This window comes from Lithobates pipiens, unplaced genomic scaffold, assembly GCF_037356315.1.
Source record: "Lithobates pipiens isolate NorthernLeopardFrog02 unplaced genomic scaffold, aLitPip1_a1.2 Scaffold_13, whole genome shotgun sequence".
Taxonomy (NCBI): Eukaryota; Metazoa; Chordata; class Amphibia; order Anura; family Ranidae; genus Lithobates; species Lithobates pipiens.
Window position 1 is genome coordinate 83,519,902 of NW_027507718.1, and position 72,089 is coordinate 83,591,990.

The following is a 72,089-nucleotide window of genomic DNA, read 5'->3' on the forward strand; positions in this document are numbered from 1 at the left end:
GGGCGAACAGTCCGCCCGTGTGTACGCGGCCTAAGATGGTAAGGGGATAACAGGAGCAGTGAATAGTCAGATGCAGAATAGGGGAGGAAAAAGGATGGAAAACGGGAAAGGCCAAAAACAATAACCATAATCAAGCCAACTGGAGGCACATTCAGACAGTCGGATTGGGGTCTATCAATGCATACATCAGGTTTGAAAATAGAAATTAAATATCAAATGGACTGAATCACGATTATAAAAAGGATTTAAAACTAATGTATTCATTTATACCGGGATATTTGATAGCATCCAGGGGAACTATGGCCCTCCAGTTGTTCAGGAACTACAATTCCTATCATGCCTAGTCATGTCTGTGAATGTCAAAGTTTTACAATGCTTCATGGGATCTGTAGTTCCGCAACAGCTGGAGGGCCGTAGTTTGAGGATCCTTGATCTAGACTGTGTATCCATTTGGTTTCTAACTGTAGCAGAGTAACATCGATTCCACTGCCTGGAACGTGTAAAGGTACATGCTCCAGTGCGGCAAAACGAACAACATTAGAGTTAAAGACATGTTGACATCCAATGTGTCTCTTGAGGGCAGTGGTCGTTATCTGTTTATATAATGGCATAATGTGATCCTTAATACGCTTGAAGAACGGGCGTTTCGTCTTGCCAACGTAAAAACATCTCCACTGGCAGTTAGCCAGATAGACCACGCAACACTTTTACACATAACTCTATGTTTAACTGTGTGAGTTTGCCAATTAGGGAGAATAGTATCTCTAGAGCTAGAAATAAAAGAGCAGATGCCACATCTTCCACAATAGAATGTGCCAGTGAATATGGGATTATCTATACTTCTGCGCATATAATGGCTAGTTACCAAATGGTCCTTCATGGAGGGAGCCCGTCGGTATGCGATGTCGGGATAAGATTTTATATATTTTTTGATTGTATTATCTGAGGTCAATAGAGGCCAAAATTTTGTAAAGATGCCTCTCATCTGAGTATGTTGTTTCAAAAACTGGGTGATGATGCGAACCGAATGGGTAATCTTGGGAGGTTTTTTAGAGTGGATAAGATCCCGTCTATTCAGTTTGACTACTCTGTTAAATGCACTTTTTAAAAGGGATCAACTATACCCTCTTTGGCATAGTCTATGGTACAGATCTTTGGCTGCAAGATACAAGTCTGCATCTAGAGTACAATTTCTAATAACTAGCATACAGCGGGGTTTTAAAAGTTAGATGGAGTCTATTTGAGTCATATTCATGTCAGTATTTTTATTTTATTTTCATTGTTATTTAGTTATTCCATTCTTAATACTCCAGTTTAATCATCCTTCTTGGATCGATTTTATATCCGCAGCGCCCATTTCATCACAATATTCTTCACGTCTTTTTAGTATGTATTGAGGCTTTTTAGCCCTATTTATGAAACAGACAGAAGCTCTATTTGAGCTATTTGTCCTTATTTTTCTTTTTCTAGTTTTTATTGGTCTCCTTTTTGCCCTCTGCAGCCACACTGCGGCAGTGTGTGCTTGCTGTCCTTGGGATTTGGACCGCAGTGACCCTGCCCTGTTGGGCTATTAGGGTAGGTTGGATGAATGTTTTTGGGGTGTTTGGTGGATGGAGAGGAGGATGAGACACTAAGTACCACATCACCCAATTATTTAGTAATGCGCACCATGTCTGGCACTATATTCTTGTTTATTGATGTTGTTTTCTAAAAAAAAAAATTCTCTTTATAGAGCAACAAGTATATTTGTCACGTCCTATTCCCCTGATGAAGCCAATGTCTTGGTAAAACTAGTAGGGAAGACTTGACCTGCTACTATAAATAGCCAATATCCTCTTGGCCAATAGTATACTGTAGATGCTCCTTTTTATACTTATGTGAATTAGCATTTTGACTCATTGATTTTTAATTCAACGTAATAAAATCAGTTTTTTAACTTTACTTTGTACTGAGTTGTGTTGGCAGCGTAGTAATAATCCCCTTCCCTCTGTTCCTCTCTAGACTGAAGTACAGTTTATTTCCCAGAGCTGTACTATCTATTCCTTAATCTTCTACAAACTCCCAAGAATGTTAATGCATTTTGGTATTTTATCTTTTCAATGCATGTAACTCTCAAACACAAACATTTCCCATGGGACTTTGGAAGAGTTGCACCACACAACAACAAATCAATACATTCTTAATAAATTCAAATTTTATTCACATACATGATTAAAATCATATTACAATTACACTAAGTAAGTATATCCAAAAATGGTAAGTGATTGTCTAATAGCATATGTGCATATAAGAATAGCCAATTGATATCCTGCAACTTGATGGATTTCGTGAAGCCATGTTTTCCTCTTCAGGAGATAATATTTAATAGGATATCTACAGAGAAACCATGTCATTAGTATACCAAAACAAAAACACGCATTAAAGAAAATATCTGTAATAGGAAAAAAGCTTTGAAAAGTTGACGAGCGGTGCAAATCATAACTTGCATAACAACCATACATATCCATGTAGCGCTACCCCCGTAGGAGCCGCTAAGTAATCACCAAGATCCTTTTTCCCTGTAGTTTCCTTGCAGCCAAACACACACAGTTCTGATCACTCTTCAAACTCATTAATCAGTGTAGGGGTATGCGTTTTGATACTTTAATAATAATTTGGATGGGTCAATAGCAGAATATTCCAGTAACCCTCAGTAACTATATAAATACACTAAACTGTCTATTTCAGAACTATGAGCCAAGTCCTTGCACAAGTAAGTGATGTTCTGAGCAATGCAGTAGCAACTTGAGGAGAATAATCGTCCTCTTTGGACAATCCAAGCAAAGCGCTTTCACTAAGTATTAATAGACTGAGCTCTTCAGGACACCAGACACAATGGGGTTGATTTACTAAAGGCAAATCCACTTTGCACTACAAGTGCACTGAAAGTGCACTTGTAAGGGCAGGCACTGTAGATCACTGTAGATCTGAGGAGAAGCTCTGACATGAGGTTAAGTTCTGCTGATTTTATCATCCAATCATATGCAAGCTATGATGCTGTTTTTTTTTCATTGCCCATATCCCCCTAGGATCTACAGCGACTTTACTTTCAATGCAATTGCAGTGCACTTTCAAGTGCACTTGCAGTGCACTCGTAGTGCAAAGTGGATTTGCCTTTAATAAATAACCCTCAATGTCCCCTTTAAATACGCTGACTCTAGCATTAAAGGGATGGCAACAGCACACAGTCTCTAGGATCTCCCTCACCAGACTGTACTCACTAATGTACTTAGAAACTTGGTTGCATCCATCCAATATCCTCCAGACACGTTCACCCCGTGGCACCAGACTAGATCCTTAGATGACAGTCCCTCCATCAGCTTCAGCAACTCTCAGCAAGTAGGCCTCCAGTTAGCTCCACTGAGGCCTCGATAACCCACAGGCACATTTCAGAATGGCCTAGGGGGCTAACAGCTCCCTTAGGCTGTGACCTCCTCCTCAGAAAAAACAGGCTGCTCCAAACCTCAGAGTATTTATATTTATACTGACTCTCAATCACCATCTGGGCAGCCAGGGCTGCATAAATATTCAGCTGCTGATTGGACTCTTCCTGCCAACTAAAGTCCAGAACATTTCAGGACAATCGGGGCAAGCAGTCAATTCTGCAGCCACTGAAACACAGAACTGACCAGAACAATCAAGCACAGCTACACTGATTACAGTGAGCCACAACTAAATTTGTCTAACAACAAAATGGAGCTTCACTGGATACAGTGAGAAAGAACTAAATTTACCTAATCCTATCACCTATTTAGGAGCGAGCTACATGCGCATATTGTATAAGTATCTTTTTCCTTACTTTTATCATATTTGCATTATGTTGAATACAGTTGTATTATTTGCATGGGCTATTGTTTAAATTGTATTGGTATCTAATGTATAGTCACTATGTACTGTATATTGATGCATGTACCATATATGTACATTTGGACAAATATTTGAATGTATTTATTGCTGTCGTCAGAGAGCTACCATATAAAATGTTGTTGTATTGAATATAATGATTATAAAGGATCTAGTAAAAAAAAGATGGGATAGGTCCCCCGTCAGGTGAAATTGTGGTCTGTTTTCTTACTGGGGAGATTTCATTCCAGTGTCCTTAAATTTGTGCCTCTGAGCGTTTCAGGGCAGCTTCTTGCAGTTATGGCAGGTCCCTGATGCTTTTTCTTCTTGAGGAGGGCAAGCAGTTTTGTTTATGCCTCCCCCTGTAGTCCAGGCTTAGGTAGAGCCCATGTCCTTATGTAGCGCTGACTCTCCTGTCTATTAATGTATCTTAACATGTTATAACAGAAGTCTATGGACATTTCTATGGCTTAGTGTTTGGCGCCATCTAGCCACCAAACACTGAAAGTGAGCTTAAATAATATTTGGCTTTCAAGCATTTAGCTATTTACAGGAAGTGACTGTTATTTACATTGGAGAGTTGACCCATTTACCCAGGATGCCGAGTGACCTACCCATGGACACCATGGATCCAGAGACACTCGTTTGAGCATCAGAAGACCAGGTCCACCTGTCGGGACAGGACGGAGTGATGGAGCCACCTGACGCAGAGGCAAGCTGCAACTACTGGACCAAAGTTACCATACCAAAATTCCGATCCATTTGGTGAGCGGGTTGCTACCCACTGTTTTCTAAACCATTGCACCTAGTCAGACTTATATGCAGGCCTCACTGGGATATTAAGTCCCAAAGAGGAGGAGTATAGCAACTGACGCTAGGCAGGCATTATGCATACTTACTATCACACTTCAAGCACTGTATTATATTTGTGGAAGCAACACTAGGATCATTCTTAGTTCAAATTTATATATATATATATTGTTTGTAACTGTTTGTAACTGTTTTACCAGAGTTCATTGTCCTGTCAATCGATGTTCAATGACAGTACAATTGTTGTAATCACCTATTTACAAATACATATAGTAAAATATACTTTAGTTAAGTACCTCGTTGTGTGGAGTATTGTTTTCTCCCAGCATGTGGAGCCAGTGAATCCTGAGAGGACAATACAGGTATATTGTGATATATTATATTGTACTGTATTGTATTGCACTACAGCTGTGTCAAGGGGACTGAGGCAAGTTAGTGGGGTTTTGTTACTAGAGTGCAGGCCTGAAATCAAATCAGCCGCTCCTTCGGGAGTCAGTGCTACACTTATTTTACTGCAGTTGTCTTTATTGGGTGCCTCGCCGGGCTGATGTGCCTGGCTGGACATTGGTAGGAATTTAAAGATTATGTAGTTACAAAAAAATTGTTTTCTGGCAACAGAAGTTATATAGTTTACCATGTTTGCACATTTTGAGCACATACGAATCAAGGGAGGTTTCAACATGGGCTCTTCAAGGACTTCTGCTTTTAAAAAAATGTAATTTCGCTGAAATATAGCAGTTTTCTAAATGGTAAAAGCTAAGTTACTGTGTATTAGTTCTCAAAATATGTATAGGCTCTTATTTAGGTAGATTTGTGGACAAATAAAATTGTAGCATTCCTTGTACAGTTGTAGTGGTGTCTACTGCCCCCCCTGAAAAAAAAGCAATCCACAGATCACTTTTCAGAGGTTCGTGAGAGGATATTTGCACAAGTTCAATTGGTGATGCTGATACAATTTTTTTATTTATTTTTTCCTTTATCCGCCAATGGTTATTTTGCATTTAGGGAGCGCATCTAGTCGAGTGTTTAGCATGCGGTTGCGATGCGACTCTATTCATTTACATGGAAAAGTTTGACAACTAGTGCCATTCAGCAATAAAAGAAAGCAATAAAAAGAATTAGGACTCGAGTCAGTGGCAGCATTACCTCCTGAACAAATGCAAACCTCCAGTCACCATCCAACTCAGATCACTTTTTAGGGGAACATTAGAAATCACCACAATAAGTCGTAGGCGAAGGGCAGTAAGTTGTAGGCGAGGGGCAGTAAAAATGGGGATCAACTGCCTGTTTTTACCTCCCTGGTCGCAAGTGTGAAACAACTTATTTGTGTGTGTCTGTTTGGGGCACTAATTGACTTTGGACACCAATAACAGAATTAGATTCCTGAATTATTTTGGTAGTGGTTATAAGCAGACTACACTAAAGAGGAGATCCACCCTGAAAAAAACATTTCTTTTAAAAGTCAGTAGGGATGAGCTTCGTATTCGAGTCGAACATACGTTCGACTCGAACATCGGCTGTTCGCCCGTTTGGCGAATTCCGAACGTTATGGGCCGTTCGCGCCAAATTCGTGTGGCGCTCACGGCCCACAATGCACTCGTCATCGCAGTGCATTGCTGGCTCATGATTGGCCAAGCATGCACTGTGACCCCGCATGCTTGGCCAATCACAGTGCCAGCAGCGAGGAGAGCCATATTGGCCACAGGCAGGATGCCTGTGGCCAATCATAGCTCGGGCTGTGTAGTACACGCCCCACACTATATGAGGCCGCCAGCGCGGCGGCCTTGTGTAGTGTGTTGGCGTCTGAAGCAGTTAGTGGGTGTTCTGTGTACCTTCAACACAGTATACACCGATCGTTATCGGCCGATTTTCGATCTTGCTCTTCTGTAGTGGTTGTTGTCTGCGTGCCCTGACCGCAGTATACACCCCTATATTCACCTCACCTATATAGCTAGTGATCTATCTTTTATAATAGAGCTTGCAGTCAGTAGTGTTAGGAGCTTGTGCGTGCTGTCTGCGTGCTCTGTACCCAGTACACACCGCTATATACACCTACATAGCTCTTCTCTATTTGAGCCATCTGCCATCTGCAGGAGTTATTGGAAGTTGTGTGTGCCTCCAGCACAGCACAGTATACAGCTGTATATACCCCTTTATCTCTGGTGTTCTATAAAAAAGGCATCTGCAGGAGTTAGTGGGTGTTTTGTGCCTCCAGCACAATATACACCTGTATCTACCCTTTATTGCTGTTCTCTAATAGAGCCATATGCAGGGCTTAGTGGGTGTTGTGTGACTCCATTACAGTATACCCCTTTATCTCTGGTGTTCTATAATAAAGGCATCTGCAGGAGTTAGTGGGTGTTGTGTGCCTCCAGCACAATATACACCTGTATCTACCCTTTATTGCTGTTCTCTAATAGAGCCATCTGCAGGGCTTAGTGGGTGTTGTGTGACTCCATTACAGTATACCCCTTTATCTCTGGTGTTCTATAATAAAGGCATCTGCAGGAGTTAGTGGGTGTTGTGTGCCTCCAGCACAATATACACTACCCAACTGTTGTTTTACCCAACTCCCTTCAGGCCATTACCATGTCTGGAAGGCCAGCAAGGAGAGGCAGACAGGCGCGAGCCGATAAAAGGGGCAAGCAGGCTCTGTGTCTAGAGACAACAGTGCTGGTCGTGGACGCGGTGCATTGTCACGTGGCCATGGGACACGCTTGTCCTTCTTTTCGGCAGCTGGACATGTTGAACCGCAACATGCCAACAACTTGGTAGAGTGGATGACCAAGCCCTCTTCATCCTCCTCATCCTCTCTCACCCAGTCTCAGGGTACTAGCAAAGCAGCTGCCAACGCATCGTCTTCCCTCGTCTCAATGTCATCATCAGTGACTCCTTCCCTAGACCCACCACGTCCTCCTGAGGAGTCTCCTGAACTCTTTGAGCACAGTGTTGGGTACATGCTCCAGGAGGATGCCCAGTGTTTTGTAGCCTCTGATGATGACACTCAGCTAGAGGAAGGCAGTAGTGTGAATGCAGAGAGAGGGGATGCTCAAGAAGGACAGCAATCTGGCAGTCATGTTCCACAAGCTGCAGCATATTGCCAGGTTTGCTACAGCGATGAAGAGGGAGGGGATGATGAGGGCACTGACTCCACATGGGTGCCTGGTAGGAGAGAGGAGGAGGAGGAGGAGGAGGCACATGTCCAACAAGGCAGGATGCCCTCCGGGGGCCAGCTTAGGGGCAGCACGCCGACTGAATCACACCGCAGAGCTCCGCCTGTGCAGGGCAATGCCTCTGAGCGTTATTCTAAAAGTTCTTTGGTGTGGGCCTTTTTTGAGACGAGTGCATCAGATCACACTGCTGCTATTTGCAACATATGTCTCAAGCATATTTCGCGTGGCCAAAACATCAGCCGCTTGGGCACCACATGCTTGACCAGACATATGTTGACCTGCCATGCAGCTCGTTGGCAAGCGTACCTCAAAGACCCACACCAAAGAACAAAGCAGACCTCTCCTTGCTCCTCATCAGCTGGCATCTCCAACCCCACTAGACCTTCAGTCCTCTCTGAAACCTGCTCTGAGAGGAATGAAGGTGTAGAATTAGGTGTGTCACAGCCAAGTGCTTCCGGGCACTCTGCTAGCAGTACACCCACGTCCGATTATAGCAGGCAAATGTCCCTGCCCCAGCTGCTGGACCGGCGAAAGAAGTTCACTCCCAGCCATCCACATGCCCAGCGGTTGAATGCTAGCTTGGCTAAATTGCTAGCACTTCAACTGCTGCCTTTTCAGTTGGTAGACTCGGCCCCTTTGAGTTTGTGCAATGAGTGGTTCCCAAACGCCACTTTTTCTCACGGAAGGCAATTCTGGCTCTCTACCGGCATGTGGAAGGCAATGTCCTTGCCTCGCTGGACAGGGCGGTCAGCGGTAAGGTGCATATTACCACTGACTCATGGTCCAGCAGGCATGGACAGGGACGTTACCTGTCTTTCACGGCCCATTGGGTCACTCTTCTGGCAGCTGGGAAGGATGCAGGACAAGGTGCAGTAGTGTTGGAGGTTGTTCCGCCACCACGCCTCCAAAATGCTACTATTGGTTGTGACACACCTCTCTCCTCCACCCCCTCCTCTTCTTCTTCCTCCATGGCCTCTTCCAGTACTCTGTCCTCAGAACCAGCGGTGCTCCGTAGGCGTTCCAGGGGCTATGCAAGTACGCAGGCAAAACGATGCCATGCCGTGCTTGCGCTGGTTTGTTTGGGGGACAGGAGCCACACTGGGGCGGATGTTTTGTCAGCTCTGCAGGGGCAGGCCGAGAGGTGGTTGACGCCACGCCAGCTTAAGCCAGGAATGGTGGTTTGCGACAATGGCACCAACCTCCTCTCCGCCCTCCGACAGAGACAACTGACCCATGTGCCCTGTGTAGCTCACGTCCTTAACCTGGTGGTGCAGCGGTTCTTGGGCAGGTACCCCGGCTTACAGGATGTCCTGAAGCAGGCCAGGAAAGTCTGTGTGCATTTCCGCCGATCATTTAATGCCTGTGCTCGGCTGGCTGAGCTCCAAAAGGAGTTGAACCTGCCCAAGAACCGCCTTATATGTGACATGCCCACCAGGTGGAACTCAACGTTGGCCATGCTGCAGCGGCTGCACATGCAGCAGAAGGCCATCAATAAGTACCTGTGCGACTACGGCACCAGGACAGGGTCAGGGGAGCTCGGTTTTTTCTCACCACGCCAGTGGGGCATGATCAGGGATGCATGCACTGTCCTGTCACCGTTTGAGGAGGCCACAAGGATGGTGAGCAGTGACAGTGCATGCATCAGTGACACTGTACCTCTTGTCCACCTCTTGGAGCATACGCTGCGTGGAATAATGGACAGGGCACTTGAGGCAGAACAGAGGCAGGAAGAGGAGGACTTCCTTGCCTCTCAAGGCCCCCTTTATCAAGACAGTGTTCCTGCTGTGCCACCCATCACACAGGAAGAGGATGAGGAGGAGGAAGAGGAGGAGGAGGATGATTGTGTCAGCATGGATGTGGAGGCTGGCACTCAGCATCAGCAGCAGCAGTCTTGTAGGGATGATTTTCAGTCCCAAGAAACACGTGGACTTGTACATGGCTGGGAGGAGGTAGCTGCGGATCATGTTGTCCTTAGTGACCCAGAGGACTCCGGACCGAATGCCTCAGCTAACCTACGCTGCATGGCCTCCCTGATCCTGCAAAGCCTGCGGAAGGATCCTCGTATTTTTTGGATCAAGGAGAGGGACCATTACTGGCTGGCCACTCTCCTTGATCCACGGTACAAGGGTAAGGTTGCCGACCTTATCTTGCCATCGCAGAGGGAGCAGAGGATGAGACATCTCCGGGAGGCCTTGCAAAAAGGTCTGTGCAACGCGTTCCCAGAGACTGGGAGGTTACAAACTCCTGGTCCTGGACAACGTGTTGCTGAGGCATCGGTCAGAAGGAGCGGTGGAGAAGGTGGCCGTCTGACTGATGCTTTCAGACAATTTTTTAGTCCGCAGCCCCAAGGTATGATCGGTTCCAGCAACCATCGCCAGCGTCTGATTTACATGGTGCAGGAATACCTAGGGGCAAGGTCAGACTTGGACACCTTTCCCACCGAAAATCCTCTGGCTTACTGGGTCTTGAGGATGGATCACTGGCCAGAGCTTGCACAGTATGCAATTGAGCTACTGGCCTGTCCTGCATCCAGCGTTCTTTCGGAACGCACCTTCAGTACTGCTGGTGGCTTTGTTACCGATCACAGGGTGCGCCTGTCCACCGAATCAGTTGATCGACTGACCTTCATCAAGATGAATCAGTCTTGGATCACCCACAGCTACCAAGCACCTGAAGCTGATGTAACCGAATAATTTTTTTTGAAATATCACATCCCTTCAAGACTACCTATGCTGATGCTGAGTGACTGTCCTGTTATGTTGATTGTCTATCCTCTTCCTCCTCCGCTGATATGTTGGAAGAACATTTCTGGTTCTGGGTGATGCCATCAGCCCAATTTTTCTGCCCCTGTTTAATAGGGGCGTTTAATTACAATTTTTGATGCAATGCTTTGCAGCAGGGCTAATTCCTGCAATAAAAATAGAGTATATGGGAGAGGTTGCAGTGTGGTGGCACCAGCACCAGTGCCTAAGGCCCAATTTTTCTGCCCCTGTTTAACAGGGGCGTTTAAGTACAATTTTTGATGCAATGCTTTGCAGCAGGGCTAATTCCTGCAATAAAAATAGAGTATATGGGAGAGGTTGCAGTGTGGTGGCACCAGCACCAGTGCCTAAGGCCCAATTTTTCTGCCCCTGTTTAACAGGGGCGTTCAAGTACAATTTTTGATGCAATGCTTTGCAGCAGGGCTAATTCCTGCAATAAAACTAGAGCATATGGGAGAGTTTGCAGTGTGGTGGCACCAGCACCAGTGCCTAAGGCCCAATTTTTCTGCCCCTGTTTAACAGGGGCGTTCAAGTACAATTTTTGATGCAATGCTTTGCAGCAGGGCTAATTCCTGCAATAAAACTAGAGTATATGGGAGAGTTTGCAGTGTGGTGGCACCAGCACCAGTGCCTAAGGCCCAATTTTTCTGCCCCTGTTTAACAGGGACGTTCAAGTACAATTTTTGATGCAATGCTTTGCAGCAGGGCTAATTCCTGCAATAAAACTAGAGTATATGGGAGAGGTTGCAGTGTGGTGGCACCAGCACCAGTGCCTAAGGTCCAATTTTTCTGCCCCTGTTTAACAGGGGTGTTTAAGTACAATTTTTGATGCAATGCTTTACAGCAGGGCTAATTCCTGCAATAAAACTAGGGTATATGGGAGAGGTTGCAGTGTTGTGGCACCAGCACCGGTGCCTAAGGCCCAATTTTTCTGCCCCTGTTTAACAGGGACATGTAATTACAATTCTTGATATAATATTTCATAGGAGGGCCCGTTCCTGTGCCCACCCAGAGTAACTGTAAGGACTTATAGTGTTGTGGCACCAGCACCAGAACCACCAAAGGTCAATTTTTCTACCACTGTTCAACAATGGCATGTAATTACAATTCTTGATATAATCGTTCACAGCAGGGCGCTCCAGCGCCCACCAAGAGTCACTTTGAGGGCTTACAATCTTGTGGCAAAACCAACACCTTGTTCCGCCATTTCTGCAGAGCATATAGGGCAGGCCCCTACTTTCAAACATCCAACTTACAAACATCTCCTACTTGCAAACGGAAGGAGACAACAGCAAGTGAGATGAAACAAGATGTACGACAAAACAAATTATACAGGGGTGATAACCCTTCCCTATGTTTTCCAAAAAACTTAAAGAGGAAGTAAACCCTGATGGGTTTACTTCCTCTTTCATTCCCTGCAAAGGCAAAGCATAATGGACTACTATGCATCGCATAGTAGCCCATTATGTGTCACTTACCTGACACAGGAGCCAGCGAAGTCGCCGCTGTCCCCTGTAGTCCGCCGCATCCATCTTGCTGGTGGTGTCTCGCAGCTCCGCTGCTGTCATTCGGCGAAGCCGCGATGACGTCACTCCCGCGCATGCGCACGGGAGTCGACACGTGCGGCAGCTCCATTCTTGGAAATGCCGCGCTCAGTGCGCCTGCATGCCGCTGTCTACGGCGCATGCGTGCCGCTGTCTACAGCGCATGCGCCGTAGACAGCGGTGCCCGTTTTCGGGCAAATATCTCCTAAACCATATAGGTTTAGGAGATATTGCTTGGACCTACAGGTAAGCCTTAATCTAGGCTTACCTGTAGGTCAAAGTGGTTTGTAAGGGTTTACAACCACTTTAAAAATAGTTTTTTTGACTGGAGCTACACTTTAAAAATGTACCAGTTGAAAATTACAAACAGATTCAACTTAACACAACAAACCTACACAGTCCCTGTCTTGTTTGCACCGCCTGTATACTGCTGTTCTGAGTATATAGGGCCTGGGGGTCACACGCATTTCCTTTTTTTAATATGGGTACTGGGTTCCCCTTAATATGCGTACAAGACCCAAAGGGGCTGGTAATGGGCAGGGAGGGCTACCCATGCCATTTTTCTCAATGATTTTCAACCATATTGCAGGAACCAGATATAACATTAAAACCGCAAGCAGTTTTAAATGATGTTATTTCCGTTTAATGTCATTTTGTGCAGGGACTGTTCTAAACACGGGAAACACGTGGCACTTCACAGGCATACTACAGACGCCCCCCAGGCACCATATTTAAAGAAGTATTTCACTTTTTTTTCACTTTAATAGTCATTAAAATCAATACTCCCGCCAAAACGGCCATTTTTAAAAACATTTTAGGCATTGACCCATGTCCCCTGGGGCAGGAGCCAGGTCCCCAAACCATTTTTAGGACAGTATCTTGCATATTAGCCGTTAAAATTAGCACTTTTAATTTTGAACGTTCGAGTCCCATAGACTTTAATGGGGTTCTAAAGTTCGTACGAATTTGGGGTCCGTTCGAAAGTTCTGGTGCGAACCGAACCGGGGGGTGTTCGGCTCATCCCTAAAAGTCAGCAGCTACAAACACTGTAGCTGCTGACTTTTAATAAGGACGTTCACCAGTCCAGGCGCCGTCATAGTAGCTAAGGGAAACTGGCAGTGGAGCCTTCAGGCTTCCCAGCCGGTTTCCTACTGTGCATGCGGGAGTTGCACGGCGCTGTCGGAATGACTGCGTCGTCTTCTGGGATACACACAGGTCCCAGAAGGCAGCTGGGGGAAGAATGAGGGGCAGAGCCAGAAGAGGACACGATGTACCTCGCTGTGGTGAGGCTGGGATGGAATTTCCCTATTAACCACTTGCTTACTGGGCACTTAAACCCCCCTCAGTCCCAGACCAATTTTCAGCTTTCAGCGCTGATGCACTTTGAGTGACAATTGCGCGGGCATACAACACTGTACCCAAATGAAATTGTTATCATTTTTTTCCCACAAATAGAGCTTTCTTTTGGTGGTATTTAGTTACAGCTCGGAGTTTTATTTTTTGCTAAACAAACAAAAAAAGATGCAAAAAAAAAAAATCATGTTTTAATAGTTTGTTATAAAATTTTGCAAACGGGTCATTTTTCTCCTTCATTGAAGTGCGCTGATTAGGCGGCACTGATAGGCTGCATTGGTGGGCTCTGATGGGCTGCATTGGTGGGCACTGATGGGCTGCATTGGTGGGCACTGATAGGCTGCACTGGTGGGCACTGATAGGCATAGTTAAGGCGGCACTAATAGGCACAGATAAGGCGGCACCGATGGGCACAGATAAGGCGGCACTGATGGGCAAAGATGGGCACAGATAAGATGGCACGGATGGGTGGCACGGATAAGTGGCACGGATGGGTGGCACGGATGGGCACTGATAGGTACCACAGATAGATGGGACTGATGGGCACTGATAGGTGGCACTGATAGGTGGCTCTGATAGGTGGCACTGCTGGGCACTGATGGGCGGCACTGCTGGGCACTGATGGGCGGCACTGCTGGGCACTGATGGACGGCACTGGGGTGCAGCACCTTTGAGGCAGATTGGGTGGCACTGTGGGTGGCACTGTGGGGTGGCACTGTGGGTGGCACTGTGGGTGGCACTGTGGGTGGCACTGTGGGTGGCACTGTGGGCACTATGGGCACTGACAGGGGGCACTGACGGGGGGCACTTACTTTTTCTTTTATTTTACTTCAGGATGGCACTGCGGGAGGCAGGTGGGCACAGGCAGATGGCAGGTGGTCCCTTGTATTGATGGCCGTGATCGGGACTGATGTCCCGATCACGGCCGCCGGTGATCGGCTTTTTTTTTCTCTCCTCGCGCTGTCAGCGCGAGGAGGAATAATAGCCGATTACCGGCTCCGTTCTATCACATGATCAGCTGTCATTGGCTGACAGCTGATCACGTGATAAGGGGTCGGGATCGACCCCTTACACGGATCGGTGATCAGGCGAGTCTCACGGACTCGCCGATCACAGAGCGCGCCGCGCGCGCCCCTCAGGGGGCGCGCAGGCCGCTCGTAACCAGGACTACGTCAATAGACGTAGTCCCGGAAATGTAGGTCCGCGCTAATGCCGTCATTTGGCAATAGCGCGGATCTGAAGTGGTTAAACTACTAGGGTAAGTGAAAAAAAAAAAAAACAGGGGTGGAGGGGTGGTCTTTCCTTTAAGAGCAAGTTCTAAAGTTGGGTGGAACTCTGCAAGGAAACTATAACAAGTAACTATAACAAGGAAAGCAGCATCCCTTCAACCCTGGTAACTACCACAGCCTCTTGTAAAGAGGCTTGTATGATTTTGTTGGGGTTTTTTATTCGGTTAACAAATACGTTTTCCTGAATGAACAGATGGACGCCAGACCACCATAAAATTTCATATTATGTTATTCATCTTAAATTAACCCCATCCATGGTTGCTTAATCTGTTTGATCATGTGCACAAAACCTAATAAACTATTGCTACAGGCAACGCTCTTTATGAGACTGCTGAATCAAAATCCAGATGAATTTTATACTATGAAGCCTTTGTTCCTTCCTGGAAAGGAAGATGGGAAATTATTTTCACTGTTCCTTTATATGTCAAAACCATATGTTCAATTCTAGGTTGAAAGCATTGGAAAATTATAATAGGCCAAGTAATACCGACCAGAATTGTTTTTATTATAATTTCAAATTGCTGTTCCTGCTTGGGCTTCACTAATGCTATGTCATGTCAGTGGGTTCCCTGAGTTCTACACCACATACCGTCTAGATACTGTACATATGTTGCATGTACTGCTTATTTAAAAACTTGATACTAATATGAAACTTAAAGTGAACCTGACCTAAAAGGCTGCAAATGGCTCCTCGACTTCTGCCCAAGATGAGTTTAAAGTGTATCTAAACCTAAAAAGAAAAATGAAATATATTGTGGCTCAGAAGTTCCTAAATAAAGTTCCTGCATTTATTTTTCTTGCAAAGTCCAGTGAAAAATACTCTCTGTCCTAGGGTGGGTATACTGACTCAACGTGCTGTAAGTATTGAGGGAGCCATGGTTTTCACCCAGGCTGAACTTCAAGTATAACCCCCAGCTTTCTGAGATGGGAATGAGGGACAACTATTAGCAAAAGTATGTAGCTATAGAACACACCCCCTGCCACACCCCCTTAAAGGCGAATGTTTTTTATCACTAGTATTCCTTTTATATTGGATTTTGGAATTTACAAATGCAACAATCTAGAAATTGGATGAAAGGTTTAGCACTGTGAAACACTGTTTGGAAGATAGAGTATTTTATATACAACTGTATAGATCAGACCAAAATGAGGCACAAATGAGGAGGAAAGAGGGACAGAGGTTCTTTGTTCTGAATGAGGGACAGTCCCTCGAAATCAGGGACAGTTGAGAGCTATGCTTCAAGTACATCTTCCTCTCTTTGTTTCAAGAACAAGTATCTTCTGTACATGCTGAAAATGTATAGACCGGTAAGCTGCAATATAATACACGTTTGTTCTGGAATGTAGAGATCTTTTAATCCAGTAGTCCCCAACCTTTTTCGGCTCCAGGGACCAGTTTCATCACAGCCAATATTCCTAGGGTCCGAGGGATTTACCTGCTCATCTGCACCGCCATGACCTGATGAACATTCCAACCCACCTGACACTCTGCATTCAGACATTGTCGCACCGCCTTAAAGTAATAAGTCATTCAACTCTGTGCAATTATGTTCTGATAATGTTTACTAGAACAGTTCAAAGAATATATTGTCACAAAGAGGGGGATAGAGGAATATAGATCTGCTGAGTTTTGGGCAACAGCGCCAAATCAGCAAAGGAGTTTCACTAAGCAGGCTAGACACTGAGCCAAGGGGGTAAAAAAGAACGGCCAAAAGACCCGCGTAACAAGGTAAAGATGGAAAAGGATATAAAAAGATATCCAAAGCCTTGAATATACCAGTCAGTACTGTTTAATCACTTATTAACCACTTCAGCCCCGGACCATTTTGCTGGTCAAAGACCAGACCACTTTTTGCGATTCGGCACTGCGTCGCTTTAACTGACAATTGCGTGGTCGTGCGATGTGGCTCAAAAACTAAATTGACGTCCTTTTTTCCCACAAATAGAGCTTTCTTTTGGTGGTATTTGATCACCCCAGCGGTTTTTATTTTTTTGCGCTATAAACAAAAATAGAGCGACAATTTTGAAAAAAATGCATTATTTTTTACTTTTTGTTATAATAAATATCCCCCAAAAATATATAAAAAAAATTTTTTTTCCCTCGGTTTAGGCCAATACGTATTCTTCTACATATTTTTGGTAAAAAAAATCGCAATAAGCGATTATTTATTGGTTTGCGCAAAAGTTATAGCGTTTACAAAATAGGGGATAGTTTTATGGCATTTTTATTAATATTTTTTTTTTACTAGTAATGGCGGTGATCAGCGATTTTTATTGTGACTGCGACATTAGGGCGGACACATCGGGCATTTATGCAGATTTTTGGGACCATTGTCATTTATACAGCAATCACTGCTATATAAATGCAGTGATTCCTGTGTAAATGACACTGGCAGTGAAGGGGTTAACCAGTGGGTGGCAGTGTAGGGGTTAAGTGTTCCTAGGGGTGTGTTACTAACTGTTGGGGGCTGGGCTTTAATTTAGTGAACACTGATCTCTGCTCCAATCACATGGAGCAGAGATTAGCGTCACTAGTTGCCAGGCAGAACGGGGAAATGCTGTTTACAACGGCATTTCCTCGTTCAGCCGCCCCTTGAGACGATCGCCGGCAGCGCGCTCGCGATGGCAGGGCGGCATTAAAGATTGGACGTACCTGTACGCCAATATGCCTGCCCCTGCCATTCTGCCGACATACATCGGCGTGCGCTGGTCGGGAACCGGTTAAGAAGTGGAAAATCTGGGGCTCTTTTCATACCAATCCAAGGTCAGGTAGACCAAGAAAGATTGCAGCCAGAACTGGTGGAAGAATTGCTCAGGATACAAACGAAAACCCAAAGGTAATTGCAGGAGAAATACAGGCTGCTCTCCAAAAAGACGGTGTGGTTGTTTTTAAGGAGCACAATTCAATGATGCTTGAACAAAAAAGAGCCAGAAGGAAGCCTTTACTGCCAATGCCACAAAATAGCCAATGAGGCATGTCAAGGTGTTGTTGGGCATATTGCAACCAGGCTTTTTTGTGGAACTTGTGCAGTAAAGGCTTCTTTCTGGCAACACAACCATGCAGCTCTTTTTTGTTCAAGTATCATCGTATTGTGCTTCTTAAAAACAACCACAACATCTTTTTCCAGAGCAGCCTATATTTTTCCTGGCGTTACCTGTGGGATTTTTTTTGTATCCCGTACAGTTCCTGTGGCAGTTGTGGCTGAAATCTTTCTTGATCTTTCTTTTCTTTCTCTGAAATCCCCAGATTTTCCACTTCTTAGTGGAACAGTAAGAAGTGATTGAACAGTACTGACTGGTTTATTCAAGGCTTTGGATATCTTTTTATATCCTTTTCCATCTTTGTAAAGTTTCATTACCTTGTTACGCAGGTCATTTGACTGTTCTTTTCTACCTCCTCATGGCTCAGTGTCTAGCCTGCTTAGTGCATACACAGACACTAATTGTGATTTAAAAAGCCACACATGTGGGAATTTACCCTTTAATTGCCATTTTAACCTGTGTGTGCCACCTACTGTGTCTGTACCAATACCAAACATTCCAGGGTATGTCAACTTTTTATGAGGGCCATTTGGGTGATTTCTGTTATCATTATGATTTAAAAAGGATCCAAAAAACTATGTGATAATACATGGCTTCATGTGATTGCTATCCTTAAATAAAATACAGTTTTTTGGTATGATCAGTCATATGTTCAAAATGAATGCCATCATTTCACAATTTCTGCCAGGGTATGCAAACTTTTGAGCATGACTGTAAGTGTCCACAGTCCCCCTTTACATTACAGTTCCCCCTTTAACTGTCATTGTACTGCGGCAGGTCGACTCGTTCCTACGAATTGCTGCCATTGTACGTTGGCTCAGAAACTCTATTTTGTGGGCACGTGAACGGCGATGGGGCACGCATGCATGCCCACTGGCCAGCAGGGAACACATTTAACCACTTGATTGCCCCCAATGTTAACCCCTTCCCTGCCTGTGTCATTAGTACAATAACAGTGCATATTTTTAGCACTGATTACTGTAATAATGTCACTGGTTCCCAAAAAAGTGTCAAAAAAGTCAGTTAGGTGTCCGATCTATCCACCGCAATGTCACAGTTCCGATTAAAAATCTCAGATCACTGCTATTACTAGTAAAAAATAAAAATTCAATCAATATATGCTTATTGCAATTTTTCAACCAAAAATATGTAGAAGAATATATATTGGCCTAAACTGAGAAAGAAATTCATTTATTTTTATTTTTTGGGGGATATTTATTATAGCAAAAAGTAAAAAATATTGTTTTTTTTTTCAAAATTGACGCTCTTTATTTATTTATAGCACAAAAAATAAAAACCGCAGAGGTGATCAAATACCACCAAAAGAAAGCTCTATTTGTGGGGAAAAAAGGACATACATTTTGTTTGGGTATAGTGTTGCATGACTGCGCAATTGTCAGTTAAAACAACGCAGTGCCGTATTGCAAAAAATGGCCTGGTCATTAACCACTTCGGCCCCGGACCATTTTGCTGGCCAAAGACCAGAACACTTCTTGCGATTCGGCACTGCATTGCTTTATCTGACAATTGCGCTGTCATGCGACGTGGCTCCCAAACCAAATTGATCTCCTTTTTTTCCCACAAATAGAGCTTTCTTTTGGTGGTATTTGATCACCCCTGCGGTTTTTATTTTTTGCGCTATAAACAAAAATAGAGCGACAATTTTGAAAAAAAACACATTATTTTTTACTTTTTGTTATAATAAATATCCCCCAAAAATATATATATATAAAAAAAAATGTCCCTCAGTTTAGGCCGATACGTATTCTTCTACATATTTTTGGTAAAAAAAATCGCAATAAGCGATTATTGATTGCTTTGCGCAAAAGTTATGGCATTGGCAGTGAAGGGGTTAACCAGTGGGTGGCAGTGTAGGGGTTAAGTGTTCCTAGGGGTGTGTTACTAACTGTTGGGGCAGGGCTTTCATTTAGTGAACACTGATCTCTGCTCCAATCACATGGAGCAGAGATCAGCATCACTAGTTGCTAGGCAGAACGGGGGAAATGCTGTTTACAACTGTCGGGGTGGCAGGGCGGCATTAAAGATTTGACGTACCTGTACGACAATATGCCTGCCCGTGCCATTCTGCCGACGTACATCGGCGTGCGCTGGTCGGGAACTGGTTAAAGGATATGTAAACATTCATGTTTTAAAAAACAAAAAAAACAAACATGTCATGCTTACCTCCTCTGTGCAGTTGGTTTAGAACAGAGTCACACTGATTTTCCTCTTCTGGGGTCCCTCAGCAGCGCTCCTGGCTCCTCCTCTTCTCGAGTGCTCCTTCAGAGAATTGCTCTCTCTCGGGGTACCCGTGCGGCGCGCTCCTATGTCCTGCTGCTGCATCCATTGACACAGACAGCAAGACTCAGCTCTGCCCCCCTGGCTCCTGCATAATTGGAGTGGGAGCCAATGGCTGTGCTCTTATCAATCTATCCAATCAGGACCTGAGACACCAGTTGGAGCTGGTGTGCTTGTCCCTAGTGCAGGAACGGTCGGGCTCAGGTAAGTAAAAGGGGGGGGGGGGTTCTGGGAGGCTGGTGCACTACAAGAGGGTTTTCACCTCAATGCATAGAATGCAAGGGTTTATAACCCCTTTAAGTGGTAAATCATTCTGGTCCTTAAGTGGTTAAAGTCCCACAGTGTCCTCAGCCCCTCTTTACATTACAGTGCCCATTTACAGTGCAGTCCCCTTTACATTAGTGTTATGGGGACTCCGTGTAATGTAAAGGAGGGCTGTGATGTAAAGGGAATTGCACTGTAAAGGGGGCACTGTAATGTAAAGGGGGGCTGTGATATAAAGAGGACTGCACTGTTAAAGGGCATTGTAATGTAAAAAGGGGTTGTGATGTAAAGGGGGCACTGTGATAGAAAGGGAACTGCACTGTAAAGGGTCACTGTAACCCCCAGGCCGCAAACTGGCACCGGGGAGTTGGGGACCCCTTCTTTAATCCATACTCCTGCTGGCACTAAGTCCGAGACCAATTATTCTATTCTCCTTTGGGGTCTACAGTGTACAAGACTCCAAGAAATAGTCAATATAGTCTAGTTTTCTCTTTGCAAAAATACAGTGCACTGCTGCATACAGTACAATACAGTGAAACTGGGGCTCCCTACTGTCCTATGTGTTACAGCAGTAGCAGCAGTCTCTCTGTCCTACACTTATCCACATAAAAAAAAAAAATCAACATTATTTAATTTAGGTTTATTACTCGAATGCTGCGCACACACAGCTGCTGTTTCCATCAGAATAAACTCTGATGGTCTTTCCAACGGAGTTCCGCTGAAACGGACTTGCCTACAAACAATCACACCAAGGTCCGTTCGTTTAGAACGTGATGACGTACGACAGGACTAGAAAAAGGAAGTTCAATAGCCAGTAGCCAATAGCTGCCCTTGTGGGTCCTTTTTGGAATAGCATACAGACAAATGGTTTTCCAGATAGCAATTGATTCCGTCAGAAAGATTTAAAACATGTTCTATTTCTAGGCCTGTCAGAACGTTTGAGAAAAAAAGTCAGATGAAGCCCACACAGGATCAGAATATACGTTGAAATGATTCTGTCTGACTTTTTCTGCAGGAAAGTCCGACCATGTGTACATGGCATTAGTAGAACTAAAATAGTTCAACACAACTTCATACACTGCTGTCAGTTTTCTCAGTAGAAAGAGGTCACTCAAAGTAAACCTGTCAAATACAGGGTGATATTGCTGATCTACTCCTGATAATGCTAGTTGGCTGGCTGGGCAGTATTGCTGACCCCATGCCTCCAATACTTTCTGAGACTCTAAATCAGCAGAGTTACAATGTTCTTGAAAGTCTGAGTAACTGAAGCCATTATATGCATGCTTGTCTGATGTCAAGAAACCATAGCATTGAAGCAAGAGGACCAGCATGACAGCCAGGCAATATTTTCAGAAACAGATGCCTGCAATGACAATATTGATGTTTCTCCCATGACAGGTTTCCTTTAAGCACAAATATTTGAAGTGGAAAGAGACACATATATTCATAGAGTTCCATTTCAAAAATGTGTATATAAATAAATATTCACAATGCTATCATTCCAGCCAGTGTCCCACCCAAGATATTTAGTGTGCCATTACCATGCAACTCCATAATATCATTCAAAGTATTTATATCTGCCCAAATGTTCAGCTGCTTGTGACACACAGGGTGTCTCATACAATCCTGACTGTAGCGTGACCAAAACAAAAGCATGCCTGTTTTACTATTTTCAGCACTGGTGAGGTCTCTTAGGGTATTTCTATTGGACATAACTACTCACAAGTGTTTGTACTGCACCAAAAGGAGACTCACAATTCACCATTGCCCTGTGTTATTGGGCTGTTGGCAAATCCTAGTGTCAATAATGGTATACCCATTTGAAGACTTAAGCCTCGTACGCACGATTGGATTTTTCTTTTCTTTTTTTTTGTCTTGCATACAAACAGCACACAATTGTCGGCCAACAAACACAAACTACTTGGTTTTTCAGCTCTTTAACGCCACCCTTTGGGCTCCTTCTGCTAATTTTGTGTTAGTAGACGTTTGGTGAGTGTTTATTTGCGCTTTTCATTTTGTGCTTTTCCTTTCGCGCATTTTCATTTAGTTTCTGAACGGCTTTTTGTCAACCAGCCATGTTGCGGAATTGAAGGCGATAACGTGGTATTTATTATTGGCCTTGGAGTTATTACTTTTACCCAAGTCCAGACCGGGAACAGGAGTCGGAGGATTTCTTGGAATTGGTTGCTTTATTAATCGTGACCAATCATGTCATATAAAAAGTAAGACGATAAACTGTGCTCTAAAGCAAATTTCTAAATAAAAAGCTGCAATAAAAACCAAAAAATATCCATATGGTGTCAACAAATACAAAAACATAAATTGCGCTAATTATTGTGACCACTCCAAATCCCAAGTGCCATAAAAAAAGAGTGATACAAAATATAATAAATTCATATGTGTGCATATAGAAGAAACACTGACATCAAAATATATAAAAAATGAATAAATACTTATTATATAAAGTCCATCAGCAGTACAAATCAACAGACTAGAAATTATATAAATAAATAAAAGTCCACCAATATCCAAAAGAAAAAAACAGGAAGTCCGTAGTTTTGAATGGAGAACCTTCACCAGAGCTTGTAGTAAGACAGAAGGTGGAAGACGAGATGGGGATAAGTCAAAATGTTGAATGCCCTTACCAGACACGATGGACCCCCTATGAAGCGAGGTCTAAAGCGCAGGCAGCTATAACCCTCTGCACAGAAGGTATATTGGTTATCCAATCTGCTCACCGAGCTCATCCACATCCGTGGATCAGCAATACAGGAAGCCAAAGTTCCATTCAGAACAGCCACTTGCTCATCGAGTAGACCATGAATAGAAAATAAAAAATAGCTCCATGTGATAATCTTGTTATTTTCTATTCTTCCACTGCTCCTTTTAGTAAACTGCCCATGGTCAGTGCACAGCACAGCACTGTACACTCATGTCACATGCCTTTGCTGCGAGAGCTCCAAGAGAATAATCCAGATGTTTTTTGGAATTATCCCCGAATGATGGACCCCTGCTTTCACCATTGTTGCATTGTTGACCCCCTATATTAAGAAGCAGGACCCATGCATGAGGCTTTTATTTTATTTTTTGATTGAATAATGATTTGATTTGGTATATTTTCTATATTTTTGGATGCACAGAATGCACTTTTTACATTCTATTGGCAGATAGCATGTCTAATTTTATTTGTTTTCGTTTTTTAATGCACAATAAAAAAATTGTGGAGAATAATACTCGGCTATGTGTTTTACTTCAAATGACAGTTTGGGAGTAGGCAGTTACATTTTAAAAAATACAATGTAAAATTAACAAGGGACACCAACATAGTTGTATCTTTGATCTTAAAACAAGGGAACCCCCAGATCCCGCCCCCCATGTGAATGGGTATCTGGTACATTGTACCCCTACACATTCACCCAAAAAAGTGTCAAACTGGTAAAAATGACAATAGACAATTTGGGACAAGTTTTTTATAAAAAAAATAAAATAAATAAAATGGAAAAAACTCTGCCTTGATGGGAGGCTCTCGCTGACTGAAGACTGTTTGCGATGACAGCTGTTATATAGCTAAGGGTGTGGCCATCCAGTGACCTAAATGGGTGAACGAGAAAACAGAAAAGAGAGGGCGCACCAGCCTTGTGCATTATCCTTTGATACATTTATTTAGAAGAAAAATTATTAAAAACTACTCACAAAGGTAGAAAGACACACACTGACAAACAAAATTACACTGTAACAGTCTTTGGCTTGTGGCAGCTCGTCTACTGATAGTAGTCTCCAGGTCCTGAAGAGGGGATGTGCAAACCGCTGCTGGCTGACGCATTTCGAAGCATTACCTTCTTCCTCAGAGACTAATGCCCTGTACACACGGTTGGACATTCTGACGAAAAAATACGTTCGTTTTTTTCCGACGGATTTTGGGCCAAACTTTTTTTGCATATACAAAAGACCAGTAGCCAATAGCTTTCATCTCGTAATTTATTCTGAGCATGCGTGGCACTTTGTGCATCGGAATTGTCTACACATGATCAGAATTTAAACTGGATTGTGTTGTCGGAAAATTTTAGATCCAGATCTCAAACTTTGTGTGTCAGAAATTCCAATGGAAAAAGTCAGATGGAGCCCACACATGATTGGAATTTTTCCGAGAACACAGTCTGATCGCACATTTTCGTCGGAAAGTTTGACCGTGTGTACAGGGCATAACAGTGTTATCTCTTACACCCAGGGCTAGCAGCGTCCAGCTTCAGGTTTTTTATGGCACACATGCAGGACAGAGCCAGGTCTCCACTCAACTCCTACTCCACCCCAAACAGGTGACCCCACCCCCTCTGACGCCCTGTGATGTCACAAGGAATGTGGGGCCACTCGTGACGTAACTGGATGATCCCGCCTTCCTCTGATGTCAGAGGGAGTTTTTACCTTTTTTTTTCTCGGGTCGTCGGATGCTGTGATTGAAGATGAATGGACATCGTGGGACAGTTTTTTTCCCCAAATTGTCTACTTTCATTTTTATCATTTTGACACTTTTTTGGTGAATGTGTAGGTGTACAATGTACCCGATACCCATTCACATGGGGGGGGGTCAGGATCTGGGGGTCACCTTGATAAAGGGGACTTTCAGATTCCGATAAGCCCCCAACCCACAGACCCCCACAACCACCGGGCAAGGGTTGTGGGGATGAGGCCCTTGTTCCCATCAACATGGGGAGACCCCAAAGCATCCTCCCCATGTTGAGGACAAGTGACCTGGTACAGCTTAAGAGGGGGGTGCTCTCTTGTCCCCCTTTTCCTGCGGTCTGCCAGGTTTCATGCTCGGATAAGGGTCTGGTATGGATCATAGGTCGAATCACACTTTTATGAGCCCACGTACACACGGTCGGAGATTTTGCCAACCAAATCCGTCGGATTTTGCCCGTCGGATTTAGTCTGACGGATTGTGTCTGAAACTGTTGCATACACACGGTCAGGCCAAGTTGTCTGATTTCGCAGGTGTCCAAGAACGCAGACTAGAAAAAGGAAGTTCAGCTCCACGTCCAGCACCCTTTGGGCTCCTTCTGCTGATCTTGTGAGTATCGCGTGTTAGTAGAAGTTTGGTGAGAGACGATTCGCGCTTTTCAGATTTGTGATTCAGATCGCTACAGCTCTTCAGTTTCTGCTTGTCGGTGCGTATCTGATAATCAGTGCGTGCAGTCAGTAAGTATTTGTTGATCATTGTGGACTATATCTTGGTATAGTACGCTTTGAAAGGCAATTCTTATTGTCTGCTTGCTTCTGCTATTCAGGTCGTTCTTTCAGGCTTTGCTGTTTATCTGTGCTTTCTGGTGTCCGCTCTGACCAGCCGATAGTTTTCAAACCATGTTTCCTCTACGTACTCATCGTAGAGTTTCTGCTGTGCAGGGGCTTCGTGTTGGGGTTGCTACTTTGACACAAGCCCGGTCCATGAACAGGGAGGGGAGGCGTTTGTGGACCAAGAATTGGTTGCGCCAGCGTGACCAGTTCTCGCACATGCCTTTGCTCCGTGAGATCCAGGAGAATAATCCTGATGATTTCAGGAATTATCTCCGGATGATGGACCCCGTTTTTCACCATCTGCTGGCTTTGCTGACCCCTTATATCACCAGGCAGGATACCTGCATGCGGCAAGCCATCACTCCGGAGCAGAGACTCATCGGCACGTTGCGCTACTTGGCGACAGGGAGAAGCCTTCAGGACCTCAAGTTCTCTACAGGCATCTCCCCCCAGGCTCTGGGGATCATTATTCCAGAGACCTGTTCTGCCATCATTCAGGTCCTGCAGAAGGACTATATGAAGGTAAGTTTTATCCTTTAACATCACATTCTATGTATTCCCTAATTACCATCATTGCAATATGCTCTAATTTAGATGCTCTGCCCCTTTGTCCTCAGGCATATTTGCCTCACTAACTTCACCACCATGCTCTTCTTGGCCCATAAAACTATAGTCTAGTCACTTAACAATGTCTTTTGGCAGCTCCATAGTATTGCTTTCCCCTAAAAAAAACCTAAAATCTCTACAAATGTGATGTGTGTGCTTCAATTCATGCAGAGTGTTTTTTTTTCTCTTTTGGGGGGGGGGGGGGGTGTTGTGCCAAACTCATTAGGAACCCCCCTCCCCCCAACTGCTAGGCCAGCTGATAGCAATCCTCTATCTGTTGACTTTACCAAACCCAATACACACTATACCTACCTTTTTGATGCTCACATTTATGGATGAATTCACCTAAGCATGTAGTGTAAGGGCCTGCCTCAATACTTTAACCTTTTTTTTTTTTTTTTTTGCTTTTAACCTATTAATTATCTGGATATGTAATAGCAGAATGTCAAAAAGTGCTTACATTTTGATAAATTTTTTGTATTCTGACACTTCTTACCTGTCCGGTGGGCTGCCAATAGTGTAACTAAGGAGGGGCTTCCCGAAGTATCACACATTATTTAGGCATTCAGCTCTCAATCAAGTGGAGAGGGTTACCTGTCCTAAACACTCCCCCCTCATTTTTTAGCAAGGGCCCATCAGATGGGGGGGGGGGGGGTGATGACTCTCATAAGGGGACATTAGACTTTAGGCTTTAAATACTCAGTTTACAATATGTTTAACTAATTTTGTCACAAAATGTTTGTGTCTAATCTGCTTGGAATGTTGATTGGTCAAACTAATAATTTTTGTTCTTGTTTCAATCCACAATGTCCGTCAACGCCACAGGAATGGCAGACTGTGGCCTCCCACTTTGCCAGTCGTTGGGACTTTCCCAATTGTGGAGGAGCAATAGATGGGAAGCACGTCCACATCGTCCCACCACCCAACTCGGGGTCATACTATTTTAACTATAAGGGGTTTCATAGTATCGTGATGTTGGCGGTGGGGTCTGCGACATATGAGTTTTTGTATGTGGACGTGGGGCAAAATGGACGGATGTCGGATGGTGGAGTGTTCTCACGGACGGAGTTCTACTGGCGTCTCCAGAATGGCAGTCTGGGCTTGCCACCCCCAGAGGAGAATCAGGAAGGACTCCCGTTCGTCTTCGTCGCGGATGAGGCGTTTGCCCTGACGAACCATCTGATGCGGCCTTTCCCCATGAGGACCCTCACCCCAGAGCAGAGGATTTTTAATTTCTGCCTGTCCAGAGCCCGAAGAGTGGTGGAGAACACTTTTGGTATACTGGCCAGCCGGTTCCTCCTTTTTCTTATGCCTATTCACATGGCAGAATACAAACTGAATCACATAGTGCTGGCGTGCTGTGTTCTGCACAATTGTTTGAAAAAAGTTTCTGTGAACTATGCGGTCTCAGTTGGCTAACAAGAAGCAGACTTGATGGACAATGCAGATAACCTCACGGGCCTTCAACATGCTCATCCTGGCTTGCCCCCCCAAAGCGCCCGTGAGGTTAGAACACAATACATGGACTACTTTGTGGGTAGGGGGGGCATTGATATGTCAGACAATGTCTGAGCGGCATTTTAAAATTAAATTTTTATCTGAAACTCCTTCATTTACTGCTTGGCTTGGTTTTATGTGTCTCGTAGGTATAATTAGGTTTGATCAAGTTGTGCCTTTTTCACCAACAGTGCAAACCCAAGTTCAGAGCGAGATGAGGGGACAGTCTCTTCTTCCGCTAATGTTATTATGTTGTGGGTCTGCTACACACACACCTTCTTTTTTGTTAACTAATGTATGGAGTGCATTAGTGACCCAAATCGTGCTCATTTTCAGCACCATGGCAGGAAGATGGCATGATTGACCAAATTTACACATCACTGTGGGTGTTTTTTTAGTAAAGGCACATCCACTATGCACTACAAGTGCACTGCAAAAGTACACCTGAAACTGCCCTGGGAGTGCAAAGTGGAGTTGCCTTTAGTAAATCACACTCCTTCTCAGCACAAACTTAAATTGTTCTCCAAATAAATTTTTGGTGCCATGAAAAAAAAAGCCACACATTGTTGCTAATTGAACTGTTTAATCCAACCACATTCACATGTGCGTTTTGAAAAGGTTTGTACAACCAACCTAGAAATTGTGTTTTTTCAAAAATGAGTTTCTTGAAAATGTGGTTTAATTATTGTTTTGGTGTAAACAGGCATATATCTAACTGTAAAATACAGAACACAGGAACATACAAAGTTCCACTTTGAAAAGTGAAGACAATATCAGACATGAGTATGTACAAACTGGCCTGATCTTGCCTTCATCACATGGGGTGTCACCCCTGAAAAATCCAAATTTGGAAGATGCACACAGTGTGTCAACAAGTGCTAGCTCCCATCATGGGGGAATCAATGTACATGCTTTGGGGCTGCAACCCCTTCATCTCAGACACTAAACACAAAACACATACATTGATCCCCCATGATGGGAGATAATGCATGTTTCCACACTCTGTGCATCTTCCAAATGTCGAATTTGGAGAACTACAACAATTTGGTCTTAAAATTCAAAAAAATAGGACCCTATCTAGTTTGGGGTGTTTCCCACTCTCCCCAAAACATCAATGATGTTTTTTAAATTTAAATTAACATCATTGATGTTTTGCAGGATATGTTCCCAATACCCATTGCACCCCATTATCTCCCTGATCTGGGCACTTTCACTGGTAAAACGGAAATCTTCTTCCACATCACCTATAAAACAAAACAAAAAAAACATGTAATTTAAATATGGTGACATACATTGATGAGCTTACCGGAAGCTGTGTTCTCCGACACTCACCTGTTGTGGTGACAATTTGCACAACCTGCACGATCTCTCCTTCCTCCTCCTCCTGCTCCTCTGTTTGTTCTTTTGGAAGTTGTCCTTCTTTGTGAGGGGTGGGGTCCCTGGTGTCCTCATACTTGCAGAGTCTTCTCTCCCCTATGAGATTTGTAAAAATTAAATATTTATCACACAGAGGGCAGAATTAACAATATGAAACATTGTTTGGAAGTGTTGTTCAATTATTTATTTTGGCCGAGCTTCAAGGTCATAACATTATTGGGGACACTGTGTTCAGCTGGAATACTTATCTGCAGAACGATGTTTCCTACGAACGAATGAAACCATGAACTTGAAAGTGGCCATTTTAAAATGCACAACATGAACTCAAAGCACATGGAGCAGTATGCAAGCAATAATAATCATATGAACACACAACTACTTACTTTTGTCCAGAACACGCTTGATCCTTATGTACTGCTCGTGCTCCCTCAGTTTCAGGTCTGACCAGCGTTTTCTCAGTTGATCCATGGATCGGTGTACCCCAAAATTAGGCAGAAGACACTTCACAACTTTATTCATGATCTTGGCCTTTCCGATATTTGGGTTTGGGTAAGGTCCATATTTCCCATCATAGTCGGTCATGTTCAATAGGTCGACCATCTCCAACATCTCTCCAAAAGACATATTTGCGGCCTTAAATCTTGTCTTCCTGGATCGGGACGTTTCAGGCTCCGGCCTTTCCTCACCCTCCTCCTCGTTAGTGTAATTATTAGTGCGCATCTGTGTTCTCTCCGCCATGTCCTCTCCCCACTGCACCGGAAGCGAAGGGGTGGGGAATAGTTTGGACTCTGGAAAGAACGTCAGGGGCGGGCGGAGTTGCACGCATGCGCACTGTATATAAAACGTAACACGCGTGTGTCGTCCGTACGATCTGTGAACAGAGGGAGAAGCTGAGGCGACGAACGCGCAAACGAAGGTAACATTTTGAACTTGGCACATCACTAGGCTACACTGCTTCTGGATTGAGGCCTGCATTAGTGGAGTTTAGCCTGACATTAGGGTTTGTCTTGTGTTGTGTCTTGCAGACATGGACGGGTTTAATGACTACAGCTTCCTCCCTCTATTCATCAATAAATATCGAGACCTGCCAGTCCTGTGGCAAAACACCCATCCTTTTTACAGTAGCAGAGCAAAGAGGCAGGCAGCAATAATGGAACTGGTTGAGTTTGTGAAGACGGTGGTCCCCAGGGCAGATGAGAAATATATCAAAAAAGAAAATTGGGAACCTCAGGAGTACATATCTGAAGGAGAGGAATAAGGTGGTGAAGTCCATGAAATCAGGAAATTCAGCAGCTGACGTTTATGTTCCCACCCTGTGGTATTATGACAGGATGAATTTTCTGTCAGACCAGGCTGAGGCCAGACAATCACTCTCTACTCTTCCTTCCACGCGTCCTATGCTCCATTCCACACCTGCTGAGTCTTCCAACGCCCAACCTGGGCCTTCCACTCAGGAAGAACTGGGGGAGCCCAGCTTGAGCCAGGTATAGTATTGTTGTACATATTTGTGGAGTCAAAATGAATGATGTTAACTTGATTTCTGCTCCCTAATTGGTGAGTTTTGAAAGTGTTTCACATATCAATAGACAGTAGTGGCCAAAACCTTTGGGACAATAAAGAAAAATGCTGGGCTCAGAATGATAGTCTTTTCTATTGGTTACCAATTTGCAACAGTGTTGATGTAAAAATTGTGTGTGTTTGATGAACCAAAAACTCAAACTATGTCCCTTTTTCATACACAGGAAGAACTCAGGCAGGACCAGGAGGGTGTGGAATGCAGCAGCCAGGAGGTGGCTGTGGAAAGTGGCAGCCAGGAGGAGGCGGGGGTAAGCGGCAGCCAGGCGGTGGGCAACCAAAGGAGCCTCACCGAATGCCAGGTCCCTCCCCTCCGCCTTCCACGTAAAAGGGCGAGAAAGGGGGGGAATGTTGAGGAGTCGACCCTGAGGCTGATTGGTGAGGCTTCTGCGGCACTACAAGCAAAACCAACACACCAAGAGGCCTTGGCCACCTTGATTGTGTGCAAGCTTGAGAAAATGGAGCAGGGGCAACAGATCTGGTGTGAGCAGGTTATTCTCCAAACCCTCAACACGGGTCTGTTGGGCCAAATGACACGAGAATCCCACTTGGATTATTTGGCCCATGCCCCTGCTCCTCCTCCTCCTTCTGACACACCTCCAGCACCACAGCCACAGCCTGGAAGGAAGCGTGGAAGGAAGACCAGAGAGTGATGACCTGGGTTCAGTCTGGTCTGCCAGAAGATTCATCCTGTTGTAGTACCGCAGCCTGGGAACATAGATGTCATCTGCTGCTGTTCCGGGTTTCATGGACTTCAGGACCAGACTTCTCTCCCTCAGATATGTACTCCTCAGGCCACCAATTTTTATGTTGAAATATTTGATGTGTGCCCTGGGGGCCAAAGGCTTCACAAATCTCCCCAGTTTCAACATTGCTGCCCCCCTCTTTATCTGTTACTGACACCGAAATAAAGGTATTTTTTGTTTGGATGAAATACTTGCGTATGTGTTTTCCTTCCAAAAGGCCAGTTTATTTGTGAGCAGGCAGGTACTTTTCCAAAAAACAAAGTGAAATAAATAACAAGGGGTGTTAACACTAAACAACCTCCTGTAGATTAAAAAAGAAAAACAAAATCTCAAAAATCAAATAATGTTGTTGTTGTAAGTTTACACAAAAATAAAAAATAAAAATAAGGAGAAATGAGCAAAGTGTCTTTAAAGGAGATTTTTATTGAATCCCCCCCAAAAAACATCCCAAAAAAACAAAAACAAATCAAACATTGTGTAGATGTGACGCAAACTAAAATTGTATTGCTGAAATGGTTAAAAAAGAGTAATGAAATCCGTTCGGGAGAAGTGTGTGTGACTATAAGCATCAAAAGAAGTTGGTTCTTGCAGCATTGTAAAGAACAAGAGAATGCGCTTGATGAATGATTTTTTAACATTGCAGCGTGACGAATGTGCTATATCGCTTACGAGCAGTAGTTTTACCTGAACGAGCGCTTCCGTGTCGGAATTTGAATGTGAGCATGCGTGGCACTTGGTCCGATGAAAATGCTGTACACACAGATTAGGTCCGTCCGGCCCAGTTGGTCGGGAAATCTTTCCAACATGTTGGAAAATTGGGTCAGACGGAGATTCGGACGGAATCAGTCCGATGCATACCACACACAGTCGGATTATCTGACGACACGGTCCGATAAGACGCATTCCGACAGATTCTCCGACCGTGTTTACAAGGGCTTACTTGTACCTAATGGCAGATGACCACATGAAGCTGAGTATGTACTATTTATGTCCATATTACTAGGCGTATTCATATGCTTCTCTACTATGTAAGTAATAGTGCAGTTGCATCTGCCTTCAGTATTTTGATGTTTATGCTGTATTCTTTTACCTTTTCTTCAATAAAAGCTTTTGAGTGTTAAAAAAGAATTCATCTATCTTCAATTCAGCATTTGTGATTTTAATAACAGATTAAAGCATTACATAAAAGAGGAACATAATATAACTGGATAGCAATTTGTCATGACCCATGAGACTAAAGGGTGTAGCAATATGGAAAAAACACTTTTTCTTAGCACATATGGAGCCTAAGATATAAAATAAGGAATGAGTGCCTTGTAAATGAAAAAAAAAAACAGTTAACAAGCAAACTGTTGGTAAAAGAAATATCCTTTTTACACACACACATATAAACATATTCAATGTATGATAAGAATAGAAAAACAATACTTTTAGTAAATACTTTTAGTATAACACATTTGGGTAATAATAAATGAGACATGGGAACTAAGACATATGGGGGGTTATGTACTAAAGGCAAATCCACTTCGCACTGCAAGTGCACTTGAAAATGCACTGGAAATGCACATGGAAGTACAGTCGCTCTAAATCTAAGGGAAAGATCTGAAATGAGTGGAAGCTCTGCTGATTTTATCATCCAGTCATGTGAAAGCTAAATGCTGTTTTTTATTTTCCTTGCATGTCCCCCTCAGATCTACAGCGACTGCACTTCCAAGTGCACTTTCAGTGCATTTTTAAGTGCACTTGCAGTGCAAAGTGGATTTTCCTTTAGTAAATAACCCCCCCCCCCCCCCCGGTGTTTTTACCATAACTTTGCTGAACATAGCAGACCTCAAATAGGTGCTCATTTATCAGAATCAAACTTGCATACCTGGAGGATCAACATGTTAATGTAGCACCCCATAGGGAACTGGAGGTCCCTTTTAAACTTAGCTGTAAATTTGTAGATTCACATAAGCATGGCAACTTAAAGGGTTGGTTTAACTTTAATGATATTTGTCAAAAATCCCCAAGCGTATGAGCTTCCTCAGTACATTTAAATACTGTCCTCTGTTTAGTAAAAGAATGCTTACTTTTCAAGCTGCTTATTCCATTGCCCTACCCTCTCCATTTTGCCTAGATTGCAAAGTGCATTAAGTGGCCCTGACAATGAGCACGAATGAGCACTCGGCTTCTTCCCTTCCCATGCATGTGCAGTCTGCTCTCTCTTGTAGCTTAGCCTTCTGTGAGAGTGAAAGAGAGCAGATTGTGCACGTGTAGATAAGGAATGAGGTTGAGGGCTGCCACACATCCAATGCTCAGTACGTGCTGTCATCTAGGCGGGGCTGAGAGGGAAGGGTAATAAGCATCACAAACAAACAAACAAACCTTTCCCAGTACACTTACCAGCTAGTCTGCCAAAACCAAACTGACCCTGTTTAACAATTCCCGTTAACAACAGAGGATTTCTTTGCGCACATTTGCAAATATATGTGGAAGCCACAGTGTCTACATCAAGGCTCTTCTGTATACTGTGGTCCTAACTCAAAATCTTTGGGAGCCTCCAAGTTGGAGCATATATAGCAGTGGATACATTAAGGGAAGGGTTGCCTGGAGGGGGTCCATTCCTCTTTAAAGGCATAGGGATACATTGGATGCCGAGCAAGAGCAAAATGGTGACTAAAGGCATCGTTTGTGATGTGCGTTGCCCTTCCATTTGCACCTTACTACACAGGATAGTTATAAATTGAGGTGGTTGCCATTTTTTTTTGTATAGCTGGATTTCTGATATGGTGTGGGGACACATTGTTTTCCTTCAGCTGCCATTGTGCTCTTGCTGGGCATCCAATGTGTCCCTGCGTCTTTAAGGAGGAGTGAGCTCCCTCCAGTCATACCTGCCCTTAATGTGTCCATTGCTAATATAGGCTCCATCTAGGAGATGCTCAAAAATATAGCGTTAGGACCCTAGTATACCCTAGTATACAGAGGATGATGTGTTGATGTGATCACAGCGGCTTCCACATATAATTGCAAATGTGTGCAATGAAACCCTAATGTGAATTGTTAGGCAGGGGGAATTTGGTTTGTTTGCAGGCTGGCTGTTAAATGTGCTGGGACATTTTTGTTTGTTTGCAATTAGCATTGCCCTGCTATGTGCACCTTACTACAAAGGCTAGTTATAAATTGGATGGTTGCCATTTTTTTTCTTTGCAATGAAATAAGCAGCTTGAAAAGTAAGCATTCTTTTACAAAATGGAGAACTGTAATGCATTGGGATATTTTTGGCAAATTACCACAGCATTAAAAAACTTAAAAAAGCAAACATTTAGTGAGGTTTTCTCAAATATAACTGCAAAATTTAAAAGAGAAGTAAGGGTTTGAGGGGTTTTCCTGATTTATACTTACGTAGGTGTATGCAGCATCATTCTGAAGCTGCATCTGTCCCCCGGCACCTCTATACTGAGAACCGAACGATCAAACATTGCCGATGGCTCGGTTCTGACAGTTCTTCGAGCAGAGAGTTGCAGACTGTCAATCAGAATCAATCCGCTCTTCTCCTCCTCGCTCACTGGACCACTGAGTTGTGCAGGGGAAAGGAGCGCCAGCTCAGACTCTCAGCGGCTCGCTGAGAGGCTGAGCAGGGTGTCAGTCTGGGCACCTGGCGGATCCTGGCTCCATTTTCGCGATGCCTGAACTGACTTCTGTGATGTCAGCAGAGAGCTGACTTCAGCCCGGTCTCTGCTGAAAATGGGTCACAGGAGTGCAAACCGAATTGCAGTTCTTTGATCCATAGGAGAAGTCCAGCCAAACAAGCCAAACTTCTCTTAAGTGCTGCTATAGCTAAGCTATTGCACAGGAGGGAGGAGGCCTGCCTAAGTTGCTCTCAGGAACACTGTCATCTATAGAGAGAGACAGGGAGGAGAAAGGGATAACCAAGAAGGGAAGGAGAGCTAAACATTTTCTAGAGAAGCAGGTGTAGTGTGCCCAGAGAGCCAAACTGGTGATTAATGATGGGCTTGGGCTTGTTCAGATCGAATTCGCCAGAAAGCTGGCACTGCACACCACCAATCATAGGCAGTGTGTGTATATGCAGCTTCTGGTTGGAAGATGCCTCACTGCCTATGATTGGTGGTGTGCAGTGACGGCTTCCTAGTGGGTTCAATCCGAACATGCCCAAGCCCATCACTTCTGAGCACTGTTTCTTGAAGTTGTAGCGAAGACAGAGTTAGTATTTATACTGAGAATAATGAGATACCACCACTTATAAAGATGCTTGCAAAAGGTAACAATGTATTTCAACCAATTCTAAGATGAATGATCAGTGCCTTTTTTCAGTACCTACCCAGTGCCCACACAAGAAGAGCACAGAAGAGAACAGATTGATGTATAGTTTGAGAGAGACTCTCATAGCCACTGTAAGGTGTGTCCCTCTAGTTCTGCTTGAGCTGGACTCTAGTGGTCATTGGAAAAACCCCCTGACCGGTCGGGTAGTCAAGTCACCATACACAGTGTGTCTATGATCAAGAATATAAAGATTTATTCTGGCTTTCACAGAATAATATGCAAGAAACAAAAAAGGGTCGTATAGGGGGAAGGCCCCATGAACAACCAATCACATTCAAGCATTATGTTAATACAATATACAATTAATATTAACCTAAAAGATATTCTTAGTAATTCTGCCTAGAGACTCAACGTCACAATATTTGTTCTTAATGTCCAGCAACTAACCGCAGACGCATCCTGCTTCACACTTCGCCTTAGCACGGCTGGTAATTTTAGCACAAGCTTAGAATGAGATGAAAAAATGTTCTAAAACATTATCTTCTAAAATAGACCTAAGAAGTAACTCTACAATCCCTTATAATATCTAAAGAGTAACTCTACAATCCCTTACAATCCCTCCTTTGATCATGGAGGACGAAGTCCTCTCTTGATCATTCTCCGTACCATTTATGTTCTGAGTAGAACATAGCCATGGCTGTGTCTGGGTCTGAGGCGGGGGGTTTGATTTTGGTAATTTTTCCCATCAGACAGAATACAATCTTGATGGTTGCATAAATTGCAACTCCCAGCATAAGTATCATGATGAGGATCATTCCTGCTTTCTTAAAGAAGTTCATGATACTATCCCAGAACGAACTTAACCAACCTCCCACTCCAGAGAATGGATTCCAGGAGTCTCCCAGATGCTTCATTTGTTCCTGTAATTTTGCCCTTTCATCATTGTGTCCTTTTATAATCTCATAGTAATCAGTTACCACCAGGTCCTCGGATGGCTTAGTCAGATTATTCATATATGTACAGCACAGGCTTTTATCTCCTGTATCTCTCATGTGATTGATTGTTTAAGGGGCCTTCCCCCTATACGACCCTTTTTTGTTTCTTGCATATTATTCTGTGAAAGCCAGAATAAACCTTTGTATTCTTGATCATAGACACACTGTGTATGGTGACTTCACTACCCGACCGGTCAGGGAGTTTATCCAATGACCACTAGAGTCCAGCTCGAGCCAAACTAGAGGGGGCACCTTACAACCACTACTTCTTAGAACATGCATCCAAAACCTGCATTGCATTTATAGGTGATTGTGCCAGAGAGCAGTAATAATGCTGTGTTTGTGAATCTGCTGTAATTCTGCATCTACTCTTAGCTGATAACTTGCTATGGGTCCTGTGTCTCAAAAAAAAAAAAAATTGCTAATCTTAGCTCAAATCCTCTCATTCCACATATGCTCCCAGAACAATCCCCCCCCCCCCCAAAAAAAAATCCCCCTCCCTAGCACAAATCCTCTCCCCCTCAAATTTCCCCTCTGAACACAAATCTTCTCCTCCCCCACCCCAGGTGTAAAACTTAATGTGACAGGGAGGCGCTCTGTCAGCGCAATTACCTCATTTTGCCGGTTGTGGATATTTACATGTCTATTGTGTATCTAATCTTCACCAATGTGACAACAGCGAGACAGTTTTTATATGTTAGTTATAGTTAGGTTACTATCACTCCTACTTATCACACTGCTATCTCAAATTCTTGATTTATAATGTACATTGTTTGTGACTGTTACATGTATTTTCTTCTGTTCACGTATACAGTGGTGTGAAAAAGTGTTTGCCCCCTTCCTCATTTCCTGTTCCTTTGCATGTTTGTCACACTTAAGTGTTTTGGAACATCAAACCAATTTAAACAATAGTCAAGGACAACACAAGTAAACACAAAATGCAATTTGTAAATGAAGGTGTTTATTATTAAAGGTGAAAAAAAATCCAAACCATCATGGCCCTGTGTGAAAAAGTGATTGCCCCCTAAACCTAATAACTGGTTGGGCCACCCTTAGCAGCAACAACTGCAACCAAGCGTTTGCGATAACGTGCAATGAGGCTTTTACAGCGTCCTGGAGGAATTTTGGCCCACTCATCTTTGCAGAATTGTCCTAATTCAGTTACATTAGAGGGTTTTCGAGCATGAACGGCCTTTTTAAGGTCATACCACAACATCTCAATAGGATTCAGGTCAGGACTTTGGCTAGGCCACTCCAAAGTCTTCATTTTGTTTTTCTTCAGCCATTCGGTGGTGGACTTGCTGGTGTGTTTAGGATCATTGTCCTGCTGCAGAACCCAAGTTCGTTTCAGCTTGAGTACACGAACAGATGGTCGGACATTCTCCTTCAGGATCTCTTGGTAGACAGCAGAATTCATAGTTCCTTTTATCACGGCAAGTCTTCCAGGTCCTGAAGCAGCAAAACAGCCCCAGACCATCACACTACCACCACCATATTTTACTGTTGGTATAATGTTCTTTTTATGAAATGCAGTGTTCCTTCTACGCCAGATATACTTGGACACACACCTTCCAAAGAGTTCCACTTTTGTCTCATCGGTCCACAGAATGTTGTCCCAAAAGTCTTGGGGATCATCAAGATGTGTTGTGGAGAAATTGAGACGAGCTTTGATGTTCTTTTTGCTCAGCAGTGGTTTTCTCCTTGGAACTCTGCGATGCAGGCCATTTTTGCCCAGTCTTTTCCTGATGGTGGAGGCATGAACGCTGACCTTAACTGAGGCAAGTGAGGCCTGCAGTTCCTTGGACGTTGTTGTGGGGTCTTTTGTGACCTCTTGGATGAGTCGTCGCTGCGCTCTTGGGGTAATTTTGGGCGGCCGGCCACTCCTGGGAAGGTTCACCACTGTTCCATGTCTTCGCCATTTGTGGATAATGGCTCTCACTGTGGTTCGCTGGATTCCCAAAGCTTTGGAAATGGCTTTATAACCCTTTCCAGACTGATAGATCTCAATTACTTTCTTTCTCAATTGTTCCTGAATTTCTTTGGGTCTCAGCATGATGTGTAGCTTTTAAGGATCTTCTGGTGGACCTTACTGTGTCAAGCAGCTCCTATTTAAGTGATGCCTTGATTGTGAACAGGTGTGGCAATAATCAGGCCTGGGTGTGGCTAGAGAAATTGAACTCAGGTGTGGACAACCACAGTTATAGTATGTTTTAACAAGGGGGGCAATCACTTTTTCACACAGGGCCATGATGGTTTGGATTTTTTTTCACCTTTAATAATAAACACCTTCATTTACAAATTGCATTTTGTGTTTACTTGTGTTGTCCTTGACTATTGTTTAAATTGGTTTGATGTTCCGAAACACTTAAGTGTGACAAACATGCAAAGGAACAGGAAATGAGGAAGGGGGCAAACACTTTTTCACACCACTGTATGTCTGTATTTGGTTGTCTAGTCACTAACCATTTCTCTCCAATAAAGAAATTAATGTATTGTAAGAAAAGCTGTTATAAAAACTGTCTGAACATTGATAGGCGAGAAATGCTATGAACAATTGTATGTACATGGGGGAGGTATTTGGCATGGCTTGGATTGGTAATATCCGATTGGCGGGCTATATCTTGAATATATACTATAGACATGCAGGACCAGGATCAATAAATCGAACAGTGTAGCACCCTCTATTGAGGTAGTGGGCTAGAGTTTTCGATTTTTTTGCAGTGCAGGTAAATTTAGGCAGGTTTGTTTTGATCTGTGGGCATTGAGTGGCTTAGAGTAGGCTATTGGCTCAGAGGTAGCTTCTTCTTTTGTTAACCTCCCTTCTGTTTCTAGAAGGTAGGAGTGGAAGAATGGGGGAGCTGTCTGGGGTGTTCTGAGGAGCCCTGATCAATCCCCAACCTGTATTGGCAGGGGACAGGCCTCCTTAAATACTTAGAGTCAGTCCAGCTGGGGAGGAGTTGTTCGGGTGGAAGAACAAGAGATGGAGTGTTAGGCTGTCGGGGGTCTTGGAGGGAGCCCTCCAGTCTGGAGTCGAGGTGACCTTGGTCCAGGGGCTCGGAGCTGAACAGGAACCCCATACAACACAAGGGTTGTCCTGAAAAGGAGCATAAGAGGACAGCGGGGAATACTGTCAGACAAGTCTCCAGGGGGGATGCACCAGGTGTTGGTGAGTGACAGGCACAGTCAGGAGAGCTGGAAGAGGTATGCTGGAATGGACTGGGAGGCAGTCTGAGATGGATGTAGAGCCAGCTGGAGAGACCGTGATGTTACTGGCATTGAAGTCAGGCTGCTGAAGCCAGGAGGGCTGTCAGGGACTGCAAAGGGCTCTCTGGGATCAGTAGTCTACCAAATAGGGCAGCTAGCACCAGAACTTTCTTTTGCCACACCATAGGGGCCCACAGTCCCTGCCTGTAATAAGGTACTTTTGCTAAAACCTGGCTAAAACCAGAGTCAGGCCTAACCATGTGCTAGCTGTACCTGAAGAACTGTGCTGGAGGGAAAAGGAGAGATAGTCCGCAGCAAGTGTTGTGCAGGAGGAGAGTATCTAAATATGGCATGCAAGAATCTGTTCTGGGCATCCCATTAATTCCTTAACCCCATCCAAGTTTATTCCCTCAATAAATAAATATATATATATATATATATTTTTTGTGGTTGAACTGGATGGACTTGTGTCTATTTTCAACCTGACTAACTATGTAACTATGTAAAGTACAAAAGTACAAAAACAGAACTGATGGCCTGATTCATTGTCTTGTAGTGTCTGGAAGTGAATGCCGGGCTTGGCAGGGTGACAGTGGGCCACAGCACTCATCAGCCCCTACATGGGGTACCACTACAAGTGTGTAGATCTAATTATCTGTGTTGGATTACTTTTATATATACATTGTTTCCTGTGCAGAATCTGGTGTGATGAAATAAGGAGTGCCGGAAATAATAATAAGGTAAGATTAACCAACTCAATATAGGGCACTTACACCCCCTTCCTGCCCAAGCCAATTTTCAGCTTTCAACACTGTCGCTGTTTAAATGACAATTGCGCGGTCATGCTACACTGTACCCAAACAGAATTTTTATCATTTTGTTCCCACAAATTGAGCTTTCTTTTGGTGGTATTTGATCACCTCTACATTTTTTAGACCTAAAATTTTGAACAAAAAAAAGTTTTTCTTTTGTTTCTGTTATACAATTTTGTAAATAAGTATGTTTTCTTCTTCACTGATGGCCACTGATAAGGGGGGACTGGCGGGCACTGATAGATGACACTGTTGGTCACTGGTAGGCAACAGTGATGGGTGGCACTGATATGCAGCACTGATGGGCACTCATGGGTGGTACTGGTGGGCACTGATAGGCACTGATAGGTGACACTGATGGGCACTGAAACACTGCACTGATAGGTACTTATGGGTGACACTGATAGGCAACACTGCTGGGCACTGATATGTGGCCCTGATAGATGGCATTGATAGGCATCACTGATGGCACTTGCAGGCATTGGGGATGGGCACTGATTGGCAGCTGCCTGGGCACTCATTGGCATTTCCCTGGTGGTCTAGGGTGACATACATGGTGGTTCAGTGTGGTGGCATCCCTGGTGGTCCTGGTGGCATCCTGGTGGTCCTGGGTAAGCATCCAGGTGTGTAGCGGGTCCATGAGGGAGAAAGCAGCTGTGTGGGCTTTTTCACCCCCATTCCTCTTTTCACACACACAGAGACACACAGAGCTGCTTACTCTGTAGCCTCCCAATTGGAAGAGACTGAGAACCAATCACCACTAAACAGCAGCTGGGAAGTGTGGAATATGAAGTCTAAACACATGGCAGCCTGATTGACTATGTAAGGGGACAGGAATAAAAATCCCAGTCTGCACTGCTTAGAGTCAGGAGGATTGTGGGAGAGACTATAAGAGATACTGAGGGACTTGGCCAAAAAGCCTTGTTCCTAGATCCCATGAGGAGAACATCCCTTCTGTTGCTATGTGTGAGGGGGATTGCAGCCTACCAAGGGGCACACAGTCTGCAGCCCAGAGGAACAGAACCTGCATGCTCCAGCAGGATGCACTGCAGCCGCACAGAACATCCACAGAAGAGGTCGTTTCGACAGCATGGAGACAGGATGCCATTGCGACACACCTGCAGCCAGGAGAGTTGGTCGATCACTCTGTGGTGGAGGACCACTGATTGCGTATAGGATTGATGAGACAGCTTTGCCCAGGAACCTTATTGCCTTCCATAAGATGCCACACCTGAAAACTGTGTACAGACACCTATTATATGGATCACATAGAGGAGTGCTACATCACAGCACCAGCTGCTTACATTCCTCCTCATCATTCTGTTATATTGAGAGACCTTTATCCACAGAGCTCCTACATGCCGGTAAAGAGAATAAATGCAAAGCTTTGCTCATAGAACATGACATGTGAAGGACTTGTCCCCCCAGTCCCTTCCATCCCCCTAATAAAATCTCCAATCCCTCCCCACAAAAAAACGTAACAAGGTATTGGAGTAAATGGCCTTGCCGGCCTTTTATTAACAAAATTAACATAAACATAAATAAATAACATTTTAAAATAAACTTTATAATAACCTTCTCTGTACTTTTTATGGGTCTTGTAGGGGGAACACACACCACTGGTCACTGCGACAAACTTTGTATCAACTTTTAGGTCTCCAGTCGCAAACCCCTGACTGTAAGACAGTACCCAACCTTCGCAGTGACATACCTTTTCCACCCCTTCCTGGTTAATCCCTTGTAACCGGAAGGTACCTGATACCCCAGCTGGGTAACAACCATGTTATATCTCCATATAACATACATCTCCTCCTCTTCCTCACAGACCCAAACCACTGCCACTACTGCCCCTATTAAATACACTTCACATAAGGGAGGGTGGGTGGGAATCTCTCTCCCCGCCGCTCACGACTGACGTCACTTCCTCCCCTTGCCTCCTTCCTCTCCCGGCAAACAGTTCTTCTCCTGCTGAGGCACCTCCCCTTTTCTTAAAGGAACATGCCTCAGCCTCCCCCCTGACAGCGTGACTGTGCAGTCCGCACATGTCATGCTGTCCCTGCGCTGATCCTCTGCTCCGGGACTCCCTTGACATGTGAAGGACTTATCCCCCCAGTCCCTTCCATCCCCCTAATAAAATCTCCAATCCCTCCCCACAAAAAACGTAACAAGGTATTGGAGTAAATGGCCTTGCCGGCCTTTTATTAACAAAATTAACATAAACATAAATAAATAACATTTTAAAATAAACTTTATAATAACCTTCTCTGTACTTTTTATGGGTCTTGTAGGGGGAACACACACCACTGGTCACTGCGACAAACTTTGTATCAACTTTTAGGTCTCCAGTCGCAAACCCCTGACTGTAAGACGGTACCCAACCTTCGTAGTGACCTACCTTTTCCACCCCTTCCTGGTTAATCCCTTGTAACCGGAAGGTACCTGATACCCCAGCTGGGTAACAACCATGTTATATCTCCATATAACATACATCTCCTCCTCTTCCTCACAGACCCAAACCACTGCCACAGCACGCAAGGAGTAAGACCTTACTATTGCGAGCACCTCCACACCCTCAAAGAGCGTTGTACACCCTCCTGCAAGCCAAGAGCCCAAAGATCGGTTCCAACCTCATTAAGGTGTACCCCGTCACTTCTGAGGTACCTCCATGTGTCCACCTCCAACTCTCTATGCCGTATGGTCACCCCCCCATTCCGAACAATGAACCTGCTAACCTCCTTGTTAACTTTAACTCTGGCCCTATCAACCTTTTTAGCAGACCAAGCCCAACGCCAGGACGTCCTGCCCACCATATCCGACCATACGATAACCATGCCCGGGAATGCTGCGTGTAGCCGTAAATAATCACATTTGATGTCCCTTATCAACTGCCGCATGGACCTAGCCCCCATGTCATTCCCCCCCACATGTAGCACCAAAACATCCGGTGCCCTATCTAAGCGGCCGGACCTGTTGACCTCTGACTTCACCCTGTTCCAAAGCATGCCCGGAACCCCGATCCATCTGACCTGAGCCTCGTGTCTGGGGATACCCAACTGCCTACCATTCGGCCGAACATCAGCTCGCCTGGCACCCCAGTAAACGAAGGAATGGCCCAAGATCCAAACCAGGCCCACTTCCATACCTGTGAAAAAAAAGATGACAAACACAAAATAATGAGTTACCCCCCCCAAAAAAACCACACGAATACCAACAACTACTGCTTAACAAGTCTGTAACAAATGCGGCCGAATGTAAAGTTTGAATCTGTCCGAATCCCACCTCCCGATATGCTTCACCACCTCTTGGCTAAGCCCAGCCCTGGCTGCCTCCGTCTTAGCACCTATGCGGAAAGAATGGGATGCATAGTTCGTAGGATCATAACCAGCCGCGGCCAAACCTCGTTTGAACACTGCAATGAATTGAAACTTCGACAAGGCCGACCCATCTGCATGCATCAAAAATGAACCTTTAAACCCTGGCCGCAAGTCCCTGTAATATTGCACCGCGCTCACCGGACAAATGTGGGACCCAGGAAGACGAAAAATTTCTATCTGCACACCCCTACCCGCCTGGTCCATCTTTGACCGGGTTATACGTATCCTGATCGAATCGGGTAAGTACTCCAAGTCCTTTGCCTGTAGCCCCCCCTGTGCCCGTTTAGAACGGCTGACTAACTCCCCCACCCGTAACGCCCCAAAAAACGCCAATGCAAAGGCCGCTTTGAATAAGGCACCCTCAAACTCTGAACTGCAAAGGGTGGGGAGCTGCCGAAACAGACCATGCAGTACTCCAAATGACACAGGGCGCCGCCCGTCCCTTTTCCTATGTGCCCTCCTGTAACCCTTAACCGTCTGCCTCACCCAAAATTCTTTTGTATAGTCCCGTTGCCCCTGCAACTTGAAGAGAAAGGCCAAACCAGCCAGTTTCATATCGATGGCAGCTGCCGAGATGTCCCGCTCAAAACCCAGGTTGAGAAAATAGAGAACCGCGTGGACTAACTCCTGGCCCTGTGGGGAGATCTCCAGACTGCGCAAACATGCATACCATTCCCGCCATACCTTGGAATAGGCGTCCCACGTGGCCTTACTCACTGAGCGCTGAATCCACCTAGCTGCGTCCCCAAGGCAACGTTCCACATCCAGACGGGGCAGGCGACCCCCTGCTGCTCCGCGTCCGGTGCCAACTCCCGAAACCTGGTCCACTGGAAACGGGTAACAACCATGTTATATCTCCATATAACATACATCTCCTCCTCTTCCTCACAGACCCAAACCACTGCCACTACTGCCCCTATTAAATACACTTCACATAAGGGAGGGTGGGTGGGAATCTCTCTCCCCACCGCTCACGACTGACGTCACTTCCTCCCCTTGCCTCCTTCCTCTCCCGGCAAACAGTTCTTCTCCTGCTGAGGCACCTCCCCTTTTCTTAAAGGAACATGCCTCAGCCTCCCCCCTGACAGCGTGACTGTGCAGTCCGCACATGTCATGCTGTCCCTGCGCTGATCCTCTGCTCCGGGACTCCCTTTACTGTGGTGACTCTTAAAGGGGACACTCCCCGGGTTTTTAATTACTGCACTGTGTGTATTGGAATTATTATAACCTGGACTGGGATTCCCATTTAGCCATGGCATTCTACATCCATCAGTAGTGGGTTTGGGGAAGCCTATTTAATCTGTGTACATTGTAATTTACCCTTTATTTGTTGCATAGTGTTATTGACTGTTTTTTTCAAGTCCTAGCTACTTACACAGGCCATGGCTGACTAATGTTAATCTAAACTTTATTCTACTCTAAGTAAACTTGAAGAACATTGTTATCAGGCTATTCCATTAACCATCTTTCTAGGTGTGCCAGAGGGGTTGGGGCAGTTCTTTGGGCTTGAGAGGCAGAGTAACAGACTGAACCAATAAAATCAGCTCCTTCGAGGGTGTTGCTACAGGCGATAGATAGGATTAGAGTTTATAGGATCCAGAAGCATCCTATGAGGCCTAACTTCCCCCCAAACATCTGGGGTGCAGCAACTAACACTGACAGCCATATTGAGGGGGATTTGTACTGTGGGTAGCTGTAGCAAGAGGGAATCTGCACTGGAGGCAGTACTAAGGGGTGGGAGATCTGTACTGGGAGGGAACTGTACTGGGGGGGGGGGGATATGTACTCAGGGGGCTGTGTTAAGGGGGATCTGTATTGGGGAAGTTCTGTACCAAGAGAGATCCATACTGGGTAGGAAGATCTGTGCTTGGGTGGGAAATCCCCACTAAGGAGGATCTATACTGGTTCTGTACTCATGAACACAGTGCTCAGTGGGACACACACTCCTGACCCCTGTGCCCTACGTTTTATGTACTCCTGACCCCTGATCTTTGTGTATTAGCCATTCCTGACCCCTGCACTCTGTGCATTATATATTCCTGACCCCTGAGCGCTTTATAATAAATACTGGTTTACATATACTATGCTACGTAGTCATACAGTATTTCATATTCCTGAACACTGCATTGTCTATGCTATATTGTACAACAGTTGCCGGTTGCACAGTACTCAGTGATTATGTTAATGACGTTCTTCCTTAAGGTAGGCTATGTGTAGAAAAGTAGATGTAATGAAAGAGTTTCATGTTTTACAAATGATTGTGCTGAGCTTTATATGTGTCAAAGGAAAAGGTCCATAAGCCGCACATCATGAAGAAGACCCATGTGCTTGAAGTGAGATAAATGGCAGCTTCAGTCCGAACACCAGCCAGACCACACCCCAATGCGTTTTTCTCCGCCCCTTGGAGCTTAATCATGAGGATCAGTGAGGGAGTCTGGGCTGTGGCTACCATTCATCTCGCTTTAAGCACATTGGTCTGCTTCATAATGTGCGACTTGTGGACCTTTTCCTTTGACATTGCTGCAGCTTGGAGCTAGGAAGGGCTCCTCATCCTTGCCTGCACTCACAGCGGTCTAGTTGGACTTTACCTCTCTACCTCAGCGGCACCTAAATTTTGTCTTTATGTGTCTGTTAGGCCGCGTACACACGGGCGGATTGTCTATCCAACTTAGAACCGCGTTTCAGCGGACAATCCGCTCGTGTGGGGGCTTCAGCGGACTTTTTCAGCGGACTGTCTGACGAACAAAGTCTTACGGAATTTCCGTAATTTTGTCCGTTCAAACTTGGTTTTGTCCGTCCAAACTTGGTTTCAGCGGACAGTCCGCTCGTGTGTAGGCAAGTTGGACAGACTAAGTATGGTGCATGCTCAGAAAGGATTTACACAGCCGAAGGTTGCATTGCAGTGTATAGGACGTCGTTTTTCTAGTCCCGTCGTACGTGCTGTACACGTCATCACGCACGCTTTCAGCGGACTGTCTGCTCATCGTGTGTGGTCAAGTCCGTTCATTCAAATTTTGAACGGACTGTCTGTCGGATTGTCTGACGAACTTAGTTGGGCAGACAATCCGCCCGTGTGTACGCGGCCTTACACTCCTGCTTGTGGCACACTAATTAAAGACTATTTTTGTATACATGGACTATTGCAAATGTTACAGTGTACACAGAGAGTATGCTCAAGCTTTAAGCCCCTCCCACTGCTAGCACAATTTTACCACACCCACAATTCACTGAGGTGTGCTGAACACCACCTAGCTATTTTCCCATTGCTACTTAGGGATGAATTCCCCCTCATGAAAAAAAAATACCTATAGCCCTGTAAAATTTGGGATGTCACCACTGTCAGAAGGCAAAAGGACTGTGCAATTAAATCCAATCTGTCTTACAAGAGGTTGGATTAAATGAATGTAGTACATGAGGTGTCTTTCAATAGTTACACTCATAGTATGCACCATGGTAATCCCCAGTGTGCACAATAACAAAGTACTGAGGTTTACAAACCCAACTTGTGTATAGGCAATAGGTGCAATAGATTGGTTTCCTGCAATGGATTGAAGCCAAGGTGTAATTGTACACACCGGCAACACAATATATTCAGTTCAATCCCAAAAAATACCTAGTTACCTCCCTTCTTTGAACATCTTCCCAGGATGAATTTTTTTTTTTTTAATACTTACTCTTTCCTCTTTCTTCAAGTTGGTAATAAGACTCACAGGGGGTTATTTACTAAAGGAAAATCCACTTTGCACTGCAAGTGCACTTGAGAGTGCACTGAAAGTGCACTTGGAAGTAAAGTCGCTGTAGATCCGAGGGGGACATGCAAGGAAAATAAAAAACAGCATTTTAGCTTGCAAATAATTGGATGATAAAATGAGCTTCCACTTATTTTAGATCTACCCCTTAAATTTAGAGCGACTGCACTTCCAAGTGCATTTTCAGTGCACTTTTTCAAGTGCACTTGCAGTGCAAAGTGGATTTGCCTTTCGTAAATAACCCCCACGGGGTCTTTTTCCTCTTTGCCATTTCTCTGGTGGTGGGCAGTAATGACTTCAGCGTCTTTGTCTACATAAAACATAATGACTGGAGGGCACCATAACGATGCCTGTCACTCACAGTATGTCCTCAGCCCTCTTGGTTTAAAGACGCCCAATGTAATTCAACCACCAAAGACTGAGCACATCTAGTGGCAGATTTAATTTCTGTGGGGGGACAGTGCCAGAGAGGAGGTGAGTATTGTAGCCAGACTTTTTACTTTTTTTCCCAATCCTTTTCTGCATTTCAGTGCTGCTGAGCCTCTTTGTAGTCACTTCTTGTTGGCATAGCTGCTTGTAATCTCCACCAGGTAGTTGTGACAAGGTGACGCCTCCAGCTGTTGTTGTCATCCCAAAGAGGGAAATATATAAAACATATATATTTTGTTTTTCACCATTCTACTGTGTATTTTCTAGATGTCTGAGGTGCTGCATAGCTGAGCACACTACACTATTATCTGAAGGATAAAGACTTACTGGTCGAGGTATTAACATTTGCTTTTCAAATTTAAATGAAACATCATTCCTGAAGATATGAAGCAAACACCATGGAAAACTCAATTATATTCTAAGAGCCAATAACACCTTTATGTGAAGGAAAGTTAATTCCAGTACTTAATCATTAAGCGCTGGGTGGTTTAACAAGACTTTTGCTTTCTGAGGAGGGAACACAATGAAACCTTTGCTAGGAACTGGGCAGACACCTTGAAAACAGTAATTAAGTATGGAGAGAGCACATTCAGAGTTCACATCATGTGTAATTCCATCTGCTCACAAACCTTGGAACTGAACAGGAAGCAATTGACAGGTCACTTGGGGCCTACATCTGGAAACAACATGCCTGAAAGCCTGTGTAAGTGCTTTTATAAGGCAAGACTTAGGAGAGAAGCTTATACATACAGTATCTGAACATATACCAATGTCTCTGAGAAAGTGTGCATGTATAAAATGTGCTAAATACTGCTAAATTATGTAAATTGTTCATTTCCTAAATATATTTCCTAGAACTGGTTTGAAACAATGTGAAGTGTAGTGATCTTGTGGGATGAGGTTTAGGTTCGGTGATATCATGGGTTTGAAGGCAAATCCTGCAGGTTTGAGGTTTGGTGTCCAGCAAATTTATGCACAGATTCCCCAAGGAGATTTTTTTTTTAAAACCATAGTGCACTGCATGGTTTTTCAGCTATAGTCAGCAGACCTAGAAGAGCCAGTAAGGTTTTTTTGGATAAAGTGTCCCCCTCACTATAAAAAACGGGTGTGTAGAGCAGCTGGGGTGTATTGGAAGATGCAGTAGAAAAAGCATAGGGGATTTTGACAAACTGCATAGGGAATAGGATCAGTTAAAGAGGAAGTAAAGGCATTTTTTTTTTTTTTTTTAAAGCACACCCTGTAAGGCAAAGGCATAATGAGCTAGTATGCATAGCATACTAGCTCATTATGAATAACGTACCTGAGAACGAAGCCCCCGAAGCAGTCCTCCGTCTTCCTCTGCGCCGCTGCCATGGATCCCGGAGCGACTTCCGGGTCTCGCGGCTTTGGCGCTGTGATTCGCCAGAGCCGCAATGGCGTCACGTGCAGGGGAGCTGACACTCGCAGCATATCACCGCGATCTGCGGCCTGCCCAGTGCGCCTGCGCATACGCTGTAGACAGCAGTGGCTGTCATCGGGAAAATATCTCCTAAACCGTATAGGTTTAGGAGATATTTCTTGGACCTACAGGTAAGCCTTAATCTAGGCTTACCTGTAGGTCAAAGTTGGTTGTAAGGGTTTACAACCACTTTAAGAAATTGTATGTTGACCCGTTGCTGCCATTTTTATTGTTCTTATTATCGGGGGCTTGCTTGTCTTTCTATTGAATTTGCGGTAGATTTGAGGTCAGCTGCCACCTTCAGCTGCTGTCCTGTCCAAAGAAAAACTATGCAAGACTTTCCTCTGGGGCTTTTATTTTGATGTGTGTGGGTAATTTTAGTAGGACATTTTATTTTATTTTGGTAGAGTTTTCTTCACATTAAACTTTTTTTTGGTAGCAAGTCTTCTCTGAAATAGTAAGCTTTTTTCAGGGGTGGTAATTTGGGGTTTTCTTTAAAGTGGTTGTAAATTCTCCAGTGAAATTTTAGTACATTTTAATCTACATTCGTAATGCCACTGATCACTGCCTGTTACACTACTTACTTGTGTAATCTTCTTACAATCCATCCTGCAGTTCGTCATGAGATTCGCGGCATGCTATGTGTGCCGTTTTCCTAACAACATTATGCTGAAGACCGCACAGCTAAGAAGGCTTGCAGTACTGATCCTCCTCTGCTTCCTGGTTCTCCCCTTGTGACTATGAGACGTCACACTGGGGGAAATAAAACAGTACATCTCACAGATGCACAATCGCGCTTGTGCAAGATTTCAGTAGGGGAAACGAGGAAGGGCAGAAAAGATGTGCACAGTGAAGACATGAATCGTTACTAAAGATAGCACAGCGAATTCAAGGAAGAGAATTTTATTCATCAGCAGATTGAGAAGCACTTTTTACTAATCCATCAGCAGCTAAAAAATGGTGATTGAGAAGCATTTGTTACTAACATTACCCTCTGCAAATAATGATAATGCTTTTTTGCATGACAATATTCAAAAAAATTTAAAAGAAATGCAGTTTACTTCCTCTCTAACCACCAATATCCTGGGTGGACATCATATGATATCCTCAAACTCACATGCCTCCTGTGTGCCCCAGAGACATCCATGATCTACTGTGTCCGTTAAAGTCAGATCATTGTACTGGGCTGGCCCTGGTACCATATGATCGCTGTGATCAGTCAAATGTATCCACATAGGCTGTTATCTGATCACTCAGCTCCTGCACACTCTGCCAAATGAATGAGCTATGGCTCTGTATTTAGTGAGAACAGCATACACTGGTTGCACTCGGAAAACATGCACCTGATGGTGGGTGGTAGTGATCTCTTGGAGTAGGAGGGTAGATGATACAGAATGTGCTAATGCTGTCAGTTGGTAAACGCCTTTCTGTATCACACTCCAAGGTCTGTCCAGGAAGTAATGGGGATGTTTTTCATACAGCTAGCTGGACACTAAGGTAAGGGGTGTGTAAGATAAAGAGAACGCTTTATTATTTCTGCAAAATAAGTATGCTAATGATATACTGGTACATAGGGAGCTGAAATTTAGAAAAAAATAGGTGAACTTATCCTTTAGGCTAACTGCAAATTTAAAGTTCCACTAGTAATTACATATAACCATTCATCAACTTTTTCCATCAAAGATTTTGTTTTTTCAACCATATGTTAAATGTAACCATGGCAAGAGATCAGAAGTTGGATTTTTTTTTTTCGTTAAACAAAACTATCATTACTATTTTAGGTGCCCTTCAGACAGAAATTTAGAAACCTTTTTCTCACTACTCTATATTTAAAGCGTTTGTTACCCCAGCATTTAATATTCCTGATATGCATCTGCTGTACCATGTACTTGTATGAGAACATATTCTGTTCTCTACGTATTGCTTCCTTTGTGTGAAATCCCAAGTGTTCCTGCTAGTCCCTTTGCTTTCCTATGAAAAACTGACCACACTAAGCAGGAAAGCACGGTGTGATCAGTTCTCTAGCTATGCTGGGAATTCAGCCTGCTCTCCTCCAATGATCAGACTTGTCTTGACATGCCCCCCCCCACCCACACAGCCATGCACTGGAAAGTTCAGTGTGCTTCTGTTTCTCTTTCCCCCAGCTCTTATGCAGCTAAGAACAGAAGGAATGTGATCACTTATAAAAAAGGGGGAAAATAAAGGTATTTATAATTTTTTTTATATATCACTACACGTGTTTTACCTTTCATTTACATTTTTAACTAAATGGGTTGTTTTACAAGGTGATTGCTTACAATCATGTTAAGCATTTCTCTCCTTAGGCTTCATGTACACAAGCCTACAATTACCGCAGCTGCGGGAAAGCGCCAAACGTGACAAAATTGTGGCACGATTTTGCCACATTTTGCTTGGTCTATCCTGAATGTGATTCTTCTTCTTTCAGGGGAGAGAGGTTGAAGCTCACCTAAAGCGGCAGCTACGGAACTGTACATTGACACAAAGGCTTTTATGGAGTTGAGTTTAGGTGCTTGGCAAAAGACGCCAAAGCCCCTAAACTCAAGTTTAGGAGTTGCCAGTATAGGCTAGTGTATATGATGCCTAAGGGCTTATGTACACAGGGCAGCTGAATGCTTTTCTGAATGCTGGAAGTTTGACAGCTGGAAAACCAACAGTGGAAAAACTTCCGTTTTACAGCTTTAACGGTTCATGTACACTACAGCTTCTAAACTTGAGTTTAGGCACTTTTGCTATTTTTTGCCAAAGCTCCCTCAACTCCATAAAAGTGTAGTGTCCATGTACACATAGGCTTTTACAAGCGTTTAGAAGCTGCTGTGATTAGGGGAGCTTCAACTTCCCTTAACCTCCCTCTCCTGAACACGGAAGAATCACATTCAGTATAGGAATGTTTTGACTACCAGCCGCAAAACACAGGAAAATCACGTGATATTGCCACATTTTGCATTTTCCCTTGCCCAGTGGTCACTTTAGTTTGTATGCACATAAGCCCTAAGACCCCTTTCACACTGAGGCATTTTTCAGGCACCTTTGGACTAAAAATATCTCCTGAAAAACGGCTCCCCTGCAGTCTTAGTGTGGAAGCCGGAGAGCTTTCACACTGAGGCGATGCGCTGGCAGTCCATTAAAAAATACTCCTGCAAGCAGCATCGTTGGAGAAGTGAAGGAGCGATGTATACAATGCTCCTAAACCACTCCTGCCCATTGAAATGAATGGGCACCACTGGCAAAGCGCCACTGAAGTGGTGCTTTGCGGGTTGTTTTAACCCTTTTTCGGCCTCTAGCAGGGGTTAAAAGCGCCCCACTAGTGGCCGAAAATCCTCGCAAAAGCAACAGTAAACTGCTGCTAAAAATAGCGGCGCATTACCGCCGATGGCTCCGATGCCCCGATGTGAAAGGGGCCTTACTCTTCAGCCTGTGCTAAAAACTGAAATATTAGTTATGCCTCGTACACACGACCAGACTCTCCGGCAGACTAGGTCTGACGGTCTTCCTGACGGACTTTTGGCGGAGTTCCGACAGACTTTCCGAACGAACTTGGCCACACACAATCACACCAAAGTAGGACGGATTTGAACGTGATGATGTACGTCGGACTAGTATACAGACGAGCGGATTTCTCCATAGGAACTGGGTCCGTTGGAAAATCTGAAACATGTTCTATTTCTAAAGTCCGTCAGATTTTTGGACAGCAAAGGTCCGATGAAGCCCACACACGATCGAATTGTCCGACGGATTTTTTCCGTTGGACCTTTGCTGTCAAAGTCCGGTCATTTGTACGCAGCATTACTGGTGCAATGATTCTAGCGCTAAAGAGAATCCATTCACTTCAAACAAGTCAATGAGTTGTGAATTATTTTTTTAAATCAGGAATACTAAACTACCTGACAGTTTAGGCGTATCTGACTCTATAGTTAGAGCTTTTAACCTGAGCTTCTGGGTCTGCACATCTGCTGTGTATATTAGAAGGAGGTCTTCTCTCTCTCTCTCTCTCTCTCTCTCTCTCTCTCTCTCTCTCTCCATTTTATAATATTGAAAAAGTAACAGGAGATCTGGGACGCAACACCCAGATAGATGGGAACACAGTTTGGAATTATAGCAGATAAATCATTCTGTTGGAGTATCCAAAATATACAGTAAATAAAGCCTTTGACAGACTAAGCCTATCAAAGTCCACCATTAACAAAAATGTTACTTTTAGGTGGAGTGATCCTCCAATAACTTTGTGCATTTTTGCAGTACATACTTTACCCATGATATTGCCATTTTCTGCAGCTTCCATAGGCTTTCAGCCACAGCTTGCTCTACAGCTTGTACAAACTGCAATCTGGCAACTGGAGTTGTTGAATGCATGCCAATTTACATTGCTAGCAAATTAGAACACATGGTGATAAGTGGGCATATAAGTAACCATCCCTTCCTATGCTTTTCATGTGTTATGATTAAGCTGATATCCCATAAAAAGGCTGTTGGCAGACCTGAGACCTATAGTACTGGTACTTTAAAAATCTAGTCATTTCCTACTCTGAAGGTTGATGATTTTATTAAAACTTGCATTTCGTATAGAGTCAGTGTTGGAATGATTCATAATTTTTGTATAAAAAAAGAAAAAAAAATCAAACTGCCTGCTTGCAGCAAGTCCTACAGAGTCTTCGTGTATATTTACCACTGGTTTAATGTGATGCCTAACAATTTGAAAGTCAAATACTCGCACTATGATTTCCTGCTTGAAAAAGCTAAAAAGAAACAGAAGCTCTTTTAACATGTTGATTTTCAACCCTGTGCAGTCACGAAAAAAAATTGTTTACCTATCTGATGGCTGCATAATTTTCAGAAAACATGGCCAGTAAGTCAGAATTGGGAATATATCTGAAAAGGAACCAAATAGCATGTCTGCAATCATTTCATAAATGCTTCAAATGCCTAATGTTTACACATTTCACATTCCTGAAATCATTTCTTAAAATATATGTATAGCAAACTTTTTTGTAGTTTTGGATTTAGACATGAGGCCTAAAGATGTTAAAGAGGAAGTAAAGGCTATTAAAAAAAGAAAGAAAAAAAAAAAAAGGCAACCTGCATATCATACCAGCTCATTATGAATAACTTACCTGAGAACGAAGCCCCCGAAGTAGCCCTCATCTTCATCTTCGCCGCTGCTATGTATCCCGGAGTGACTTCCGGGTCTCTCTGCTACGGCGCTGTGATTCGCCGGAGCCGCAATGACGTCACTCCCGCGCATGCACACGGGAGCTGACACGAGCGGCATATCGCAGTGATCTGTGGCCGGCTCAGTGCGCCTGCGCTCTGAGCTGTAAAGGGGGCTGAATACAAATGCACGCCACACTTTTCACATATTTATTTGTAAAAAAATATATAAATCATTTATCATTTTCCTCCCACTTTGCAATTATGTGCCACTTTATGTTGGTCTATCACATAAAATCCCAATAAAATACATTTACGTTTTTTGGTTGTAACATGACAAAAATGTGGAAAATCTCAAGGGGTATGAATACTTTTTCAAGGCACTGTAAATCCTTCCCTGCTTTACTTTAACCACTTGACCACTGGGCACTTAAACACCCTTAATAACCAGACCAATTTTCAGCTTTCGGTGCTCTCACATTTTGAATGACAATTACTCAGTCATGCAACACTGGACCTATATAAAATTTTTGTCCTTTTTTCCACACAAATGGAGCTTTCTTTTGGTGGTATTTAATCACCGCTCGTTTTTTATTTTTTGTGCTATAAAAGAATAAATACAGAAAATTCGGTAAAAAAATGATATTTTCTTTGTTTCTGTTATAAAATTTAGCAGATTAGTATTTTTTTCTTCATACAGTTTGGCCAAAATTTATACTACTACATATCTTTGGTAAAAATAAGTACAAATTGGTGGATATTATTTGGTCTTTGTGAAAGTTATAGAGTCCACAAACTATGGTGCCAATATCTGAAAATTGATCACACCTGAAGGACTGACGGCCTATTTCAATTCTTGAGACCCTAACATGCCAGAAAAGTACAAATACCCCCCAAATGACCCCTTTTTGGAAAGAAGACATTCCAAGGTATTTAGTAAGAGGCATGATGAGTTTTTTTGAAGTTGTCATTTTTTCCCACAATTCTTTGCAAAATCAAGATTTTTTTTACTTTTTTTTTTCCACAAAATTGTCATATTATCAGGTTATTTCTCACACACAGCATATGCATACCACAAATTACACCCCAAAACACATTCTGCTATTACTCCCGAGTACGGCGATACCACATGTGTGAGACTTTTACACAGCGTGGCCACATACAAAGGCCCAACATGCAGGGAGCGCCATCAGGCATTCTGGAGCACCCAGGACAATTCTGACATTTCTCTCCTACATGTAAAAATCATCATTTATTTGCTAGAAAATTACATAGAACCCCAAAACATTATATATGTTTTTTTAGCAAACTGGAGAATACAATGGTGGTCTTTGCAACTTTTTATCTCTCACAGTATTTACACAGCAATTTTTCGAATGCTTATTTTTGGAAAAAAAACAGCTTTGTGCTTAAAAAAAGAAACAAAAAAAAACAGTAAAGTTAGCCCAATTTTTGCATAATGTGAAAGATGAAGTTACGCTGAGTAAATAGATACCTAACATGTCACTCTTCAAAATTGCACACGCTCGTGGAATGGCGCCAAACGTCGCTACTTAAAAATCCCCATAGGCGACGATTTAATAATTTTTTTTACTGGTTATATGTTTTGAGTTACAGAGGAGGTCTAGGGCTAGAATTATTGCTCTCGCTCTAACGTTCATGGCGATAGCTCACATGTGTGGTTTGAACACCGTTTTCATATGTGGGCGGGACTTACGTATGCGTTCGCTTCTGCATGCGAACATATGGGGACAGGGGCGCTTTAAAAAAAAATAAAAAATGATTGTTCATTTTACTTTATTTATTTTAGTTTGACATTTTCTTCCCCAAAAATTAATTTTTTGATCACTTTTATTCCTATTACAAGGAATGTAAACATCCCTTGTAATAGGAATATGGCATGACAGGTTCTCTTTACAGTGAGATATGGGGTCAATAAGACCTCGCATCTCATCTCTAAGCTGGGAAGCCTGAAAAAAAAAAAAAAGATTCTGGGTGTGATCGTATTGGCGAGTCGGTAGAAGCACCGGAGGGCGGCGGGAGAGGGGGATGTCTATGGCTGGGTATTGCAGGGTATCACCGACTATGGCTGGGTATGGCTGGGTATCTCAGAGTATGGCTGGGTATCTCAGAGTATGGCGTTGCAGAGTATTGTGTTGCAGAGCATTGCAGGGTATTGGCGGGTGTTGCAGAGCATTGCAGAGTGTTGCAGGGTATTGGCAGGTGTTGCAGAGCATTGCAGAGTGTTGCAGGGTATTGGTGGGTGTTGCAGGGTATTGCAGAGTGTTGCAGGGTATTGGCGGGTGTTGCAGAGCGTTGCAGAGTGTTGCAGAGTATTGGCGGGTGTTGCAGAGTGTTGCAGGGTATTGGCGGGTGTTGCAGAGCGTTGCAGGGTATTGGCGGGTGTTGCAGAGCATTGCAGAGTGTTGCAGGGTATTGGCGGGTGTTGCAGAGCATTGTAGAGTGTTGCAGGGCATTGCAGAGTGTTGCAGGGTATTGCAGAGTGTTGCAGGGTATTGGCGGGTGTTGCAGAGCATTGCAGAGTGTTGCAGGGTATTGTAGAGTGTTGCAGGGTATTGCAGGGTATTGCAGAGTATTGCAGAGTATTGCAGAGTAATGGCAGGGAATTGAGGGGTTAAATTTCGGTGAGCAGCGATGTGGGAACTGCAGATGCAGCCCACAGCGCTGCTGACACCGATCTCTTCCCCCTCCGCTGTACCGATCGGTACAGAGAGGGGGAGGGAGGAACCGGCGTCATAACATGACGCCGGTTTGTTTACAAGTGATCACTCCATCATTTGACGGAGTGATCACGTGGTAAACAGCCGCGATGCGCGGCCGTTTACCGTGATCCGTGATGCGCCGGGTCCATAGGATGCTCTCCCCCCAGGTGGCGCGTGAGAGCGGAATTCTGGGAGGACGTCATATGACTGCTTCCCAGAGTTAAACAACCGCCTTGTAGCCGTCATTCGGCTATGGGCCGGTGGTTAAGTGGTTAAGGGAGAAAAAAAAACGAGTGTTGTCCTTACAAAAAAGCACTAATTAAAGTTTCTGTAAACCCAAACAATAAACTTCCTTTATTTGGTCTGTTCAAGCGGACCTTTAGTTATTTTTTCAACATTACATCTATTAAATCTTCTGCCCTTGTTGTTTTATCTTTGGATAGCAAAACTTTTATTTTTCTGGCAGTAAATACCTTATACAGCCTTCTTCCTGTTTCTTGTCTGGTCATTAGCCCAGGCTTATAACATTATGCACAGCTTTCTCTCTCACTCTTGTGAGAGTTTACCAGGAAGGGAGGGGTGTGGGGGTAAGTCATAAGAGGGCCAATGAGAGCTACAGCACTGCAGAGCTGGAGGTGTGCCTCTGTGTCTGTGTAAATTCAGGAAGCGAACAGGCAGCAGCTTCAGCTGCCCACAGTTAAAATGGATGCATCCAGACTTAGTGGAGGGAGATTTTTCCAGCATATCTGGCAAGTACAGAATCACAGTATATAGAAAATAATATGCAAAGTGGTTGGAGGAAAGCTTCGGAATGACAAAGCTGCTTTTTTTTTTTTTTTTTTTTTTTACAAATTATGTAAGCAGACTGCAGTTTATCTTTAAAGATTAGGGATGAGCCTAATGTTAGCTCAGAACAATGGAATATTTAGGGCATTCGGCATGGACAACTTCCGACTGTCAATGTTAGCTAAGGAAGCAGGAGCCATTGCTTGCTTACCAACCACTGGTGTCACCCAGCCCATTCACGTACATGGAAATCCCAGCCATGTAAGCAAATGGGGAGGGAATGAAGCAAGGTACATCACTGCCTAATTATTGCTACACCACCACGAGGTACAATTGCTATACAATGTAGTTTATTATTTAGACAATATAAAAACAATTAAATTTATTTATACCCACATACTCTTTTCCCCACATCGGCATTCGTGACTAGGGATAAGCTCGGTGTTCGACTCAAACACGGGCCGTTCGCCTGTTTGGCGAATTCAGAACTTTGTGGACTGTTCGCACCAAATTTGTGTGGCACGAACGGCCCACAATGCACTACGCCATTGCAGTGCATTGCTGGCTCATGATTGGCCAAGCATGCACTGTGACCCCGCATGCTTGGGCAATCACAGCGCCGGCAGCGAGGAGAGCTATAATTGGCCACAGGCAGGATGCCTGTGGACAATTATAGCTCAGGGGGTTTAGTACACGCCCCACACTATATAAGGCCGCCAGCGTGGCGGCCTTGTGTAGTGTGTTCTGGTGTGCAGGGAAAGAGCAAGATAGGCAGGGACAGTGTGTTCTTTTCTCAGGCATCTGCAGGAGTTAAAGTGGGTGTTGTGTGCCTCCAGCACAGTATACACCTGTATCTACCCTTTTTTGCTGGTGTTCTCTAATACAGGCACCTGCAGGAGTTAGTGGGTGTTGTGTGCCTCCAGCACAGTATACACCTGTATCTACCCTTTATTGCTGGTGTTCTCTAATACAGGCATCTCCCGGAGTTAGGGGGTGTTGTGTGCCTCCAGAACAGCACAGTATACATCTGTATCTACCTTTTATTGCTGGTGTTCTCTAATACAGGCATCTGCAGGAGTTACATTGGGTGTTGTGTGCCTCCAGCACCGCATACATCCGAAGATACCCCTTATTGTTGGCGTTGTCTGTTGCATATCTTGCATATTAGCCTTTAAAATTAGCACTTTTGATTTAGAACATTCGAGGCCCATAGACTTTAATAGGGTTCTAAAGTTCGTACAAATCCTCGGTCCGTTCGAAGGTTCTGGTGCGAACCGAACCGGGGGGTGTTCGGTTCATTCCTATTCATGACTAAAAAAAATTTGCATAGGATATTACTGTATACTGACATGATTTTCCCTTACCCTGATGTTGTAGATTGCCATAACCGTTTATTTATGATAACAAAACATAATGAAAACCTCAGTCCCAGCTATATGCATGCCCTATCTACCAATCAATATTGAGGAGTTGCCTGTACTGAATCACCAAAAAAAGAAAAAAAACCTGGCTAAGTCTCTATACTTTACTATTACTGTATTACATAAAAAAGGAAGGATAAATACAATTATAACTGCCAGATGGTAACCCTTTGATACAAAAAAGCAATATCCAAATTTTATTAGGATTATAATATGTCATAAATACAACACACATTTTCCTTTGATATGTCAGAGGTGCACAGGGAGCAGAGAGATTACATCACCTCTCACTGCCCGCCCCTCATTTCTGCTCTCCTGCCCTCACTAAATGGACCAGTGCAGCCAGCATGCCACCAATGCAGCGACAATGCACATTTGTTGGCACTGGCTGGCATGGCAAGTGACAATCCACATCTAGTGGCAGGTGACATGACAAGTGACAATCTGCTAATGGTGCCAGGTGACGTGACAAGTTTCAATCTGCTAATGGTGCCAGGTGACGTGACAAGTTTCAATCCGTATCAGGTGGCAAGTGACTTGGCAAGTGACAAGCTGCAAATGGTGGCAGGTGATGTGACAAGTTTCAATCCGCATCAGGTGGCAAGTGACAATCTGCAAATGGTGGCGGGTGACGTCGCAAGTGACAATCCACAATTGAGGGCAACTGATGTGGCAAGTAACAATCTGCAAATGGTGGCAGGTGACGCGGCGAGTGACAATCTGCAAATGGTGGCAGGTGACGTGGAAATCTGAAAATGGTGGCAGGTGACGTGGCAATCTGAAAATGGTGGAAGGTGATGTGGCAAGTGACAATCCACATCTGGTCGCAGGAGACATGGCAAGTGAAAATCCACATCTAGTGGCAGGTGGCGGTGACAAGTTAAAAAGTTGCATCTGGTGACAGGCCACAGTGATAGGTGACGATGCAACTGGTTGCAGGAGATGTGGCAAGTGATACGCCCAGGGCTCCCACTGATTCTCCATTTGATCGCCCAGTCACCATATCAATCACGGTGCCATGATGATTGAAACGCCAACACCAGCCTTTGCCTGTGAAAAAATCTGTCCCCCACTGTAGCTGTCAGATCGGGAGAGGCGACCAGTCACGTGGGCGCCGAGCATCGCTCGGAAATAAGGTATACAGAGGCATTTTTTTAAAATAAAGCACATACAGTGGAGACATTGCATTATCTAAAACAGGGGATTGCCTGAAAATGCTAAAGAGGGTTTACAACCACTTTAATGTAAAAACATAATTGCAACTTACAAAGAAGTTCCTATCATTTGCCATCGTTTTGCATAAGATTCTCCCTTCCTCAGGCAAGAAGCATATTTAGTAACAGAGGGGTTGATTTACTAAAACTGGAGAGTGCTAATTTTGGTGCAGATCTTCATAGAAACCAATCAGCTTCCATTATTTTTTAGTCAAAGCTTAAATGAACAAATTGAAGTTAGAGTCTGATTGGTTTCTATGCGCAGCTGCACCAGAATTTGCACTCTCCAGTTTAAGTAAATCAATCCTATAGTACCAAGCAATCAATGGAATGGAAATTAACCCCCCTGACGGTTTTCCCGAGTCTGACTCGGGGTGGATTTTTTATACCATTAGCGGTATCCCCGAGTCAGACTCGGGACTTCATCGCTGGATCCAGGAGGAGGAATACTCACCTTCTCCTTCGGATCCAGCGTCGTCTCCCCGCTGTACGAGCGAGCCGTGTCTCGCTCGATCTATCACATCGGCGATCTCCGTGCCCTGCGAGCGTTGCGACGCACGGGCACGGAGATCGGCGCCAAATTCAAAAAGTGAAACACACAGTAAACATACAGTATAATGTAATCTTACAGATTACATTGCTGTATGTAAACATTTCACATCCCCGTTGTCCCTAGTGGTCTGCCCAGTGTCCTGCATGTAGTTTTATATAATAAAAGCTGTTCTTTATACCTGGAAACTGGAGATTGTCCATAGCAACCAAAACTGTCACTGTACATCAAAAATGATTTTAGAGCAGCTAGAAAACAGCGATAATAAATTAGAATCACTCGCAGAATTGAGCGATAGCGATTTGTGGGGAGATTCGTCATCAAATACTGAAAAGTAATGACAGTGACAATTCTGCAACCGAGCAAATTTCAGTGTTTTTGATGTGATTACATTATTGAATAATTTTTATTATTGTTATATTATTATTTGGTACAATTATTTATAATTATTTCTTATATTATAATTTATGATTTAATTTTTCAAACTTTATCATACCCGGGATGTCTGCTAGACTCTGGTTTGGACAGATTTAAGAGAGTTATTCCTAAGAATTACAGGACTACAATATAAAACGCCAAATTTTCATGCAAAATAATGGTACCGCTTTTAGCACCTAAAATCCGAAATAATGGTACCGCCAGGGAGGTTAATGGAATGAATGGAAAACAAAAATAGATACAAATGGCAGGTTTAAATACACTATATTACCAAAAGTATTGGGACGCCTGCCCTTATACAAAATTTCATTTTAATGACATCCCAGTCTTAGTCTTTAGGGTTCAATATTGAGTCGGCCCTCCCTTTGCAGCTATAACAGCTTCAACTCTTCTGGGAAGGCCGTCCACATGGTTCCAGAAGTGCATTTGTGAGGTCAGGCACTGATTTGGACGAGAAGGCCTGGCTCACAGTCTCCACTCGAACTCATCCCAAAAGGGTTCTATCAGGTTGAGGGCAGGACTCTGTGCAGGCTAGTCAAGTTCCTCCACCCCAAACTCGCTCATCCATGTCTTTATGACCCTTGCTTTGTGCACTGCACCAAATCATTTGGTGGAGGGGGGGGGGGGATTATGGTGTGGGGTTGCTTTTTAGGGGTTGGGCTTGGCCCCTTAAATCCAGTGAAGGAAGTTCTTAAGGTGTCAGCATACCAAGACATTTTGGACAATTTCATGCTCCAAACTTTGTGGGAACATGGCTGCGCACCAATGCACAAAGCAAGGTCTATAAAGACATGGATGAGTGAGTTTTGAGTGGAGGAACTTGACTGGCCTGCAAAGAGTCCTGACCTCAACCAGATAGACCACCTTTGGGATGTCTTAGATTGTAAACTTTAACGAGCAGGGCCCTCTGATTTCTCTTTTACTGAATTGTATTGTAATTGTACTGTCTGCCCTAACGTTGTAAAGTCTTGTGCAAACTGCTGGTGCTATATAAATCCTGTTTAATAATAATAATAATTACAGTGGAGACTGCGAGCCAGGCCTTCTTGCCTGACCTGAGAAATGCGCTTCTGGAAGAATGGTCAAACATTCTCATAGACACATTCCTATACCTTGTGGACAGTGTTCTCAGAAGAGTTGAAGCTGTTATAGCTGTAAAGGGTGGCCCAACTCAATATTAAGCCTTACAGACTAAGACTGGGATGCCATTAAAGAGGGATTCCACCTAAAAAAAAAAATATTAAAAGCCAGCAGCTATAAATACTGCATCTGCTAACTTTTAATAAATGGACACTCACCTGTCCTGGGTTCCAGCAATGCCGGCAGCCGAGGCCGATCGATCGCTCGGCTCTCGGCTGCTGCCGTCACCATTCTAGGTGAGGGAATCAGGAAGTGAAGCGAATCGGCTTCACTTCCCGGTTCCCTACTGCGCATGCGCGAGTCGCGCAGCGCAATAGGAATTGTCCGCGCTGTCACTGGGACCCGTGTGTGTCCCAGCAGACAGCGCGGCACGACAGGAAATGAAATAGACTCCCACGGGAGTCTATGCCCGGAAGTGGGTGTAAATACCTGTATCCTCTTCTTCAGCGGGCGGTCCGCTACAAGATAAAAGTGGTCTCTGCGGCGGATTCCACCCATCTCCATACAATTGCTGGGCGGAAGTGAAGTCAAAACGTCACTTCCGCCCACAGCTCTTAAAGGGCCAATTTTTTTTAACTTTTTTTTTAAATTACAATTTTTTTTTTTTATTGTATTTTAGTCTAAATATGAGATCTGAGGACTTTTTGACCCCAGATCTCATATTTAAGACATTTTAGGGATGTTTACATTCCTTGTAATAGGAATAAAAGTGAAATTGTTTTTTTAAACAGTGCAAAAATAAAAAATAAAAGGTAAAATAAATAATAATAATAAAACATATTTTTTAAACGTGCCCCGTCCTGCCGAGCTCACGCGCAGAACCGAACGCATATGTGAGTAGCGCCCATTTGAATGGTGTTCAAACCACACAGGTAAGATATCGCCGCGATCAGTAGAGCGAGAGCAATAATTCTAGCCCTAGATCTCCTCTGTAACGCAAAACATGCAACTTGTAGAATTTTTTAAACTTCGCCTATGGAGATTTTTAAGGGTAAATGTTTGTTGCCATTCCACAAATGGGCGCAATTTTGAAGCATGGCATGTGGGGTATCAATTTACTCGGTGTAACATTATCTTTCACAATATAAAAAAAAATTGGGCTAATTTTACTGCTGTCTAATTTTTTTATTAAAAAAATGAATTTGTTCCCAAAAAAGCTCGCTTGTAAGACCACTACGCAAATACGGTGTGAAAAAAGTATTGCAACGACCGCCATTTTATTCTCTAGGGTGTTAGAAAAAAAACAATATATAATGTTTTGGGGTTCTAAGTCATTTTCTAGCAAAAAAAACAATTTTAAACATGCAAACGCCTAAATCTCAAAATGAGTCTGATCCTTAAGTGGTTAAGGTGTTGCAGTGACATTCCAGGATCCTCCCGCACGCGTATCATCCTGAACGGGACTTCATCAGCGGATCCGCCATAGATATTCAGGACGATATGCGTGCGGGAGGACCCTGGAATGTCACTGCAACCACCTTACTGCATTGTTCGTTGAACATTTTGTCCATGTTTATAATCCAGCACTAGGTTTAGTGCTCTGTATGTGAGTACCTGTTTATTAGTAATAAATCCGTTTTTTTATCTATACGGTCTTCACTATATATAACTATTTGAGGAATCCAAGTTACCATTGACGACAGCACCATAGTATCCAAGGAGCCGAGTTTCATCTGACCTACCTGGAAACTCTGGTGTATGACCACTGTTAGTGGCGAATGTTTTGTTTGACCTATCTGTTCAGTCAGAGGTCAATATTTTAAGGTGAGTGTTTGGCTGTCTGGTGGTGGGAGCACTGAGTTTGTTGATGACCAAGGATATCTGCATGCATCTTCACCAACCGAGAGGAATATATCACTGTTGACCACTACTATCAGAGTTTCCTTGATAACTTCTTTATGAAACTTTTTTATGATACTTCTCGTTTATCTCAAGAGACTTTATGTATAATGAGTACGTTTTTTTTTTAGCGCTGCACTACTTTGTTCATGAGATATATATATATATATATATATATATATATATACATATACATACACACACATACACACACACTAGGCTGTATATATTTTTTAAATACACTGCCACTAATTAACCCGCCTACCTAATCTAACTTAATCTATATATGTCCACACACTATACACTATACTATACACACTTTGGACAATTATGGCTCTCTCAGCAGAACACGCTGTGATTGGCCAAAGCATGCAGGTCAGGTGCATGCTTTGGCCAATCATCATACATGGGGCATTCCGTGGCACTCAAATTTCCCATGAACGCCCCATAATATTCACTGTTCGGTGAATGGGTGAACACCCAATGTTTCTGTCTATAGTCTTCACTGGATGGATCGTCACATGTAACCCGGAAATGGTCGTAATGTGTGCTTCAATGCGTTTTACCAAAATGGCATCTTCAGGAAGTTCCCCCGAAGATGCCAGTTTGGTGAAACACATTGAAGCACACATTGCTGTCATGTCCGGGTTCCACATGATGTCACATCCACTTCCCAAACCCGGGGATTGGAGTGTACGCCAGTCCATGTGAGTTGGACGAGGGCGCAAACCTCCTATACACAAATCTGTTTGCACTGGTGTCGGTCTAAAGGCACAAATAAATGTGAGTAACTTGCACTTATATTTATGGCATTTATTTTAACAATAAATTCTTCACAATCATTTAATTCTATTTTTGGTCTTTGGCTGAGTGTTGGAGATAATGGAAATTGTGGGTGGACAGTGAAGAAAAAGTAATTAAACCTACTCTGAGTAAAAGCATATTGGAGAAGGGGGGGTGGGGGTCAAAATGTGTGGTGCTCTTTGATCAATATTCCTATCGCATGCGTTCCTGGCAAAAATGGCTCATAAAATGTGTGATGAGAGAACATTTTTTAAGAACAGGTGGTGAAGTATATGGTGGAAGAAATAGGAAGAAGCTAGATGCTGGTGTCAACATAAAGTGGTGTTGGGCTTACTTTTAGGACACAGACTTTTTTAATTTTTAAGAAGGAACTTTTTGTTACAAGTTTGGGATTTACTAATGTTATGATTTAATATTCATTGTATATGCACAATTTAGTAGCGCCTGACCTTGTGTTTGTATATTTTGCTAATATTAGGGGTTTTCTTTTTTGGGTAGATTGTATGAAAGCACAGTAAGGTTAGAAAGGTTGGCACCATCTCAAAAGTATATTCAATGTTAGATATCCTGAGATATCCTTACCAAACTTGTCTTTTGATTTTGTTGTGGATTTTGGCCTACCAGCTCTGGTCATTTTTTAGATTTCCCCAGTTATCAAGAGCCTTTGAAATCAACCAGCTCCTTCAAATTACGATTTCTCTAAAGAAAAGGCCTATACTTTTAAAATTGACATATATTTATTAACATTTATATGAATATGAGAAAATTATTATACTATTGTTTTACTGCATTACCTGTTTGATAGACTGAGTGCATCTATGTAAATGTTACTGGACTTTTGAGTAGAGTAGTTATGACTATGCTGTTTTAAAACTATACTTAGTTATTGGTGTTGTCTGCTTTGCTGGGAGCAGTAATCCTTTGTTATTTTTTAATTTTTTTAAATTTCTGAAGCCTGTCACTGGATTACACCCCCTTCCGGGCATAGACTCCCGTGGGAGTCTACGCCATTTCCTGTCCTGCCGCGCTGTCTGCTGGGACACACACGGGTCCCAGTGACAGCGCGGACAATTCCTATTGCGCTGCGCGACTCGCGCATGCGCAGTAGGGAACCGGGAAGTGAAGCCGATTCGCTTCACTTCCTGATTCTCTCACCTAGAATGGTGACGGCAGCAGCCGAGAGCCAAGCGATCGATCGGCCTCGGCTGCCGGCATCGCTGGAACCCGGGACAGGTGAGTGTCCATTTATTAAAAGTCAGCAGCTGTAGTATTTATAGCTGCTGGCTTTTAATATTTTTTTTTTTTAGGTGGAATCCCTCTTTAAGGACCATAAGAACAAATAGAGCTTCTTTGGTGATATTTGATCACCTCTGCATTTTTGTTTTTTTGTGCTATAAACAAAAAAAGACAGACAACTTTGAAAAAAAAAACAATATTTTTTACTTTTTGCTAATATAAATATCCCAAAAAATAGATAAAAAAAATGAATTTCTTCATCAGTTTAGGCCAATATGTAGTCTTCTACATGTTTTTGGTCAAAAACAAAACAAAAACGCAATGAGTATAAATTGGTTGGTTTGCGCAAAAGTTATAGCGTCTACAAAATAGGGGATAGATGTATGGCATTTTTAGTATGATTTTTTTTTTACTAGTAATGACAGTGATCAGGGATTTGTAGTGGGACTGCGATTTTTCGGGGGACAGATCGGACACTTTTGACACTTTTTTGGGATCATTGACATTTATACAGAGATCAGAGCTAAAAATAGCCACTGATTACTCTATAAATGTTACTGGCAGGGAAGGGGTTAACAATGGGGGACGATCAAGAGGTCAAGTGTTCCCTAGGGAGTGTTTCTAACTGTAGGGGAGTGGAACTGATTGGAGGAGGAGACAGGTCACTGTTCCTAATCACTAGAAACAGCAGATTTGTCTCTCCTCCTCTGAAAGACCAGTGATCTGTATGTTTACATTGACAGAACCTCATTCTGTCTCTCTCTCAGGAGCGATCGTGGGTGGCCAGCGGACATTGTGGCCACCGGCCACGCGCATCGGTCCGGCGGCACGTGCGTGATCCCTAGTGGCCTCAAAGAGGCTGACGTACTGTACAATGATGGCGATTCACCCAGGAGAACCAACCTACCGCAGTACAACTGCTGCAGCTGGGCCTTAACTGGATAATATAATTTTGTGTAAATGTTCCCTACTATACAGTTTTTTTTTCCTTAGTATTTTTTTTTTTTATCTCTGAGCTCTGGTTAACATCCAGTTATCTTTCTAGTGTCTGTCACTTTAATCCTTTTAAATGCCTAAGAAAACCATGCTAAACAAGATAAATGTATGATAGGGAATTCAAGTTATGCAATTTTTTTTGCCTTCCACTTCCTATGTATTGCTTTTTTTGTACCTTAATATTCCAGGAGAATGGTTAATTTGGCCGGTTCCATGTGTGGGAGGAATTTCAGTGTCATAGTTTATTTATAACTTATGAAATTGACTTAACCGCATTGAATTCTAGAATAAATGTCATTAGTTATCTCAGAGACATGTTTGAGACCAATGAGCATATGGTTTTCTTAAGATATGAATGCTCATTCTAAGTACAGGAATTACTTAGAATAGATTCAAACTAGTGTATCATACAATCCAGTTATTTATGTTTCCTCTAAAAGAGCCATGTCTTGATACTGTAACTTTTTATAAACAATGCATCACTGAGTCTTCTAGAATAAAAAAAGTGTTCTTTTTTTATATTGTCCATGTAAATGTATTATAGTAGAATTAAATTACTAAAGATTAGTGATAAACAGACCTGCCCTAGGGTTCGAAACTGAACCCAAACCCCAATGAAATCAATAATGTCAAATGAAAAATGTCAATTTCCTGGGCTAATAGGCAAGGGGGTGTCAAAAAAATTCCATGAAGCCAGTGTAGCGGATGACATTTGTGATCAAATGTCACACGCATTGTAAATTTCGTTTTTGCCTCAGGACAATAAAGGTTCTGAGGGTTAATTATTGTAGGTAGGCCTAACACCAGTCTGTCCAGGCTATGCTTAGAAGTTCTGCCTGGTCATGTGAACGGTGAGGTGTACATGACAGGCTAGAACCAAGTCTGGTTGCATGTTTTGGTATCGGCCCTCTCGGAGCCAATCAGTGGGAGTGCCGGGGCTCGCTGAGGAGTCTGGGAGGGGGTACTTAAACAGGTCTGGGTCACGTGTTCAGGGTTCCAGAGTTGTTTGTGAGACCCGTGTGGTCTGTTCTGGTTCCAGGACCGGGGTAGCCCTGTGAGGGGTCCCGGTCACGGGGTGTTTGACATTCCGCAGCATGTTGCTGTCAGTGGCCGCTGATAGACCTGCCTGGTCTGGGGTAGGGATCCATCTGTTCCCAAGTCTCGGAACCTGCTGGTCCGAGGAGCAGTAACTGAGGGAGGATTAAAAGTGTCTGGGTGTGCTATTGGCTTGGAGGGACACCGCAGCTCGTGGAAGTGACCGGGGGAGGACTCTTCAGAGGAGGGCCGGCAAGTGCCATCCTGAGAAGTGCCTGGTTACTGAGTTGGGAGAAGGACATTGACAAATTCACACTTTTCCAGTAACATAAAGGAAGCGGGAAACGTTCCAGGTACGGTTGGAAAAAGGTTCCTGTATACCCTCAGTTGACTGCCATGATCTCTGGCTAGAGATCTGTTCAGCCTTGAAGTACCCAGCTGTGAGTGGCTACTCTCTGGGGGGAAATAGAGACTTTGTTAAACCTGCAGTTCAAGGTGCCTGAGTTCTTCACCCGTGCCCTCTGTTCCCTAAGAGACTGTGTTTGTGAAAGTTCTACTGCAAAATAATCCTTTTTGAAAGGACTTCATCTGTGTTAGTGTGCAAGTCATTGGGTATCAACCCTGGGAACCCCTAGACGCGGAGGCGCGGGCCGAGAGAGGGTATCCGGTAAGCCCATTAAGTCAAGGCCGCACAGCAAAGGGTGTGGCCACTACACCAGCAACAGTGGTAATTAGGGGGTTCACAGATACTGCCCCCCTATGTGAATGAGTGTGGAGTACATAGTCCCTTACTCATTGACAAAAGAAAGCTGTAACCTAGAAACAAAGACATCCAGGTTCAGGATGGTTACAATTTAGCTGCAAAGCAATACTAAATATAACTAGGGGTCCCTACAATTACAAACAGAGATTTTCCAGAAAGCCCCTTCTCTTATTGAGAGAAGAGAAAGTTTGGGTGAGGTCTGTTGTGAGTTTATGGTTTCCAGCTATAAAAGATAGGACAAGCAGATGTCTTACTGGCCACCACCACTAAGGGGTCAAACCTGGAATTATGTTGCCCATATATTGTCATGACTCCCATTGTGTTGCCCATGCTTGTTATACATGTATTGCCCCAACTGCCTGAATTGCAAATTGACTTGAGTGCATGATATTTCTCTAATGCCGCGTACACACGCTCAGAATTTCCAACAACAAATGTTCGACGTGAGCTTGTTGTCGGAAATTCCGACTGTGTGTAGGCTCCATCGGACATTTTCGGTCCGACAACAAAATTTTGATAGCTTGATCTCAAATTTTAGCACTGGCTATTGAACTTGAATTTTCTCGGCTCGTTGTACGTCACCGTGTTCTTGAAGTTTGGGATTTCCGACAACATTTGTGTAACCGTGTGTATGCAAGACAAGTTTGAGCCAATATCCATCAGAAAAAAGTCCAGGATTTTGTTATCGGGATGTCCGATCGTGTGTATGCGACATTACACTTATATCAAATCAGCTCTGCTTTCACACCCCTTAATAATTTTGGTATTATGGTTACAACTCAGCCTTCAAAATGAGAATGGTCTCTGCACAATGCATAGTGCAAAGACGTCACATTTAAGCCTTGCATTAATAATTTGTATTAGCTTCCCCTCTACTATACTATTGATGGTAATTAATGTTTAACTTTGGTCTACCTGAGAAACTGTTCACAACTTAAAAATTACTATACTGGCAAATGTAAATTGAATAATATGCAGTATTGGACCCCCATCTCCAAAAATGTTGTGTCTGAAATCACCAAGCCCACTACAATTCAGCACAGCTTACTTACAGAATAAAATATGGTATCGTCAAAGAATATTTTTAACATTCGGACTCTACAGTACATCTGCGGAGTTTCCACATACTGGAGACTATTTCCCTATTTTTCTACGTGTGTCTGATGAAAACATCATAAGAAGAGTAATGCCTCATGTACACTGCTGCTGGTAAATGGACGTTTAGGAGTAGTTTGGCATTTTTTTCAGCTGCTCTGTTATCTTATCAGTACATGTACACAGGGTAGTTTATAGTCATTTCTAGGCAGTTGAGTTTAGTAGCATTTTTTGGAACTCGCGGTAACTCCCGTTTAGAAGCTTTTCGTTTACAGATGTTTTTCATTTTAACGAAAAAAAAAATTTTTTTTAAACGGTCCTAAACACAAAAGCAGCAAAACACGGCATGTAAACGCGGCATGTAAACGCAGCTGAACGAACGTTTTTAAACGTCGGATTCTAGCTGTCAAGTTAAATTGTTCGGGAGAGGTTAAACAACGTCTCATGTACATGAAGCCTAGAGTAGGTAAGAGTTTTTTTTGTTATGTACCATTGGTAACTAATATTTAAACTGTTAGCAGAGTTATTATTTAATACATTAAATTGAGAATTAGCAGCGCAACCCCCTATCTGGAAAAATTGCTCTAGAGGGTAACTGGTTAAACAGAATAAAATTAAGCAAATAAGAGAAGTTGATCGTTAAACCCATGATTCACTATATCTGGTCTCCCACAGCAAGCAGAACATGGAAATGCAATTATTTTAGTAAATATAAATGGCTAAATACCTTTTCTCACCAGCAGTATATAGCAGTCTTGTGACTTCTGTCAGCATCTGGGTGAAGCCTGTAGGAGGAGTTTTCATACTGCACTGACTGTCCTATCAGGATGCAGGACCCTTGACCCTCTGTCTTGACAGTTCTGATTGGGGAGATCTGTGCATACAGGATCAAACAGACTTTTTACACAATGCAGAGGGGATTAACCCCTTAAGTACCACAGTGAGTATAACAAGCATGCTTTACTGCATATACAGACTGATTTTACTGTTGTGCGTTTAGTAACACTTTAAGGTTTAGATAGACCTTAAATGAATTCACTTTAGAGCTACCAGTTATAGTAGCATAACAATGGGCATGATTGGAATATTAATAATAATCATATTCATTT